At 35.7% G+C, this 72,089-nt stretch overlaps 3 protein-coding genes and 1 pseudogene across 3 annotated transcripts; all 4 read left to right on the top strand.

Annotated features, from left to right (window-relative positions):
* The first annotated feature begins 41,258 nt into the window (after nucleotides 1-41,258).
* LOC120632861 lies at nucleotides 41,259-42,136 on the top strand (annotated as a pseudogene).
* A 2,972-nt stretch (nucleotides 42,137-45,108) lies between these two features.
* LOC120632860 (carbonyl reductase [NADPH] 3-like) lies at nucleotides 45,109-45,994 on the top strand. The gene has a single exon (XM_039902898.1). It carries the CDS (start codon nucleotides 45,110-45,112, stop codon nucleotides 45,992-45,994), a length of 885 nt encoding a protein of 294 aa, XP_039758832.1. The 5' UTR covers nucleotide 45,109.
* A 1,591-nt stretch (nucleotides 45,995-47,585) lies between these two features.
* LOC120632668 (carbonyl reductase [NADPH] 1-like) lies at nucleotides 47,586-48,645 on the top strand. The gene has a single exon (XM_039902619.1). The coding sequence runs from the start codon at nucleotides 47,586-47,588 to the stop codon at nucleotides 48,471-48,473; it is 888 nt and encodes a 295-aa protein (XP_039758553.1). The 3' UTR covers nucleotides 48,474-48,645.
* A 5,916-nt stretch (nucleotides 48,646-54,561) lies between these two features.
* Nucleotides 54,562-55,734, top strand: LOC120632817 (carbonyl reductase [NADPH] 1-like). Its single transcript, XM_039902838.1, has one exon. The coding sequence runs from the start codon at nucleotides 54,789-54,791 to the stop codon at nucleotides 55,671-55,673; it is 885 nt and encodes a 294-aa protein (XP_039758772.1). The 5' UTR covers nucleotides 54,562-54,788; the 3' UTR covers nucleotides 55,674-55,734.
* Nucleotides 55,735-72,089: the final 16,355 nt, after the last annotated feature.

Here is a 72,089-nt window from a genome sequence, read left to right as displayed (position 1 = left end):
ACGGATGACCACCGGATTACGCTATATACTATTACACAATAATAAAAAAGTATATGCTTGGTAATTTTATATTCATTTAAACACTTTATTTGTACACAATTACGAAGTTAGAGAAATAAAAGAAAAATAGAAAGTTGGAAGTAGAATATAAGAGGTGGCCTTATCGCTAGGTAAAGATCTTTTCCAGGAAATCCTAAAATAGTTGTGGAATATTTTTATTTGTCTCTTTTTTGTTGTTTGACAAAGTTTTTTTTGTAATTTTTTTTAATAGTGCTTTTCGTGCTCAAATAGCAATATATTAATCACCGATAAATTGTATGTTTTAGAAAAAAAGCTCGCTTTAAGATTATATAACTAGACGTATTGTCAGATCATCGTCCCAAAACCTGTAAAACATTAAGAGTATACATTTGAATATATTTTTCCTCACCTCTTCCCCGACATTCGGATCACGTGTGATTGATGTCGGCTCAACGCGTCACCTAATGCCCGTAAGATTGATCTCCCCGTTCGGTACACGTCTTTAAATACGAAACGGTGTTGAATATAACATGATGATGAATTCGATTTTAAGTTGAGTTTTTTATTATTAGTCTATATCTGTTTGCAAGTGTGTCAGCTTGTTTATTTTTGTCTTATTGGATATAGTCGTGGTTATTAACTACCGTAACGACAAAGACGCGCGGCTTAGCGTTACGGTACCGTGTAGAAACCGATGAGCGGTATCATTCTTGAATATCGACCCTGCTTTCTGAGTCCGTGGCTGTGGGTTCGATTCCCACAGCTGGAACATGTTTGTGTGATGAACATGAATGTTTTTGGGTCTCTTGGTATCTGTATATTGTAAGTATTTAAGTAAATTATTTATAAAAATATTCATAAGTTATCTTGGTACCCATAACAAAAGCTACGCTAACTTTGGGGCTAGATATTTATTTATTTACCGAAGAACTTCTTAATAAGCTCGAGCGCCTTCAAAATTTATGCATCCGGTTTGTGTTTGGACTGCGTAAATTTGATCACATATCGGAGTACTGAGCTAGACTAAAATGGTTGCCTATCCGTTTACGCCGTGAAGTTCATTTACTTTCCTTCTTTTATTCTATTCTTAATAGTCATTTATCTGCCTCTTATTTAAGGGATCATTTTCGCTTTATTTCTGACTCATCTTCTCATTCCAACCTGCGATCCCGCCTTGGTAACCGTCTGGTACTCCCTTTTAGTAAAACGAAGTTCTTCAGTAATTCTTTCACCTTTAAAGCAATTATGCTCTGGAACAATCTGCCTGCTGAAATCCGTGGAAGTAGTTCCCTTCCGATATTTAAGAGTCGTCTGAAGGACTACTACCTCTCTTTGAGTGATGAAATTTGAAGAAGATTCTTTATATTCTTTTTTTTTTTAACTGTGTGTTAAAATCTACTTATATATATTATGTTTGTTATATATTTATATATATTATGTATATTTTCAATTTATATATCATGTATATTTAATATTTATATATTACGTATATTTGCGGCGAGGTGCAGTGGCGGTATTAATTCAATCCATTGCAGTCTTCTTATGTTTTAATTTTTTATTACTGGTGTTATCGTCGTATCAGCCCATTACCGGCCCACTACACGGGTCGCCTCCCACCATGAGAAGGTGTTAAGACCGTAGTCCACCACGCTGGCCCAGTGTGGATTGGTGGACTTCACGCACCTTTGGGCCATCATGGTGTAGTAAGCTGGCTTCATTTAAGTTAGTGCAGATCAGATTAATTAAAGGGGCTGTCAATGTTCGACATAAAAGTATACTGCGATTAACTGTTTTATTACTGTACAAAAATAGTACAGTACAAAGTTGCGACATCTTAAACCTAATTAAAAAAATTAAATCGCATTAACGCGCATTTTATTTTTTATTTAAAAAATTTCCCTTACACATTTCCTTACGTAAATTACAAGCTAAATGCCCACGGAATTCTCAAGTATTCCTTGAGCCTACACGAACCTCGTTACCTTAGTAATCTTCTCATTATATTTTCGACTGTAAGGCTTACAGCAGCGAACTAAGTGACCTTCTGCAAATTTGCTTTTGACTTCAAAATTCAGTTTACCCTGCGACGGTTTATTATGACCAACAATAATAAACGAAATAACTGCAAATAAGTAAATATTAAGAAAACTTTGTTACTTATGTATTGTGTAGTGCATAACTAGACCGCCGAGTGGCGCAGTGTGCTTTCTGAGTCCAGACCGTGGGTTCGATTCCCGCAGCTAGAAAACGTTTGTGTGATGAACAGTATTTATGTATATTATTCATAAAAATATCCAGCAGTCATCTTAGTACCCATAACACAAGCTACGCTTACCTTATGACTAAATTCAAATTCAAATTCATTTATTTCAAGTAGGCCTACTTTATAAGCACTTTTGAAACGTCAAGTATGCATGTTTGTGTGACTCTACCACCGGTTCGGAAAGCAGATTCTACCGAGAAGAGCCGGCAAGAAACTCAGTAGTTGCTCTTTTTTTTCTTTTTTCTTTTCCACTACACTACTACTACTACTACTACATGGCGATGTGTATTGTAAAAAAAACTAGCAATTTAAGTAGGAGATCTCGGGTTCGATTCCCGGTAGGGACAATATGGGAATTTATTATTTCTGAATTTTCTCTGGTAAGGTCTGATGGGAGACGTGCCGCTAAGTGATTAAGCGTTCCTGTACGATGTCGCCTAGAAACTGATTAGCGGTATGACTACCATACTCCATAAAGGTTAGCCTGCTACTATCTCATCACCACTTCTTTAGGCTATTTAGATGGTAGATAGTTTGTTATATTAAAATTAAAGCTACTAGGGTTCCAAATACTTCCTGGCATGGATTCAAATTTATCTTCTCCCACAGCTTTATGAACTTTCAGGGCATTGGCGCAGAAGTGGAAATAATATGCAAATAATATATGTGTAATAAAAAACGGGTATTAACTTCTCTTACTATTCTCTTATTCCATGTTCCCGTGCTTCAGCATGTGGACACGTTAATTATATACATTGTCAGGGGATATAATCGGAGGATATAATTTTTTTGTCTCCTGCCCGTGCTAGCCCTACTGGTATAAGAATACGGCCAGGACAAACTTAGCTGGGATGATATCAAATCATATTGTTGTACAATAGGCAAACTTTAATATATAAATTCTATGTAAACTCGTTAATCATAAAATTCCTCTCACTTATACAAGTAAAATCACTTAACCGTTTTCAACACCATTTTCTCAAAACAAAGCACCCTATTCCTTTCTTAACATTCGACCTCTTAATTACATACTGACCTCCATTTATACACTTAGTAAATCTGAGATACATTTTTGATCAGGCGAAGTGAGTTCTCAAATTTTGTTTCGCAGAAATTGTTTCCTGTGAGTCTATGAGAACCGTTTATCAAATTTTATTTAAACGTATAATTAAAATGCAACTTGAGTTGATTTGATGGAAATTATGTCATGTCATTTCTTTTACAAAAACATCTTTAAACTGTTGTATCAACTTCAATATTAATAACTAGCTGTTGCCCGCGACTTCGTCTGCGTTTGATTTTGTTTTTGTTGGGGCATTCAATTTAGTTATATTTCTAAAAAAAATTAAAGTATTCAGTATCGCTAAGCCTTAAATGAGGGGTTTGCTGCTGTCCACTGAGGAGTTCTGTCCTCTATCTTTAATCACATTTATCAGATCTACACAAAGTTTGGGCAAAATTAAACCTCTATAGAAAAAAAATTTATTTAAATCGGTTATAATTTGTCGGAGTTATTTCGTAAAATCGTCAAACACTTTAATCCCCTCTCCCAAAGGAACCGAGCTTAATGTAGGGATAAAAAGTATCCTATATTACTTCTAACACTTTCAAGAATATGTGTACAAAGTTTCATGAGGATCGGTTAAGTAGTTTTTGCGTGAAAGCGTAACAAACAAACTTACATTGACATTTATAATATTAGTAGGGATAGGGATAGGGATAAGGTAGGTACTAAGTCACAGGTCATATTTAAAAATTCTGTTAAGGCTCACTATCTCGCTCAATAAAGACGATTATTTATTTTCTTTAACTCATATTTAAGTATTTATATTATGCTAAAGTTATAGAAATAAGAACATTCAGAAACCGTGTTCACGACTAATATTGAAGTATCAAAAACCACTCCACCTTATATTAATTTAGCAGTTGACAGTAATTATTTTACCTCTAATTTTTGAAGCGCTCACAATAAAAAGGGAAAATGGGAAAGTTTGTGAGCTAGCAACATTCCGCGAATGTAAAGTGATATTAGCTTATTTATCTTACTTAATATTTTAAATGCGAAAGTTTGTAAGTATGGATGGATGGATGGATGTTTGTTACTCTTATACGCAAAAACTACTTAACTATAATACCCTGGATGTTTTAACAAAGGCTGCTTTTTATCCCGGGAAAATGTACGGTTCCCGCAGCATTTATAAGAAACAAGCTGTTACCCGCGTACGAAGCCGCGAGTAACAGCCGGTTTTAAATATTTATTGTTGTATGTGTGTAGTTTTATGTATTAGAATGTAGTTATTCGTATGAATGTTTTTAACAATGTACGCCCGTGTACCTTTTTGTTTCCTATTTAGTTTTCCTAAGGTTGCCAGGAAAAGATCGCTACTTAGTGTCTGTTCTTTTTTTAATTCTCTGAACTTGATTTGGAGTACATTTAAGTGAAAATAAAAAAAACTGTTAAAGATTTTGGAAACCATTGATGTAAATATTTTCATATTATGCAATTTAGTACAGGAGTTAAAGTAAAGTTACTTTATTTAAATAGCGGACACTTATGCTTTGTGCTTGCTTGAGTCGAATTAATCCGTACTAATATATAAATGTGATAGTGCGTCAGTTAGTAATTTTTTTTATGGTTCGGCACAATCACTTCACCTATCTTGATGAAATTTTACAGCTTGCATGCCGTAAATAGTTTTATCATGTAAAGGAAGCATTCCTGCGGCATAAAAAAAAATTCTTTATTACCTGTGCACGGCTATGCAGCTGGCAGCGTGGCCCTTCGTCTCAGATAAAAAAGGAAAATTAAAAAGCTTAGTGGGCAGCGCCACACCCGCAGTTACAGCAACTTTGTAAAGTGGGCATTTTCAATTAATTTTAGTCTAGTCTGAGACGATGCAAAGATAGCTTAGGTTATCACGAGTGTAATATCCTTATTCACTCCACTGATACAGTGTTGGTATCCTCTTAGACAAAAGACTTAGACATGTAAATATGATTTAACTTAATCTTGTCAAGATTCAAAAATTACTCTGGCGATAACCAAGATCAGCCAATCAATCAGACTTTGCATTTTCAGTAGAAAATCAATGTTCTATTGGAAATGGGAAATATGATACTTATCTGGGTCTTTATGGGTTTAAGGCAGTATTGGTATCCTCTCAGGACACGAGGACTCGACATCCTTCTTGAAAAGGATAGACTGAAGCTGCTTGCTTAGCACTAAAGACTTTCAGACTATTTTTATTGGGAATGTCAATTTTCTATTAATCTATTGGTATCTAGTAAATTATAAGAAACTCCGTTGCTTTTAAGATTGGTATTTCGTTTTGTTAATCACCGTCGGCCTCCGTAGCTTCTCCTAAAAGACCCTCGTCTAAATAAACGACACGAAAATTACTTTCCCAGCTGTTCATTGTTCAACTCGGATAATCACTGTGGTCAAAGTCACAGTGCAGGTAAATAAAACCTTTATTTTATATCCGCTTTATTCTATTGTGGTCTGCGTTTATAATTATTGCGGCTTCCGGAACGTTTGTTACTTTATTAAAGGGTAAATGGAATATAAAGTATAAGCTTTAATAAAAGTATGCTATTGTTATCGACATCGGTACTTTTGCGCGAGATGGCAGAAAATTGCGTGATGACCTTTTATCGACTTTTTAGTACGGTAATTAAATAAAGTTGATATCTATTTTTTTAAAAAGGCTTTGAGATTCCAGATTCTAACGTCGGCCATTCAGTATTATGGAAGCAACATTTTTTTTATCCTACTACAATTCAGCCTTTGACTGCAGTCTCACCTATTTCTAAGCGATGATGCAGTAGAAGATGGTAGCAGGCTAACCTGTTAGGGATGCGGAAGTTATCTTAAACCTATTCCTCTTAGCAGTTTTACGCAATATCGTACCAAAATTCCGAGTACAGAACAGAGAAAAGTAAAAAATTCAAAATTCCCATTCGTTTCTGCCAAGGATCGTTTCCCGAAGCTCCCACTTATAAGACCGTAGCTGCATACTACAACGCCAGTCTTGACCAAGCGTAGGCAAGAGTATGAAAGCTGAGCCTCAATACTGGGGTGGGTAAACACTTCTTCAGTATAAAGTTAGCCGTTTTCATTTAATCCTCTACAAAACCTTTGACTGGAATGAATCTTGGTGATAAAGTAAGATGGTGGCGGGCTAACCTGCACGTTTATGGCACCCATAAACGTCATAGGACGTGTCGCTAGGCGATCAAGCCTTCCGCATACTGGAACGCTAGATCGCCTACCTATACGTCCTTGTCAGTAGAGTGGTAACTAGCCATGGCCAATACCTCCCACCGAAAAAATATAACATAACATTGTTATAGTATAACATTGCTTTCCTAGTTTCCACACTCTAAAAAAAGAAAGCCAACTAAGAGAGATTTTCTCTTAGTTGGCGTTATATAAATTATAACAATTATGATAATAAACATAACAACAAAAGCTGATTAGTTATAGCAGCAAGTTCATTATAGATTGAGCTAACAATGTAGGTATGTTCATTGATTCTAACAAATAAATACGTTGTTTCTATTATTATTTACTTCTTTGTATGATTAGATCATTTTTAATTATTTAGCTTAAACAAGTACGTAAATTGAATCAGTTAAGAATATGCCTTAGTTAAGTAACAATAATAGGAGCAATACAGTTGCCCAGTCCATTGAATTATGATAAACAATCATTATCATCTTATTTCATGTATCTATGTTCTTGTTAGGCTCGTATGGAATCAAGATGCTTGATCACAACAATCACTATCTTGTTAGGAATAACCATTTTTTTTTAGAGTGCATGCTATGTATTTATATCACTATTTGAAGGTATATCAAGGTAATATCTCTATAACCCAAAAGACAGCTCTACCGAGTATATATTGCTAGATACCTAGTTAGAGATTGCATATCGCTCTGCATAATAATGAGATGACCGCCAGCCAAACCGCACGGCAACGTCTGGGAATATCTGAATGTCTCTTAGAAATGTTCATATAAGCTACAGTATCAAATTATAATAAACTAGCTTATGCCCGCATCCTTGCCTGCGTTTCTTTGGTGTTTTTTTTTAATTCTAAGGGAACCGTTTGTATCTCCCTCTATGGTCGTTCCTTAATTGCTGAAATCTTGGTCCTGGTGAGATCTCAGCCTCGAATATGTAAATTGTCTCCATCAGCACGAGTAGGTCTTTCAGCTCACCTAAATCGGCCTCTATCATTCTCTTGCCTTCGGTGTTGCCTGTAACTATTTAGTTTTCCTTCAATGTTGTCTGTTACTTTTTTAGACGGCCGAGTGGCGCACTGGACAGCGACGCTGCTTTCTGAATGGAGTCCGTGAGTTCGATTCCCACAATGGAAAATTTTGGTGTGATGAAAATGAATGTTTTTCAGTGTCTTGGTGTTTATCTGTATATTATAAGTATTTATGTATATTATTCATAAAAACATTCAACAGTCATCTTAGTACCCATAACACAAGCTACGCTTACTTATGGCTAGCTGGCGATGTGTGCATCGTCGTAGTATATTTGTTTATTTAACTATTTTTTAAGGCAATCGTGACCCTGAACTTCAACTCCTCAAAATAAAATTACGTCAATATCAGTACTGTTTTTATCATCATCATCATTCAACCCATTGCCAGCATACTAAAATGTAAAATGTAAATTGTTAATGTTGGAAAAGAGCAACTGCTGAGTTTCTTGCCGGCTTCTTCTCGGTAGAATCTGCCTTCCGAACCGGTGGTAGAGTCACTACACACAGACAGACTTGACGTTTCAAAAGTGCTTATTAGGCCTACTTGAAATAAATTAATTTTGAATTTTTCAATTTTTTTACTAAAGTAATAAATAATAATAATAAAAATCCTTTATTGCCATACACTATTGTTAATACAAGATTATTAACTAAATGGTTTTCAATTAATATTAACAATATGGCAAATGGCCGCAAACTCAGCCTTATGCTGTGCACTAGCAACAATGCTATGCGCTGATTTTCAGTCTGCACCAGTATCAGACTGAGCAAACAACCGCGACGCCCGTTGCGTTATTGCTATAACTAGAGAAAATTTAAATAAAAAAAGCCAAAACTAAAACTAACACAAACAGTACATATTTAACAGTTTAAAGTAAACAAGTAAGTAAATAAAATTGTAGAAAAAAAAAAAGTGAAGTTAAAAAACAAGCAAACCAACAAATATATCTAACTGATTAAATAAATACTACAGGTCCTTAAGTGAGAAGGGTTTAGGCCGTAGTCCACCACTGTGGCCCGGTGCGAATAATTTTGCTTTGTATATGGCTTACAAATATATTTTAAAAGTAGATAATAGGAAATAATAAATGTATACTAATACTATGTTATGTAATATTAAATAATCGTCTTATTTCAATTTATTTTCATGACATACCACAGTAATTTGTAACATAATTTTACGACAAAACAATTGGCTGAGCAATTATTTAATATTAAAATAGATTTATTAACCTGACGATCTTCAATAGTAACTAATTATTCTGACACCTAATATATATTTCTACTAACACTAATTAGAATCCTGAAATCGTGTATTTGTAATAGTTATAAGGGTCAAACTGTTTGTTATTGCTATGCCCTGACAGGGCCTCATGACTATGTGAAGGCATGGATGCAAAAATAAATAAATAAAATAATTAACATTCTTTTTTTAGTATTAGTAGTTTGTGCCGGAGCTCATCCGGGAATGTACTACCGCCATTAATATTTTTGCTACCAAGCAGAATTTTTTCGATGCTGTGTTCCGGCAAGTTTGCCGGTGTATACATGATGCTTAACACCTTCGCCTCAGGTTGAGTGCGGCACATTGTAGAACATGTTCCTTACATGCCCTAAGAAAATGCCATAAGAAAGAAGTTCTTGCCGGCTTCTTCTCGGTAGAAGCTGCCTTCCGAACCGTTGGTAGAGTCACTACACACAGACAGACTTGACGTTTCAAAAGTGCTTATTAGGCCTACTTGAAATAAATGAATTTTGAATTTTTCAATTTTTTTACTAAAGTAATAAATAATAATAATAAAAATCCTTTATTGCCATACACTATTGTTAATACAAGATTATTAACTAAATGGTTTTCAATTAATATTAACAATATGGCAAATGGCCGCAAACTCAGCCTTATGCTGTGCACTAGCAACAATGCTATGCGCTGATTTTCAGTCTGCACCAGTATCAGACTGAGCAAACAACCGCGACGCCCGTTGCGTTATTGCTATAACTAGAGAAAATTTAAATAAAAAAAGCCAAAACTAAAACTAACACAAACAGTACATATTTAACAGTTTAAAGTAAACAAGTAAGTAAATAAAATTGTAGAAAAAAAAAAAGTGAAGTTAAAAAACAAGCAAACCAACAAATATATCTAACTGATTAAATAAATACTACAGGTCCTTAAGTGAGAAGGGTTTAGGCCGTAGTCCACCACTGTGGCCCGGTGCGAATAATTTTGCTTTGTATATGGCTTACAAATATATTTTAAAAGTAGATAATAGGAAATAATAAATGTATACTAATACTATGTTATGTAATATTAAATAATCGTCTTATTTCAATTTATTTTCATGACATACCACAGTAATTTGTAACATAATTTTACGACAAAACAATTGGCTGAGCAATTATTTAATATTAAAATAGATTTATTAACCTGACGATCTTCAATAGTAACTAATTATTCTGACACCTAATATATATTTCTACTAACACTAATTAGAATCCTGAAATCGTGTATTTGTAATAGTTATAAGGGTCAAACTGTTTGTTATTGCTATGCCCTGACAGGGCCTCATGACTATGTGAAGGCATGGATGCAAAAATAAATAAATAAAATAATTAACATTCTTTTTTTAGTATTAGTAGTTTGTGCCGGAGCTCATCCGGGAATGTACTACCGCCATTAATATTTTTGCTACCAAGCAGAATTTTTTCGATGCTGTGTTCCGGCAAGTTTGCCGGTGTATACATGATGCTTAACACCTTCGCCTCAGGTTGAGTGCGGCACATTGTAGAACATGTTCCTTACATGCCCTAAGAAAATGCCATAAGAAAGAAGTTCTTGCCGGCTTCTTCTCGGTAGAAGCTGCCTTCCGAACCGTTGGTAGAGTCACTACACACGGACAGACTTGACGTTTCAAAAGTGTTTGTATTAGGCCTACTTGAAATAAATGAATTTTGAATTTTGAAGTGTTGCTCTTTTATTGTTTTCCATTTATGATCAGGTCGGCCATCTGTTACGAGTAAGTCAGTAGATATTATAACAATTAAAAAAAAATCTGGAACCATAACCTTCTTCCTCTTGCCATTGTTATCCTTGTACCTTGACCACAGCACAGCATTTGACATTGTTATTTTCTGTTTTCTATGTGATGTACAATATCCATTCATTCACAGCCTATTTTTTGCTGTCACTGCGTATTTATTGTGACAACTTGTTACCGGTTGCAGTGTAACTTTTCTTTTATTAGTAGGAACACTGTAATACCCCATCGGCTTTGTATTTTGAACTTGAGACTTGTAGGATAAGGTGATCATGAACTGTTGAAAACGATATTTATCATTGCATTATCTTTGGCGCAAAGCTGTGACGGATAAATCTTGCGGGAACTAAAGACATCAATCACTTGATCCAAATGTTTCAAGACGTGAAGTGAAATAATACTTAGGTATTTGAAGAACTGAGTGACAACTGTGATGGTTTTTTCATTGAAATGAAACTGCTGTTTTATATAATATTATAACATTTCCAACTAAGAACTTAATCAGAATATATTATCCATATCCCTATCCCTACTTAATATTATAAATATGAATGTAAGTTTGTTTGTTACGCTTTCACGCAAAAACTACTGAACCGATCATCATGAAACTTTGTACACATATTCCTGAAGGTATTAGAAGTAATATAGGATGCGTTTTATCCCGAAATTAAGCTCTTTTGGGAGAGGGGACGACATAAGGCCGTCAAATGATAATCGATTTAAATAATTACTTACTTACTTTTCTTATATAAAAAAACACAACTTAAAAATTTCAGTAGAATTACACATAAATTCAATGCCACATGTCTTTCTAAAAACAAAAACAAACGCAGACGAAGTCGCGGGCAACAGCTAGTATAGAATAAATTTTTCTGATTTCTTGGTCCCGAAGGTGCTGGAAAAGCGACCTAGCACCGAAAAAACAGAGCGTTGGTCGACATCAAGAGAGGCGCTGGGAGCCGCTAGAAACAAGCGGCCCAGGATCTTGGATTTCGGAATTCTCTACAAAATACCGGTTTCCAGCAATGGATGCCCATCGGTTGAAGTGATGATGACGATGACTTAATAGCTTCAATACTTTGCGTTATTCAGATATTACGTAGTTCAATCATCAATGGCTCGTCCATTTATTTATTTTTATGTCATTTGCATCGATGCTGGACCAAATAAACTACTCTTGGCATATAAATAAATCTTGATGTAAAAAAAAAAAAAACAATTAGGACATTAGACCTACCAAGAATAGGTGATTTTGTATGGGAATTGCCAATCGCGGAATATTACCAAATATTGGCGTTCGTTAATAATTAATCAAATAAATTGAGGTGGCATGAAGTTTATCGTGACTGCCTGATGTCATAATTCATTCCTAAACATAAACTATCAATTGCCATTAAAAAAACAAAGCGGTCTAAGACATCATGTTAGAAATTTGTCGAATTGTTTGATTAATAAATTCAAATTAATGATACGATTCCCAAATCATAATTCATCATAGCATTTTCACGAACGTTTTCCCATTTAAAAAATAATCCCGAGAGGGTTTAATTTAGTTAGGATTAGCGACATCCATCAAGCAAAACGATTGAGGACAGGAAATGAGAAAAATATTCACGGGGACAGCAGGACTGATATTTTTTTGTTATTCGATAAAATTAGCGCTCGGCCAAGCTTGACTGTTTTATCTCCTTATTTTTCATGGAAAAATACTCACGGATCCTCCACAACAGGGAGGAAGTTCTTGTACATCTGTAAACCATCATTAGCCCTGGTATATTATTTCGGTTTGGTTTATTTAGGTGTAATAAGCGGTGATAGCGCAGTGGGTAGGCCCGACTTCCCTTTCGGGGGGCGCCGTTCGAATCCCAGCACGCACCTCTAACTTTCTGATTTATGTGCGTATTTAAGCAATTAAAATATCACTTGCTTCAACCTTGAAGGTTCTAATAGTTACCACCCTACCGACAAAGACGTGCCGCTAAGCGATTTAGAGTTCCGGTGCGATGTCGCGTAGAAACCTATTAGGGATATGCGTACTATTCTTCTAACAGGTTAGCCCGCTACCAGTGGCGTGCACAATACTTAAGTGTAGGCTTTTTATAACTCTTCCAATGCCTATCCTTAAGTTGTTTATAACTCGTACTGGAGATTTTCTTCATTTTATATCATCTGCATACCCTGTGCATACCCTCTATGCACGCCACTGCCCGCTACCAAATTACCACCAGGTGAGATTGCAGTCAAGGGCTAACTTATAGTGGATTAAAAGAAAATCTTGGAGCTTGAAAATAAGCAATAAAACTCTAATCATGCCCATATACAGTCACAGAAGCATTATAATTTATATGTGTCGAAACGTTACTTCGAACGTCCAAATTCCATTCTAACGAATACTGATTCCATACCTGCATATTATATTCAAATTAATCACACGCTACTTAAATTCGTATTCATCATCACGATACCGCGTCGTTTCGTATTTGAAGACGGATCTTGAGCGAGCGAGAGGTTGAGACTGGAGATCAATCTAACGTGCATTAAGCAACATCAATCATAAGCGATCTTAATTCTTGAGAACAGGAGCGAAATATTCATTTCGAATAGAGTATCGGAACCCGATTTTCACTGTTCGATATTGAATTTCAAAGAAATTGGAACTAAACTGTTCGCTACATATGGTACTTGTGCTCACTTCCAAGAGGTTACCCTGTTGTACTACGGATGACGAGACTGGGTTCGATTTCCAATTCAGCCAAAAATATTCGTATGTATTTTTCTTTTCTTTTCTTTTTTAATAGATTAATATTGCAATAATTCATGCGAGGAGCATGTTATAAAACGCCGCACTGATTCGCTCAAGTTGAGGCAAAGTTGATAAACATATGTGCCTGTAATTATGTACACCGGCCATCACGCTCTTCAGATCGGAACACAGCTATGCTTATTGCGAATTTTATGTGAATTTGGCTGACATAATTTTGTGACAGAGCTCTCCCTGTCACAAAATTATGTCATCCAAATTCGCAATAAAGAATTTTGAATTTAAATTTGAATTTGAAAAGTCTCTAGTAGTACTACCACTAAGATGAACAGTTAGACAATCAATAGCTCTGAGCTCATGCTTGCCAAGCAAATGTTTCGGCGCCGTAAGTTACTGGTATTATTCAAATAGGTTGGTCTTGATGTCTAATTTCATCATCATCATCATATCAACCAATTACCGGCCCTCGACAGGGCACGGGTCTCCTCCCACAATGAGAAGGAGCTAAAACTACATTCACCAAGCTAGCCTAGTGTGGATTGGTGGACTCCACTCACCTTTGAGAACATTATGTAGAACTTTCAGGCATGCAGGTTTCCTAAAGATGTGTGTCACCGTTGGCACAAGTGATATTTTAATTACTTAAAACGCACATACTTAGAAAAGTTGGAGGTGCGTGCTGGGTTTCGAACTCGGCTCCACGAAAGTAAATTCGAGCTCCTGGGCTATCACCGTTTCATATGCTTATAGGGTGTATATACTCGTAAATTAAATTAAGGAAGAAAGAGCAGTTTTTAAACAAGGGTGGATAGAAACAAAATTCTTGTAAGCCCTACTTGACCTAGTCCAGAGCCGCGAGCAAACCTTATTACCTTGTTTAATCCTCTTATGAACCTCCGACCCTCTCTCGAAATCGAGAAGTGTTTGGCTACATTTCCGTTAAATGTAATTAGATTGGTATTTAAGTATGGTCAATGCGAAAGAAATACTTTACACATATACGTTTGTTAAAATACGAGAAGAAGAAGAAAAAAGTATTTTTTGCACATATAAATAGAAAGCCAGATAATATACAAAGGCGGCTTTATCGCTAAAAACCATCTCCTCCAGACAACCTTTGGTTGAAGATACATCTTACAGAAAACAAGTTAGAAAAAGGAGGAGTTCTTAGTACTTTTTTTGTATGTTTGTTATTCGATTACCTACCTACTCCACCAATTATAAATCAATATTTATGATTTCTTGGTATTTGGTACGTTATGCCTCAAAGGTGGTCCGATTTTAATTTGGTGAAGATTTATTGGAGGAATCCAGGAGAAATCGAGCGAACTCTTCAAATATTCATTGATAGCAATTTAATATTTAATGGAACTTGTCTTCTTTCGAAAAGCGTCATATGGTCAAGGAGAACTGATAATGAGGATCATGGATGGCCACCGGAACTATACAATAACTAGTATAACAAGGGTTGCGCTCCGATTACGTAATATAGCTGCTAAGCAAATTATGCTCGTAACAATAATAAACCTGATGGTGAAGTGCTGGGAGATATCCTCAACCATTAACACCCCGGCCTCGAGAAAAGCAATATTTTGTAAAGGGTTATAAGCAGAAGACATCTGGCTATACAACTTAATACTTGCAGAAATACCCGTTAAAATGTGTGGAAAAAAAATTTAGCGAAAAAACTGACTTTTCAAAGCAAAAAATAAATAAGTACTTTCTACAACATTAAGTCATTAAGTCGATGCCAAGTAAAATGTAGAAGATTATTAGACACTTTCCTTGTTAGGTTAAAAGAAACCGTATACAAATAAAAAGTATAAGTATACTTAAAAATTTTACGTATTACTTTGTACCGAATTAAAAGTGTTGTAGAAAATATTTATTTCTTGCTTTTATGTTGTTTAACAAAGTCGGTTTTTTTTTTGTCAATTTTTTTTGTGTTTTTCGACGTGGACGTGGCTAGTTAAACCTGTTACGTGGCGGGATATATGAAGTGGAATTAAGACACGAATGCGATATATACTACTGAATAAAACGAATCGTTCTAGAGAAAAAAATCCGACTTGGTGCGAATTGTACTTCTGATAGAAACAAGTGGATATGCTTCACCTATTAACAAAACAACCCTCTGCAAATAAAACGTCCTACAAAGTGCATCCCTGTATCCATCAACCAAGGGCGAAGTTGTTAAGTAGGACGGGTCTAGTTAGATCTTATTTTATTTTATTTGTTTGGGACAGAAAACATTTTATAATTTGTTAATAGTATTGTTTTTATTATAAATCAGCATTTTTAAGAATTAAAAAAAAAATCTTAAAATAGAGGGTGTTAATATGCCATCCCCAAAACTATCCACACAATTTTGTAAGGAGCATTAGGGAAATAAAATGAAGATACATGTTACATTTACTATGACAGATAATCTTAACTGTAGGTTCCTTAACTACCAGATCTCATAGCAGATTAATGCTAAATCTCTAAAAAAAAACTAAAGAATAGAAATCTAATTAATTATTATGATAAAGCTGTAATTACGACTTTAAGGACCTAATTAATTTCATCGATGTCAAAAATTCTCTACCAATATTATTTTGCGCATAACAGTAAATCTACATACAATGTAGATACAAGTTACACTATGAAAGATAATCTTAACCGTAGGTACCTTAGATATGTACATTATTAAAAATAAAAATCAGCTCTCATTGCAAGTTAATGCAAAATCTCTTTAAAAAAATGAAAAAAACAAAGGATCTTATTCTTCAATAACAACTTTAAGAACGGAATTGATTTTAATTTTATTTGTAATGTAATGCGATCGATTCTAAGTTTGGTCGCTGAAAAATATTCTCTACCAATATTATCCGCCAATATATTCCGGAAAAAAATATGTACTTAATGTAAGTAGTTTAGCCAGTGCCAGCAATATTTTGCCGTTGATTTTTTTTAGCGATCAAGCGAGCGATTTATGAATGCTATCTGAACATAGCCTATCGTATGGGAATAAAAACGACAAGCGTTGTAGTTACCGATTTTCTACTCCACCGATTATTATACATTCCATCAAATTATGCTGATTAATGCAAAACACAATCATTTAAATTCATTACACACCATTGTGTTCAAAAGTTAACTTCGATTTATTATAAATTGAAAATAAAACAATACGGTTTTACATTAAATTAATATGTATTCAATAATACTTAAAATTATTTATTACCCACTCATGCTGTTATGATTGTTAACTTCAACTTTTTTTTATTAACTATTGGCCAGCGTGATTTTCGTCAAGACGAATCACGCCAATTAGAAACCAATGATGAGGTCTCGGTTGGAGCGCGCTTGTCTAGAAAAAGCCTAATCACTCTTGGCTTTAAGGTACTCAAGATATAGGTACGTGGCACTACATACAGTTGCCGGGAGGGCTTTCCACATCCTAGCAGTACGTATAAGAAACGTGGATGAAAAAAAAGTGTGTGTCAGCTCCGACGCACGACTGGAGTTTACTGCTTAAGTACGATTGTCGAAACATACACAAAAAGAGTTTATTTAGCTGAATAAAGATTAATATCATATGAAAGGGTAAATTAAAAATCCTATGCAATTTATTCACACACGGCGGAAGTGTAACTTCTTAAAAGTAGCCTACGGGAGATTGAGGTGGATGTAGAGTATCAGAACTATTAGGATAAATGCAATGGTTATTATTTAGTTTCCATGGTAACTAGAATAGGAAAAAAATGTATAATGTTTTCTATCTCACTCTGTCCCATACATTTATATTGTGTTTGTTTCTTTACCTAGATAATATACGGTTCCCTTGGTAACTTAAATAGGAAAAATAAGTTAATTAAACGAAAGCGACGTTGCATGTTTGCGCATAACAGTTGCCGGGCATGCAACGTCGCAAAGCGAAAACGTAACGAGGTAATTCATCAGTAGATTTTACTCCTCTCATTTTTCTCATACCGGGCATAAGGCATATGAAAATCGATTCTTAAGGAGTAAACTCCAAAACGTTTGATGTCCTGAAGGATCGAGTTATTATATTAATATCACAGATTACTTTTATGTTATATATATCTATAACCCAACGCGAACTTTAAAGCAAGTAGTAGTTGAGTCTTTGTGACAAAGCTCCTCCGGGGAAGTACTTCTTTTGCAATGATTACTTCTGCGTTCAAGCATTGTTGCAATGCTGTGGTCCGATCTGAAGGGCGTGGTTGCCTGTGTAATACAAGCACTTGAGACTTAACACTTACGCCTCGAATTGATGGACACAGGGCGACATCTTGCAGGACGTGCTCCTTGCATGCCATGTGAAGTGTTGATTTGTTTATAGACGGTGGTTTTCCATAAGCGCGCCAATCTTGGTTCTTCAATTATGACTATAAAAAAGTAGTTGAAACCTTTGTGAATCTCTCAATATTGAGCCCGTATTTTGATAGACCATGGGCCAAGTACTGACTGGGAGACTTCACACGAATTTGAGAACATTATCGAGATTCCTCAAGTATGTGTGTTTTCTAACGAAGTTTTCCGTCACCGTTTAAGAAAATGATATTAATTGATTTGATTAAAAACCCACATATCTCCGAAGGGTTAAAGGTACGTGCTGGGGATCGAACTCAGTCCCGAAAGGGACGCCGAAGTGTAAACAACCGCTAGTCCACTGAGACATTTAGCCTCGTGATATTTCTACTTAGCAATGATGGCTTGAAGTGTCACAATGAAAAGGAACAAAATTTATATTGTATAATAATTAACAATTTCATCACCGCACGCCAGTAAAACGGTATGTTTTATACCGATATTTTGTAACAATCATCAATATTTCAGCTAATTTCTCATATTTATTATTTTATTTTATTCTAATAAACATCATCAGTTGTTTTTGCAATCAGACGGACCGAATGGCGGGGACATTGATAAATATCATGTAATGATATTTTTTTTCTATGAGCCCTTGACTGCAATCTCACCGGGTGGCAAGCCATGATACAGTTTAAGATGGTAGCGGTATATTAAATACATACGCGTAGAGTGTTATTAATATAAGAAAATAAAACATCGCAAAGTAGCAGGTTTCCGACATAGCTGTGGATAACGCCAGCTATAATCAGAACCTTCATCGCCACTAACCAAATACCACTTAATCTGATACGACCCCAATATCCATCACGTCTGAGTTTTGGTATTGAGTGCAAAATACGAAAGCAAAGCGGGTATTTCCTTTCAAATTCTTAAAAAAAACTCCGGTCAACTTCAGAAATTGCCGTTTTCACCTTTTAGATATGAAGATCGTCAAATTTAAATTCAAAAATTCTACATTTATATAGGCCTATCACTTTTGAAGTGCTTTTGAAGCGTTATTACATATTTGTTTCCATTTGTTAGGTGAAGGTGCATTACTACATGCATTTATATCACGCATTTATATTAATCATATTCATAAAACTAAAGCAAGAACGGTTCCTAATGCGCCATTGTCTAAGAAGCCGACGACAAACTAAGAAATAACTTTTTATGACAACGCACCGGTCTTCTAGTAGTAGTAGAGCTTTTTGCGAAAGAGGTCTACAGTAAGTAATAACGCCATGCTCTTTTCTGCCGCCCTTAAAATATATCATCCTAACTTAATAAAATAAAAGCGAAAGTTTGTTTGTTTGTCCTATAAACCTCAACTAAGCAACCTATTAACATTTGGCATAGAGTTAGTTAAAAGGACGGAACAACATGGGCTGCTATTTATTTCAGTAAAACAAATGGTTATCATGGTAATTATAAAAGACCGTAATAATCGCGGACAAAGAACACGGCTAACAAAAACTAACTAGTAATAAATAAAATTCATTTTCCGCTCATAACTTGGCCCACACCACTTTATATTTACTCGCACATCGTATAATGGGTGATGCGAAAATGTAATTGTATCTACTCAGTACTTCAAAGTTGCATCATTAAGGCTATTGTTGACCATAGCATGTGGAAATTTTACTATTTGGTTGTTTACTTTGTTGTTTCAAATTAACAACGTATTCTTCGAATAAGTGCACTTGACATACAAAAGACACACTGTGGATGTAATAATATTACTACAAGTTTAACTAGCACACTTGCACATTGAAATAGAAATGAAATTATGAAAATTTTAACTCTCTTCTTATTACATAAGACACAGCCCGCTGAACAGCGAAACACCGTGAGCGGTGGCATCCTTATGTGGTTGATATTCCAACACGCACGAAACGTTTTTTATCCACGTTTCTGATACGTGCCGCTAAGATGTTCCAGCCCTTCCGGCAACTGTGTTTCCTGTCACGTATAATTCGAGTACCTTCAAGGCTAGAGTGAATAGGCTTTTTCTAGGCAAGCGTGCTCCAACCTAGACCTCATCATTGCTTTCTAACGGGTATGATTGTCGTCAAACGCTGAACTATCGTTAATAATAAAAAAAAGAAATAGATGGATGGATGGATGGACGAACGGATGGAGAGCCAGATGGTCAGCGAAATCCCACTATAGGATCCTGTTGGCAACCTTCGTCAATAAATACCAAAGTTATGTGCGGGATCCCAAAATCTGGATCTTAGCAGACTAGAGGGGTATAGAACGAATCGAAGCGCAGTAGGAGCAAGCACTTGTAAGAAAAGAGCAATAAGATTACTAATAGATAATAAGATGATTATGACATACCAATGTGTTCCAATAATTTCTGATTATCTTGGGTCAACTTATCTGCCTTTTGGAATGGAATCATATACAGCTATTACTAGATCATCAAAAATTTCATATGAGCTCACATTTTAGCTTAGAAAAGAGTTCCACCTTCTATCAACAAAAACAACGGTAATTACGCCGTGGAAAATCCTTTCATGCACCGTGCGTCACGTGTAAGAAAACGGCTACAAAAACGACAACAAATAAAGGTACACACATCCGGAAGCGGAAGGCAAACAGAGAGGCTTGCTCGCGGGATTCCGGAATCCGGATCGGAACTTACGCGATCACGTACGCGGAAATGGAATTTTAAATCCACACATTGTGCCTAACGCCCCACTGTGGCCGCTTAGGGCCGGTAGCACACCAGTTTCTTGTAGCTTCGAGGCTACACAAACGTGAAAACTTATAATTTTGTGTTCTTGTCAGACTCCTGAGTATAGTGTTGACTGCGAGTCCTGGGTATAAGTGGGAGGTCTCCAAGGTCCGATCCCCGGCAACGGCAGTATAGGAATTTACAATTTCAGAATTATCTCTGGTTTCAGAATTATCTTTTTGTCAAAAACGGTGTAACTGGTGTATAGTCCGTAGGCCAAAGTTTATTCTTTACAACTCTGTGTACCCTGAAAAGCTTTCCAGGGATAGAAATATACTATGTAAGTCTCCATCATCAAAATTATCCAAAATAAATTGTTTTAATGGTTGGGCCAAAATTAAGACACAAACCAACAGTAAAACGGACACAATTTTCGATTTATAATAGTTATATAGATGAATATGTGTAAGTCCGGCATTCTCGAATCATTTTCACTATTAGGTAACATTATTCGCTAAATAGATAAACTTTATTAGAGAAACAGAAGAAGTACTAAAAGTGATATTTTGACCGTTCAAGTTGATGGTGCACAAAATAAAAGTATCATGAAACACATACAAACATATATATTATGATATTATTGTAAACTTTCACAATACTTCATTACATAGAAGAGTAATGCATTATCAGGCGATGTTTAAATATGTGAATAGATTCGGAATGACGAATTTCCCAAAGAAGAGAGTTCCAAAAAGTTATTTGTATCAAAAAAACTCAGTGTATCTTCAACTTTACTATGTTTATGCCTTACAAATGATACAGACATGCACTTAGGTAGAGAATGAACTCATCCGTCACAAATAAAATATTTATTATTTGTAAGCCCCGTGTATACTCTTTAACACCTTGTATGTAGATAGTATGTAGGTATTCAAAATGTAGATACATCTGTATGTTTGATAGACTCTGTAATAAAAACGCATTTATATAAGATCTATTTTGAATAGATTCTTAGAATACTAAGAACCTACTTAAATTAAATTAAAGATTAATTATTTTGAGAAAATCTGGTGAAAGGCTTTGGCCGTGGCTAGTTACCAGCCTACCGTCAAAGACGTGTCGCTAAGCGATTTAGTGTTCTGGTGCGATGTCGCATAGAAACCGGTTTGGGGTATGACTACCATACTCCCTAACAGGTTAGCCCACTACCATCTTAGACATCGCCGCTTACCACCACGTGAGATTGCAGTCAAGGGCTAAATATAACGACCTCCCTAGCGCTGCAGTGTAGGTTATGATTTGATGGGTGCAGTCAGGACCATCAAAACCACAACCGGAACCCAGGGATTCGATCCTCGGCAGGGGCCATTCGGGAATTAAAAATTTCTGAATTTTCACTGTTTTGGTCTGGTGAAACGTAATAATATATACATAAATAAATAAATAAATATACTACGACAATACACACATCGCCATCTAGCCCTAAAGTAAGCGTAGCTTGTGTTATGGGTACTAAGATGACTAATGAATATTTTTTTAATGAATAATATACATATAAACACCCAGACACAGAAAAACAGACATGATCATCACACAAACATTTTCCAGTTATGGAAATCGAACCCACGGCCTTAGACTCAGAAAGGAAAGTCGCTGCCAACTGCGTTAATCGTCCGTCAAAATATAAAGATATAAAAAAACGTTAAAAGCCAAAAACGTTAATAGCCAAAAAATTATAAATATATTTTTAATGAATAATAAAAATATAAACACCCAGACACTGAAAAACAGACATTATCATCTCACAAACATTTTCCAGTTATGGAAATCGAACCCACGGCCTTGGACTCAGAAAGGAAAGTCGCTGCCAACTGCGTTAATCGACCGTCAAAATATAAAGATATAAAAAAACGTTAAAAGCCAAAAACGTTAATAGCCAAAAAATTCAGTCAATATTACTACAATGAAATAAGCTTGTACGAAAAAGAGGATTAAATAAATAAATAAATATACTACTTCAATACACACATCGCCATCTGGTCCCAAAGTAAGCGTTGCTTTTGTTATGGGTACTTAGATGACTGATGAATATATTTTTGATGAATAATATACATAAATATTTATAATATACAGACTCTGAAAAACGGTCATGTTCGTCACACAAACATTTTCCAGTTGCGGGAATCGAACCAACAGCCTTGGACTCAGATAGCAAGGTCGCTGACCAATGCGCCAATCGGCCGTCAAAATATAAAGATATAAAAAACTTTGAAAGCCAAAAAAACAGTATATATGTTACTACCATGAATAAGCTTGTACGAAAAAGAGGATTTTAAAAAAAAGTGTCTTAAGAAAACTTAAAATTTATCAATGGCGATTAAAGAGGACAGCCTGAGCACGTCAAATTAATTACGCCCAATCCAGATAATCACTCAGAAACTTTAGGAGACTACTTTTTTGCTCTTCCCGTCCCTAGCGCATTGCAAAACTTTGTCGTATAAAATAATTCGAGTATTAGTAATTTCTCTTTGCGAAAGCGAATGAATTACACTTTGAAAAATAACCTACTAGCAATTAAAAAACAAGTTATCAAAATGTTTTTTAAAGAAAAAAAACTAAGAACAGCTGGACGATAAATTCTTTTAAATCAAATAAAAAAAATCTATGTATAGCTATAATGTAGCGATATAATGTAGCGATAAGGCCACCAAATTGTACTCTCTTGATATGTATGTATATCTCTAAATAAATAAATAAAATAAATATACTACGACAATACACACACCGCCATCTAGTCCCAAAGTAAGCGTAGCTTGTGTTATGGGAACTAAGATAACTGTTGAATATTTTTATGAATAATATACATAAATACTTATAATATAACATATTCCACCCAGACACTGAACAACATTCATGTTCTTCACACAAACATTTTCCAGTTGTGGGAATCGAACCCACGGCCTTGGACTCAGAAAGCAGGGTCGCTGCCCACTGCGCCAATCGGTCGTCAATCTCTGTAACTACTTTTATTCTTTTGTGTACAATAAAAGTGTATTCATTCATTCATTCACTCATTCAAATATCGAATCAAATTCCATATAAACTTTTGAAAGCTGTTTGATTAAGTTAGTTTTTTAAAGTAAAATAAAAAATTATCAACGGCGATTAAGAAGGACAGCCCTGCGCACGTAAAATTAATTACACTCATTCGAGATAATCACTTTGAAACGCTAGGAGGGTACTTTTTGCTCTTCCCGTTCCAGGGCATCGCAAAACTTTGTCGCATAATTATTAAGGAATTATTAATGTCCCTAAATTTAAGTGAAATAATTACACGGAGAAAAAAATAACAAGAGACTATTTTGTTCTCCAAAATATGTATTGTAGCTTTAATTAATAATTTAAATTAGAGCACTGGACGGTAAATATGTTCAAATTAAAAAAAATCGTATCCAATTTCATATTGACTTTTGAAAGATGCATGATACTGCTGCGCTGAGCACGTCAAATTATATACTCATTCGAGATAATAAGTCAGAAACGCTAGGGGTGTTCTTTTTTGCTCTTGGTAATTGACGTATTTAAATTTGAATGAATGAAAACAGTAACACTAGGAAGGCGAAGGAATATTTTATTCTCTAAACGTCTTTATCCCTATCCCTACTAATATTATAAATGTGAATGTAAGTTTGTTTGTTATTTTATGTTTGTAGAAAAAACGAAACTAACAATAGAAAAAAGGTATTTAATACGTTGAAAGTTTTACTATAACTCATTATCTAGTTAAATAAAGCTTATTTAAACATCAAAAATAACACAATAAACATAATTTAATTTGGAATACTAATTCTCGTTATCGGACAAACAAGTGAGAATTTGTACAATTTAATCACCGGAATGAGAACACAGACTTTGACAATTAAAAGTGTGCACTGTCAAACCTTATAGCTAACTTCAGGGTGTCGATTTTTTGTGACGGTGTGTGCTCGCATCTTAAAAATTTACTCTCATCATTTTTCCCTAACGCGCCAAAAGAAGTATAACCTCAAAAATATACAAAATCGATTCATATTTCATGCTTTATTTTTGAAAGATTCTTTATTAAATAAGTGTTTAGGAAACTTTTGAGTTATTAATGGCGATTATGATGCAGCCTGAGGACGTCAAACTAATTCCACTCATTCGCAAAAATCACTCAAAAGCGCTAACTGGGTGCTTTTTTGCTGTCCCAGTCCCAGGATATCGCAAAACTTTGTCGCTTAAATTAGAACGGAGTAATTAATGTCTTCAAGTTGAAGTGAGTGAATAAATGAATTAATTATTTTTTTGTGTAACTTTTAATTTTTTTAATTGATTTCGAAACACTTCATTACTGCAAAAGATTTTAGAAACCACTAGGTATTAGAAACCTCCTTTAATTTATAACTTTCTAACAGAATCAATAACTGTAGCCTTTATAAGAATATCGAAATAAGATAAGATATACTAATTAAATTTCCTATATTTTAGTCGCTTGGTTGAACTATTTGCAAAAAGGTTTTGAGTATTTTATCTATAATATATATGAAGCAGTTCTAATTTATGTATTAATTATATCGTTAAAATTTAATACTGGTAATATTACTTTAATCAAGTAAAGAAAGCGAATCATTCGGTTTTATATTCATGTATTACTCGAATTATTTATAACTCGTTAATAATTATTTAAAGCTGTTTTCGAACAATGGAAATCGAGTATTTTTTATGAAAATATCGTAAACCGAGTAAATTTTTCGTCTTTTACGATATAAAAGTATTTAAAAAATATATGCAATCCATACAAAAGAACAAGTACCTAATTATAAATTACATTTTATATAAAATGACGTACCTACATATTATAGAAATTTCCTTCTGATTCTGACTCACCCGGACACTTATATGCACGAGAATAAAAAGAGCAATTTTAGGCATGTTTTAATATTGAATTATAAAAATGTATAAGCTTAACAAATAAGAATAATATTTATAAACAAAGTTACAAGAAATTCACAATCCCCGTTAAGATAACAAAACACTCCCACAGTTACAAGACAGTGGCATTGGGCCAAAGGTCGTACACAGCTGTATAGCACTTATTACTTACACTTAGTCATAAACAAACATTCAAGGGTTTCGTAACAGCGATAATAGTTTCTGAGCAAAATGGCTGAGACTTACAAATAAACACATGGACAGACTGACAAACAGACAAAAAGTATACGAAGAGCGTACCTACCGCAATCGTGCCTTAACTTTATCGTATACAGATGGGCATCTTGTGTCACTAGGGAAACCTTAATATATCTCCAACAAAATGCATTGCTTATAAAAGTTCTGCGATTTTCCTCCATGACGTAGGATATCATAGTTTTTAGGTAATTGAATATTTCAAGCCATACCTATGGATATCAAGATACGACGCACCCTACGTTCAGCTGATGTAACTGCTATAAAAGTAAACGTAACACAAAATATCTATAAATCATTTTCTTATTATGCCTGTAGTTGCCCGCAAGCGTAAGCTATGAGAATGACTCAATGAATGAATTGTTTAGTTCTGATACACATTTTACCTTAGTTTGAGTAGTCAATCAACATACATAGAACGTGGCACAAGTTACATGCAAATCCAACTTTAGACTTAAGATACATTTATGTGAGTAGGGCCTATTAACTACTAATGAGTATTTCCAATACTTATAACGAAAATCCTACAGTGGAGTTTCACTTCATAATACTGCCAACAACGTTGAGTCCCCTAAATATGCGTGAATAAATATTAATATACATAAAAGTTAATATAAATTAATGCTGGAAGTACTCTAAATTAGGTATTTTTTGCAAATAAATTAATCACAACCATCTCTGACGACCGATCTGACTTTGCTATCTCCATTTAATTTATATTTACAACAACTTCAATATTTTGGACACTTTTTTGAAACTGACATTGTTAAGTGTTGCCTAGCCGGTCCTTTATATATATCAATGCCCCAAACAAACCGAAAATCCTACAGCGCCAGCTTTAACGTGTTATTTCAGTTCTAAAATTAGCATAGTCGAATTTTGATTAGCAGTAAAACACAGAGTTCCACTTTGTAACACTGCCTGGAATTTTGTGCCCATTAAATATGCGTTAATGACATATTAATGCACAAAACCTTAGTCATTATGTGTTGGAAGTGTCATAAATTGCTGTTCAGTGTGGTTTAATGGTTGCACTCACATCGGCGGGGAAAACTTTCGGGCATTACCAACTTTAAATTGATGTAGCCGTAATTGAGTTCTCAGTGAATCTTCAAATGGAAAATTGTTAGGGTTATATAATGTAGCAGAGTTAGGTTATAAAAGCATATAATTACAATGATACCCAAATTTAACTTTATCATGGACGTGTGGGTATGATGCAGTGGATGGGTGCGTCCAAAAGCCTGTGTCCAATAAGGGCCGGGCAATATTAGCAAAGCTTCCTGAAGCAGAAATATAGATCTTAGTGACAGAGCTTGTCCGGGGAAGGTAACTCTACTGAAATGCTTATTTCTGCGGTCAAGCAGTATGGCTGTATTCCAGTCTGAATGGCTTAGTTGCGGATGTATTTACAAATAAATAAGGCTTGACAACTACGCCTCAGGTTTATGGACACAGCGATGGGTTTTTTATACATAACAAAGTCAAAGCTTTACAGGGGGCATTTTTTATTTATTTTTAAATTTGTGTTTGTAGTGTGATATTTATTTAGTTTTTAAATTTTAATATAAATGTATTTTTATTTTATTGCAATTTCAATTCGATTTAAGTTACATAATCGTAGTCTTTATTTGCTTATCTTATCAGTATTATATGGTTATTTGCCTGGCCTGAATTAAAAGCATTTATTATTCAATTTTTTTTCAAATACCATTTACTAAATCCCATCTCGGAAAACAAGCGCCTATTATACGTATTTGTGTGAAATACAACGAGTAATCTGAAAAGATACCTGGCATCGATATCTTCCATGACTCACCCACAGCTTTTAGAAAAAAACTCACCGAACACTTATCGGTGAGTTAAATTTTGTGTTAAGTTTTTTGCAAATTAAGTTTATATGACGCTTTGTCAATTAGCACTTGTCATTGACGTGCATACCAGTCCATGTGTTTGTGTGTGTGCTATGTTTAAAAAACGTGTAATATGCATGTTGTTAGTGCTCTTAAATAAATAAATAAATAAATAAATAAATAAATAAATAAATAAATTATTATTATTACATACTTACCCCTGGAGCTCAACTTCTCGCAAACTTTCGAGCTCGTCCCTAACCTGTGAACGGTGATGCTGTTACAACCCAATATCTAAATAAAACTCACTACTAACTCTTGTAACATTGATTAGAAATATAACTAACTAGATGTTGCCAGCGACTTCATCAGCGTTTATACGGTTTTTGTCAAATCTCTCGGGAACCGGTAATTTGTTAGGGATAAAAAGTAGCCTATCTTTTGGCGGCCGATTGGCGCAGTTTGCAGCGACCCTGCTTTCTGAGTCACATGCCGTGGGTTCGATTCCCACTACTGGAAAATGTTTGTGTGATGAGCACGAATGTTTTTCAGTGTCTGGGTGTTGATATGTATATTCTAAGTATAGTACCCATAAAACAAGCTAAGCTTACTTTGGGGATAGATGGCGATGTGTGTATTGTCGTAGTAAATTTATTTATTTATTTATCTTCTATTCCAGACCGGGTGCATCCCTATTCCGAAACGTTCAACAGTTCTAGCATGATTAAGTACCAAACCTAAGTAACGTATGCAAAGTTAAGTACCCTTCGATCCAAACTCTCGTATTTATTATATTGCATTGATTGTTGTAAAATAAAATGATAATTAAATGAAACCTAACTCCTGAAAGCGATTTAAAGAATCCAAACACCCATTTACAACCCGCATCAGATTTCATAAGAAATACCCCAAATAATTTCTCTAATTTTCCACATACGGCCTCTTTAACAATATTCCATGAGAATAGCGTCAGGGGCTCGCCTGGGGGATTTTTGGTTGAATTTAATAAATCTCTCCGATGTTTCCACCCTCTGAATGGATCTCGGATATTCTCCGAAAGACCTGTTTTCATAACAACGCACCCTCAAAGGATAAAATGAAATATTTCCGTCTACCGAAAAGGCTTTGCCGTGTTACTAAATGGTGTTAAAATGTGCACGTGATTTTCCACGGTACAGGTACATACAACAAGCAGTGTTTCGTTTCTGTACGGATTATGCCTGTCTGGAATTTCTGAGATTACTGTACGGTACGGGTACGCTCTAGCTATTTTACATAAATTTTTAATATTATAATGTTAACAGTTTTGTTTTAACTATTATTATATGCGAGATTAAATTCAATGATACTGCTGTTAAACTGAGACGTGGTGTCCGCGAATCAGAATACAATTCTCACCCAAACGTTCTCTTCTGGCGGTTATCCTACCAGGTGACTAAACCCACCTTTTCGTTTTTATTTTTAGTTTTCCTAATCCTAAGGTCGCCCTGGCAGAGATCGCAACTTAGTGATAAGGCCGCCTTTTGAATCTTACTACATTCTTTAAGTTTTTGTTCTTTTTCTGAAATAAACAATTTCTGAATTAACAATTCTGAATTCATATTTATTTCAGAAAAAGAACGAACGAGCTTTTATCGTTAATATCACAGAATAAAGAACATGCAGAAGCCGTGTATACGACTGATATAGAAGGTATCAAAAACCACTCCACTCCTTTCATTCCGATTAGCAGTTGACAGTAACTAGTTTACCTTTAATGCTCTAAACGTTTACTATGAAATGGGAAAGCTAGCAACATTCCGCAGGTGTGAAGTGCAAAGTGCGCGGGACGTTTTCTTTATTTTTAGACACAATGCACTGCATGCTTTAATGGCTGAATTAGGGTTCTGCGAGTTCTTAATTCTGTGGTTAATTTCTTTTTTATTTAATAATAGTAGTTCACAGAATTAAGAAGTATAAAGAACCACAGTACAAAAAAGATTAAAACCTTTGATCTTGATGTAAATCCCGACAGTCTAGACATCGCGTCGGTAGGTAAATAGACACTACGTAGATCCTTATTACTTACCCTAGTCCCTCTCCAGTTCTCACTCCTTCTTCTCTCGGACTACCTACCGCACGTTTTCTCTTTTTAAACGACTTCATCGGATCTCTACATGACTATCATTACGTTATGCAACATAAACTTGTCGTACAGACAAAATAGGATAAAACCACTGCAATAATTAACAAAAAAAAATATTTATGATAATATTTATATATATAATTAAATTTAATTTTATTTGTATCGTTCAGCTAAACTTACGATTTGACTCTGTTTTATTGTGATCCACGCTTTTTTTTTTAACAACTTGTACTATAATTTTGAGTTGCATGAATATATTATCTTTAATGCATGATATAGGTACTTCTTCACTAACTTTGATGATATGCAAAACCTTGCATTTCTGGTTGTTGCATCGCAGAACTTCCTCATTGAAACGCTAGTTTAGTTAACTGTTAATTGTCACTAAACTGCCATAGCCCATGCCATATTTATTTTATACCAAACGTTTACACAACCATTTTAAAGTTTGCCAAAGGTAAACCAGTGTACGGATAAATATATCTATATTGAAAAATGAGTTATCATATCTTGTAGAGTGAACTATTAATAATGAATACACCCTGTACAGCGGTGTACAACCTTTGGCCTCTTGCCACTGACTTGTTACTTAGTTAAGACCGTGGGCTGCGCTTTGTAAAGTATTGCACTGTAGGAGACTGAAGTAATGGACTTGGTGTATGAAGCCTCTTCTAAGAAAGAACAAGCACATTGATTAAACATCAAACGAAATAAATAAAAACACTTGACAAAAACGGGAAAATCCTAGATTTAATATGATGCTAAAGTTATGTATTTAAACAAGTATTATTTTTACTAACGAAATATATTTTGAAAAATGTTTTAAGGTTGAGTACGCCTTGTGACCTCTAACTCTCTCCTAACTTTGTTTTTTTTTATAGTTATCGCTCCGTATAAGACTAAAGACATAATAAGCTTGGTAGGAAAATCCAGTTTCTTGTTTTAAATATCGAACGCATTATCGACATTATCGCTCAACCCAGAGTAAAGTTTGACATTTCCATTAACCATTGTCGACCTTGTCAAAAACTGAGAGATTTTCGACCTGTATTTTTTTACCTGTATTTCGACCTGATTTGTATGGAATCGAAAGAGCGCTATCTAGTGATAATACTAAACTCAATCTAGGGATAATACTTATCAAGTGCTCATTTGAATACGCAAAAGGTAAGATCAAATCCAACCGTTAGCGTGCATTTCTAGAAACAAAATAGTTGTTGCCGTAAACTTTTCTCTCGCACTACTCTGAGTTTATACTAGATGCCGCAATAGCTTCGTAATGAGGTAGATCTCATAATATACGATTTATCCCCTAGAGTTCTAACTCTATATAAATATAAATCGTATATTATACAACTCTAATTTCTGTTTGAAAAAGTTCGTGTTATAAAAAAAAACCTTTATTCGATTTTATAGTAAAAGTTTAGAACATTAGAGGTAAAATAAACAATGTCAACTGCTAAATGGAATAAAGTGACTAACCACCTGTTTGAAAAACACTTCTTAAGTGGAGTGGTTTTGATACTTCAATATAAGTCGTGTACACGGTTTCTGTATGTTATTACCTCTGTGTTTGCATATTTGCGTTATCTTCTTCCTTGCGATCAATCTGCCCGTTCGATACAAACTTGAAAGCTACTAGTATCAAGGGCCATCCAAGTTTTAATTATTGTTTACATAGCACATAATATATAGTCTCACATCCGCATAAAAGATAAATGTACAAGAAGCCAAACAACTTACTGTTATTGTTAGAGAAGCGCAACCGCTGAGTTTGAGAACGGCTTCTTCTCGATAGTCTGCCTTTCGAACCCATGGTAGAGTCACTACAAACAGAAATACTTTAAACAACTTGAAATAAAAATAATAAATCTTGAATATTAAACTTACAATCTAAGTCAAAAAGCGGTAATAGCCTACCCACTGGGGTAGGACTTCGGGCTTTATTTTCGGGGCCGGAGATTTAATCCCAGTACCTCTAACTATTCTTAGTTATGTTTGTTTTAAGCAATTAAAATATAACTTGCTTCAACGGTGAAGTGATAACCTCGTGAGGAAACGTACATGTCTGGGAGTTCTTCATAATGTTCTCAAAGGTATGTGGAGTCCACCAATCCGGACTATGCCAGCGTGGTGGCCTTAACCCCTCCTCATTGTTTGGCCGGTAATGGGACGCAAACTTGAACGCGTGTTTTTAAATGTAATTTACCTATTTTTAATTATGCTTATTAATTAAAAACCTTAGTAGTAACGCAGTGGGAGTGTCATTAATCGCTTTTCGGTGTTGTTTAACGGTTTGCATTCGTTTGCGAAGCGGATAACTTCGGTCCATTACTAGCTTTGAATTGATGTCGGCGTATAATTGGATTCTCGCTAAAAACAATGGACGTTGATTCGATAAATTTGTGCTGCATATTGGTATAGTGGAGTTCGTGAATAGAATTTGTATCGTAATCTATGTGAACAATTCCATTTATGAAATACCTCATCACTTTCATATTTTATTAAAGACGTGCTAGCTAATTGTACTCGGGGCCGATAAATACGCATTGATGTTACCTGGTGGGTCTATATACCTACTGGCTAGTTGAAGTATTTTATTGGGAAGGAGGATTACACACGGGTTTTCCTGTTATAGAAAATCAGTACCACCCCGATGTTAGGACATTGAAGGTCTCCTTCCCCTTGACTCGGAAAACTGTCGGTTCCTTTATCATGTGATTCTAATCTATAAATCCCGCCTACTCGCACTACAGTAGCGTGGGTCTATGCTCTACAACTTCTGTTGTATGAGATAGGAGGCTTATGCCCAGCAGTGGAATTGCCTTGCCCAATAGATAGGCGAGTAGACAGGCGGGCAGCCAGGTGGGCCGGCAGTCGCCTGTCTAGGCGACTGCCTGCCTACCCGCTGTCTGTCTGCCCGCTTGTCTAAGCGGGCAGACAGATGGGTAGACAAGCGGTCAGACAGGCGGGTAGACAGGTGGGCAGCCAGGTGGGCAGCCAGGCAGACAGGCAGGCGGGAAGACAAGCGGGCAAGCAGGCGTGCAGCCAGGCGGCGGCCAGACAGGTGAGCAGGCAGGCGGACAGGCAGGTGGGTAGACAGGCGGGCAGGCTGGCGGGCAAGCAGGCGGCAGGCAGGCAGGCTTACAGATAGGTAGGTAGACTGGTGGGCAGGCAGGCAGGCAGGCGGGCAGACAAGCGGGCAAGCAGGCGGGCGGCCAGGTGGGCAGCCAGGTCGGCAGAAAGGTCGGCAGGCAGGCATGTAGACAAGCGGGCAGACAGGCGGCCAGGCAGCGCGTGCAGTAATTTGAAAAGTAAATTGATAAATTAAGGAATTTATACAAACTTTCATCCCTCTTTTACCCTCTTAGGGTTGGAATTTTCAGAAATGCTTTCTTAGCAGATGCCTTCATTATAATAACTATCTGTGTGCAAAACTTCATCCCGATCCGTCAAGTCTTTAGAGCTGTGCGTTGATAGATCAGTCAGTCAGTCAGTCAGTCACCTTTACTTTTATATATATAGTCACCTTTACCTTTTATATATATACCGGTGTTATTATAATTTCGGTTTAATTTTTTCTGCCTCGTTCAATTTAGCTGTTGGATTTTCCTCTCATGGATCACAACGACCTGAAAAACTACTAATTACTGGGTTTACTGTTAAATCTCTCTCTTTCTAAACTTATGTAAAACCGCGGTATTTAACAAGGCTACGGCCGCAACCTTCCACCAATGATAAACCAGATAATGATAATAAAGTTGATGAACGCAATAACGTCGATCAGTTCCAACCCCTTCTATTGGCTCCAATAAACCCCTCCAACAATTTACCTAAGACAATATTTAGATATTGTCATAAAGGGTTAGCTCTTGTAAATGGGTCGATGGTGTGAAAAGCGGACATGTGACAACCGCGTTGTGCATTCAAATGGGCATTAACACATTGTGAATAAGGTTCAAAATGCGTGGACAAAGGTTTACCATAGTGTTAACGGCATGGCAAACGCTAGTGGAGGGCACTACATTTTATAAGGGTGCGGTTACAAGTGATTTTTGTCGCCCATGAATGGTTAAATAGTTCAGCGTAACTATTTTTTTTCGCTAAATTTACAGACTCTATTTTTAAGGAGAAGTCGATTTTTTGTGACAGGGCTCTATTTACGATCCGTTCCGTTCTGAAGAGCGTGTTCGCTTGTGTGATTGCAGGTGTATGATGCTTAACACTTACACTTTATGTTGATGGACGTAACGGACGTGCGGACGGCACGCACTTTTATAAAACTCGTTTTGTAAATATTACCATACTACTTTATGATTTAATATTTAGGCAGAAAGCTCTGTCCATCTACGTGAGGGGTAGCTATCATTTCTTAGATTCACACATCAGCGTGAAAAAAATCGTCCTAATTTTTTTTGTTTCAGTGGTAATCCTATCAAAAGTATACTGCCCACTGCTATAATACCAACTATGCGAAACTCAGTTTAAAGCATCATTACAATAATAATATTATAATACCCACTTTGTATGAGTTGGTATTACCGGAGTAGGTATTTTGTTTAGTAAGCTTATCTATTTCTATATTCACTGAAAGCGTCGACGCATTCAAGCAAAAATACCGTCTAAAAATCACAGATTACGCAATCTTATAAATAGCACACTATGACACGAGGATGGGTTTGACGTCTGTTAGAAATTAGAATTGTTGACTTGTTGTTGTGCTACCCAAAGTTATTTTTATCGTCCCTTACGTATCATACTTTTATAGTACTTATTAGTATTTTATGTGTGTAATCTTGATAAGTATTAGTGTGTAATTGTTCGTAAGTATGTATATAATAATACTAATATAAATAGATAATAATAATACACCCCACCAATCGGTTTCCCTTGGTTTTCCTAATTCTAAGGTTGCCTGGAAGAGATCGCTACTAAGCAATAAGGCCGACCTTTGTATCCTACTTTTTAAGTTTATTTTTGTTGTGTCCATTGTTCTTTTTTACTATTTGTGGTGTACAAATAAAGTGTATAAATAAATAATAAATAAATAGTTTCATTATCATCAAATCAACCGATTACCGTCCACTGCTGGAAATATGTCTTTTGTAGGCCGTTCCAAACTCCACGATTCTGGGCCGCTTGTATCAAGCAGCTCCGACGGCCGAGTGGCGCAATGGGCAGCGACCCTGCTTTCTGAGTCCAAGGTCGTGGGTTCGATTCCCACAACTGGAAAGTATTTGTGTGATGAAAATGAATGTTTTTCAGTGTCTGGGTGTTTATCTGTATATTATAAGTATTTATGTGTATTATATTCATAAAAAAATATTCATCAGCTATCTCAGTACCCATAACACAAGCTACGCTTACTTTGGGGCTAGATGGCGATATGTGTATTGTCGTAGTATATTTATTTATTTATTTATTTAAGCTCCAGCGACTCGTTTAATGTCGTCTGTCCACCTGGTTGGGAGTCGACCAACGCTGCGCTTACCGGTGCGGGGTTGCCACTCCAACACCTGAACCCCAATCCATTGGTTCTCCGAGCTATGTATCCCGCCCATTGCCACTTCAGCTTCTCGACTCGTTGAGCTAACTTTAGCACCACCAAATTTTAACGAATAACGTGACTAAAAGTCACGGGACACTGCTAACAATCCAACTGTGTAAACTCTGCTTAACGCGACACTACAATTTCCTTAAGTGTCAGTAGCAGTTTTCTTCAACGCCGTACATTCTGCCGCGATAGTCACAGCCACTTTGCCGGAGTGGGTTGTACCGTAGTGTTTGGTTTAGTTAGCTTACGGCCGATTGGCGCAGTAGGCAGCGACCCTGCTTTCTGAGTGCCCGTTCGATTCCCACAACTGCACAATATTTGTGTGATGAACATGAATGCTTTTCAGTGTCTGAGTGTTTATCTGTATATTAAAAGTTTTTATGTATATTATTCATAAAAATATTCATCAGCCATCTTAGTACCCATAACACAAGCTACGCTTACTTTGGGGCTAGATGGCGATGTGTTTTTTTTTCTTATATAATATGCCTTAGATACGTTTCAAAATTGTAACAGTAAGAGCGTGACATTACCGGATTCAATTTTTCAACTTTGCAAATTAAAACGCAAATTAAAATGCTACGTGGCTGCTTCGTGCATTTTCCCATTTCCACTTTTTTGTTTCAATAAAATTAAAAATAGCAAAAGCACCTAATTAGCCATCTTATAGCCTTATTAAAATATAGATGTTTTTTTTTTTTATTTTATCCCATAATAATCCTTCTCAGAAATCCTTCATTTACATTGGCAATTTTTCTACAGACGAAGTTTTACTTCATTTTGTGCAGCTGATTAACATTTGGGGCTAGATGGTGATGTGTGTATTGTCATAATACATTTATGTTTATTTATTTAGTTCGACTTAATAAATAAACATAAATGTATTATGACAATTGAACGTTTCAGAAGTGCTTATATAAATTTTAATGTTAAAATAGAATAAAAATAACCGTACAAAACTTAAAATATATCCACATTATGTTATGATTCTTAACATATCATGGGCATAACACCATCGGACAGTGGCGCGTTCCATTTGGACCCGGCCCAAAATACTCTTAATTGTTAACGAAATTGAACATTTACGGGGATTACCCGTTGTATATGGACATTGTATGTTTTATTTATTGCATTCTCGCAAACAATAGGTGCAAACAATTTGATTTGGTTGGATAATTTAAAGATATAATTTATTCCAAATTGTATAAAGATTCTGAAAATATAATATTCGTGGGTCAACCGGAAAGAACAGGGTTTGTCACTACTTTCAATACATCTGGCTTTCATTGAATACGTGAAAGAATAGAAATATAATTTATCAAAATTGACCTGTAAAACGTCAGTGAGTGAAAAGTAAATTATATCATATATGGCTATGCAAATAATACTATCGGTAATACAAAAAAATCGCACATTCCACAATTCTAAGAGGATCTACAGCAAAAGAAAAAGACTGCATTATAGTACTACAGTCGTAGTATTTTCGAAAAGCGAAGGTAAATAATAAATAGTTTAAATAATAGCGACTGGCAACAGCGTCGCAGGCACGTCAGTCTTGGCATATTTTTGAAAAAAAAAAAAATCCATTCAATGGAAATGTGGAACCATAAAAATATCATTTATCAAAATGTCCTTTATAATATCAGTGAAAAAGAGAAAAACACACAGCTTCGCAAAAAATAAAGAGCGATTGAAATAAAGCAGTGCCTTTTTATATAGTCAAAAAGGCAGGAAACTTTCGCACGTTATTCCCACTAGTTTCCGCATGCACTCCGTTTTAAGCATTAATTGGTGCGAATTCCGGGACATATTTATACTTCCCGATCAGATATCGCTTGATTTTTGGGAAAACTTAACGCTACAAATAGAACCTGTTTGCAGCCTCAAGCATCTCCTAGATTATGTTTTTATACACTGACGGTATAATATATGTAAATATTTGTGCAAAAATCCACTTACACAGCACACGTTGTATATCAGCATAGACATGAGTCTTTACTAATTTATATAATTTTTTTATATACACTTTCACCGTGGCTACATTTGCAAAACACATAAAGAATATTGTAAAAATAATAAATACATAGGGGTGGTTAAATTTTAAATATACGTTTTACGTAATTAAATGATTATGAAACGAATAAGAAAAAAATTTATTTTATTTATCTACTCTAACTCATATTTAAGTATTTATGGCTAAAGCTAAAGTATATTAGTATATTTATTTTTTATTTTTATCAAAAGTATTGTAGTATGTGCAGTCTTGTTTATGTATAAGTATGTAATTGTTTGTATGAATGTTTTTTTTGTACCGCACCTTTTCGTGTCTCTTTTTAGTTTTCCTCGTGCTAAGGTTGCCTGGCAGAGATCGCTACTTAACGATAAGGCCGCCTTTTGTATTCCACTACGTACTTGAAGTCTCTGTTATTTTTTTGGTTCTGTGAACTTAATGCATTATATAGGTGTATAAATAAATAAATAATAAAAAACCGATTGTTTATAATATTACGTATAATAGCCAAGACCATAAAGTAAGCAGTGTCTAGTGGTCAGGAATTTACCCCCATTTGAATGTTTTAGCAATTAATTGCCATTGCATTTGAATGTTTTAGCAATTAATTGCCATTTGTTTTAAGAGCAATGAAAAACATCGTGAAACCTGCATGCCAGAGTGATTTCCGTAGGCTCTCAATCTTAACAATTATTCAAAGTAAAGTCAACATCTCCTGAGGATGCTCCGATTTTGGAGCGAAACGTGCTTACAATGTACCCTACATTGCCGGGGATCTGTTTGGTGTGAAGTATATGGAGTGAAGAAATTATAAATTACACGATACAGATTCTCCTGCTTTTCGCGATTGAATTGGCCATGGTGGACTATGGTCTGAGCCTACCTATTTCTCCGAGGAAACCGTACCCTGAAGTGGTCTGATAATGAGTAGTTAATGATAAATTATAATTAAAATCAAGAATGGTAGAGAAAATGACGTATCGTATCGTGTAAACGAGCATTCCTCCCTAGCCGCTTTATGCGTGGAAAGTACTCAAAGCGGCTAACCACGTGCGTGTTCCCAGTTTTGAGCCCCTGATAATCTTTTAATCCGGGATGCTTTATGGTTACAATTTATAATTATTATTTGTTTACGAGTACAAAGTGACCGTGTACTTTGTGTTGTTATCATTATCGGCCTGTTTAGGCATGGTCGCTTTCTCATAGGTGAGAGGTTTATAGAGCATGAACCCATAACGCTGTTTCAATGCAGCTTCTATGTATATGGTAGACCACGCCTATTTTCTAACTCTGGACTGGTACAGATATTATTTGACATAATAATATTTGTAACAGTCCAGAATTTTGTTTTGTTATTATTACTTATTGTTGTTCAATTCTTTTAATAGCCCCGGGGAGACGAATCGGGCAACTGTAATGTCTTCACGGGGTGCGTTGATAAATAAATAAATAAAATATAGCCCTACTTCCAAAGTTGTTATCTTAACCATAAGAGGCAGGAATTATGCTTTGATGCTGCTCCACCAAGAGTTTGCTGGCTTTTACGATTATTTATCTATACCTAATAATAATAAAACTGCAAAGTTTGTTTTTGTATTTGTTGGTGCAAATGGGCTAATCTCTACAAGCAGAAGTGAATTAAAGTAAATTTGAAAGTTTTAGACGCCCAATTCGTGAGCAAGGTTATAGTAAATTGCATAAAATTCTACAATAAACTACCAATTGACATCTTGGAGATGTATCTTAAAAAGTTCAAAGTTTGTATTAAACGTAAGCTTATAGAAAAGTCCTATTATAGTATAAAGGACTACGATAAAAAAGCTTGGGTGCGAATTATTGCTCTAACCAGGTTGCTCTTGTAATAATTTTAAATGTGAGATGGTGATAGCAAAAAAAAAAACACCCGGCTAAGTTTGTTGTGGGCTTCTTCTTAGACCAGGACGCGTTTGGAACCCTCGTAGCTTTAGTTTTAAGTTTACGAATGTGGTTATCGCCATCATCTCACTACCGTGTAATTCTTATGTACGCATCAAAAGTGCCACCTTTGACTTTGACTTTGTATATATAATATATATATATATTTTAATATCAGAATACAAACGATTAGGAGTCGAACAAGAAGAACCAAAACTTCCAATTCTTTTCCAGTAGGTCCAAAATCAACTGAGCGGTAACGGGCTTAGTGCCAATCGTGGTGATTATTGGCATAACATTTTTTATGGGAAGTAATTATAAGATTTTGGAACTAACAAAGACCTATGTACAGCCGTGAACTTCGTTCAGTTGAATTGATGGGAGTTAGATGAACGGTTGGAGAGTAAAATAGGCACAGGAATAAGCACATACAGAAACCGTGTACACGACTAATATTGAAGAATCAAAAACCACTCCACTTTGGAATTCATTCTCGAATAAACGGTTAGTTACACATCTACTTGCCCCAATGAGATAAGTTCACAGTATCTTACTTTAAATAACAGGAAAACCAATTACCAAAATCCAGTTTCACAAGACGTAAGTACTCGTATTTTAGCTCTAACTCGGCATTTTATTACTCAAAGCCTATTCTTTACTACGAAACCTGAAATAAATCGCTTTTTCGCGTGTTCATATTTACTTATCGAGTTTTAACCACAGCACGGTACAAAAAGAAACATAAGAGATTACAAATTAAATGTACTAACAGTGTTACCTGTTACCAATGTTTAAGCTTTTAATACATTTTAAATAACATTAGAAACTCATTACCCGCCCACTACGTTGACCACCATGCTGCCCTAGTGATAATTATTAGACTTCACACAACTTTGAGAACATTACAGAGAAGTGTAAAACATGCATGTTTTCCTTTAACCGTTAATTCAAGTGATATTTAACTGCTTAAAACGCACATAACTTTCGTTAGCAATTCGCTTCGTTTCGTTTCGTTTTTCTTTTTAAATTTACTAATTCTAAGGTTTCCTGGCAGAGGCCGCTACTTAGCGATAAGGCCTTTTATATCCTGCTTCATTCTTCATGTTTTTGTTCTCTTCTTTCCCCCGTTTTTCTGATTGGTGAACATATAAAGAGTATAAATAAATAAATAACTTTAGTTTTGTGAAAGAATGTAACTGAAATGTACTTTGATTTTATTTATCTAATTTTTATTCTCATTTTTATATTCTTTTTAATATTTTTCTTATCCATGCTATTGTATAACTTTTAACTTTTAACAGTCGAACTATTCTAATTTTAATTATTATAATTTACAAGATAAATACCTCTTGTAAATTATAAGTATAATTATAATAGTTCGACTATTTGTAACTGGCCTGATCCAGTTAATAATATCCCCATCTATCTGTATCCAGTATATCATGTCTTTTCACCTACCGAAATTTTATAGAAAAAATTCAAAATTTCAGAATTCATTCATTTTAGGTAGGCTGTAGTAAATCTTCCATCGGTTCGGAAGGCAGACTCTACCAAGAAGAAGCGTTTAAATTGTCGTAGTCTAAAATAATCATAAAAGCCCGCTAATCCGCATTTTAGCAGTGTGGTGGGTCAACGCTCTAACTTCCTCTCTCCTATAAAAAAGAGGAATTCGATACCCGCTATTAATATTTTATTATTACTATAAATACACAGGCTAAGAAAGCGGCGGAATATCCTAGCCGAGTCCAGCAACACCACTTTCTGCATCTTGGGTGCCAGTGAGCTGTCACGGAACCCCAGTTGCCTTAGATGGTGTGCTAGGCTAACTGGGATTAAACCATTGGCAGATATTGCGATAGGTGTGGTTTAGTGGACTCCACGTGCACCGTGCTCCACATAGTCACGTGGCAGTAACCACGTGGTCTCTGCTTTATTGTTATTGTAAATTAATAATAGTTGTCACAAGCGATTTCTTCAATTTACTATTTTTAAGTAAAATAAATAAACATACTCGAAATAATAGTATATAATCTTCACTACAGCTGTCAGTCATGCTATCGTGACATTTCGTCCAATGATAAGTGTGTGTAACATTTTTAATGTTTTTTATCTTGATGCAGCACTTATCAGAATACATAACTGATTAAAAACTCAACACTCGCCAAACCAAACTCAGTAAATTTGTAAACATGGATGACAAAGTAGCTGTCGTGACTGGTGCGAATAAAGGCATAGGATATGCTACAGTTCGGAAATTGTGCAAACGTGGTTTAAGATATGTGTACTATACAGAGAAGATCGCATCACAAGGCCAGATGGCAATTGATAATTTAAAAAAAGAAGGTGTTGAGCCTCTGTTTCATCAACTGACGCTACAGATAAGAACAGCCTTAAAACATTCGCAGAATACCTAAAACAAAAGCATGGAGGGGTAGATATACTCATTAACAATTCTGCAATTCCTACCTTAACAAGGACTTTTAAAGATTCGATACAGGTTATCGATGCTAACTATTACAACTTACTGACTATTCAAGAATACATTTTTCCAATTTTAAAAGACAATGCCCGAGTCATAAACATATCAAATGGTTGTGGTCATATTTCTAATCTAAAAAATAAATACTGGATGAGTCGACTTGCAAAAGAAGATATTAAACGAGAAGATGTTAACGCCTTTATGAGTTGTTTTTTTGACTCTGTTAAGAATGGATCTGTAGATAAAGAAGATTTCCAGGAAATGCATCTTCTATCATATAGAAATTTTAAGATTGCTCTCTGCGCTTTAACAAGAGCTCAACAAAATGAAGTAAAGCGAGGTATATCTGTCAACTCCCTGCATCCAGGGTTTATTAAAACTGATAATATGACGGAGACTGCTGGTTTCTTAACTAAAACAGAGGCTAGCGAAGCTCCGGTTTACTTAGCACTAGATATAGATCAATCTGTGAAAGGAAAATACTTCTGGTTTGATAGAACCGAAAGGAAGTGGCCAGATCCGAATCAAAAATTGCACTGCACTTATGCAGTATTTGATAAATGTTTGAGAGAACTAAATCAAGTTTAATGGTAACCTGAAGTTGTTCGAAATCGAAAAATGTTAAATAGAAATTGAAAACACATCATCAATTTCTATTCTACTATGGTAAGTTTTACCCTCGTTTTCGTAGCATTTTTGGAAAAATCCCTACTTTGTTCAGATGAAATGGACTTCAGTGTAAAATTTGAGGCTTCTGGAAGACCCATAAATTAAAGTTGTGCGTTTATAAAATTTTCGTCATCATCACATCATCATCACATCAACCGATAGACGTCCACTGCTGGACATAGGTCTTTTGTAGGGAGTTCCAAGTTCCACGATTCTGAGCCGCTTGGATCCAACGGCTACTAGCGACGCGCTTAATGTCGTCTGTCCACCTCGTTGGGGGTCGACCAACGCTGCGCTTACCAGTACGGGGCTGCCATTCCAGCACCTTGGGACCCCAACGTCCATCCTTTCTCCGAACTATGTGCCCGGCCCATTGCCACTTAAGCTTCGCGACTCGTTGAGCTATGTCGGTAACTTTGGTTCTTCTACGAATCTCCACATTTCTGATTCGATCGCGTAGAGATACTCCGAGCATAGCTCTCTCCATTGCCCGCTGAGTGACTCTAAGCCTTCTTATGAGGCCCATAGTTAACGACCATGTTTCAGAGCCATAGGTCATCACTGGCAACACGCACTGTTCGAAGACTTTCGTCTTCAGGCACTGAGGGATTTTTGACGAAAAGATGGTACGAAGTTTCCCGAACGCTGCCCATCCGAGTTGGATTCGGCGGTTCACCTCCTTCTCGAAATTGGACCTACCTAACTGGATCGTGTGTCCTAGGTATACGTATTCGTCAACAATTTCGAGTGCAGTGTTCTCAACGATTACTGGTTGAAGCGGAACATGAGCATTAGACATAATCTTCGTCTTGCTCATGTTCATTCGTAGGCCAACCTGTTGCTGCTGAGGCCATTGAGCATCGTATTTAGGTCTCCCAGAGTCTCTGCCATTATGACTACATCGTCGGCAAACCGAAGTTGAGTGATGTACTCGCCGTTAATGTTGATGCCAAGTCCGTTCCAATCCAGAAGCTTAAAGACGTCCTCCAACGCAGCGGTAAATAGTTTCGGGGAGATAACATCTCCCTGTCGCACGCCTCGCTGCAATTGGATTGGTCTCGTAGTCTGATCCTGTATACGAACTGACATAGTGGCGTTTTTGTACAAACACTGCAACACTTGGATATACCGGTAGTCAACTCGGCATCTCTGCAGTGACCTAAACACAGCCCAAGTTTCCACCGAATCAAAGGCTTTTTCATAGTCCACAAACGCTAAGCAAAGTGGCCGGTTATACTCTTCAGTCTTCTGTATAACCTGCCGCAGCGTATGAATGTGGTCTATGGTACTAAAGCCCTTACGGAAACCGGCTTTTTCGGGAGGCTGGAAGTCATCAAACCTACGAGCGAGACGATTCGTAATGACTCTCGAAAACAGCTTGTAGATATGACTCAGCAGCGAGATGGGTCTGTAATTCTTCAACAAGGTATTATCAAAATTTTCGTACCTACTCGTATACATGAATTATAGTATTACGCATGTTTACATGCATGACAGTCATTGATTAAATATAATCTATATATAAGTATTCTTCTTAACTACAATATTTTTGTCTGTGAAATTAAATTTCACAAGTACTTAATAAAAAACAATTACAGCATTTACATTGTTGTACAAACTTTCAATATGTATATCACTAATAGCCTTTGACGGCCCACTAAAGGCTGGACTAAAAGCCTCTCCCAACTGGAGGATTTTCCCATAATCACCAGGTTGGGCAGACGGGTTGATGATTACAGTAGTTGGTAAAAGTAGCACAGAGGACGATGCTGCCCGTTCTTCGTTATTCCTAAGACTACTTAGTTCTCGTGCGACACCTACTGTATTCTACAGGGCTATTCTATAACTGAGTTGACACCAAATTTAGCTGCCTATTGTGGAAAGCTGCCATTAAGTAAGGGCCAAGCCATTATTACACATTTCGTAATTCAGTTGGAAACTTAGGTATCAAAATCAAAAAGATTTGGATTTAACAAGTTATTTGATGGCAACTTTCCGCAGTGGATTATTAGATATCATATCTGCTAAATTAGATATCAACTGCGATACAGAATCAGCCTGCTGGTTGGCCTTCCCCACAAAGCAGATCAGACGGCAAAAATTACTATTGTATCGAATAAGCTCTAATAATTACTATCGAAATAAGCTCACTTATAGTTTGAGCTGGAAAAATAAATAATGATATTTCGTCATCGCAGAGAGGTCAATGGGATGGATGGATTTGGCAAAAAGCTCCAACAATCGCTGACAGCCTGATGCAGGATTTTTATATTTTCAAATAAATAACTGTAATGATCTAAAACTACGTGGCCGCTCAATGCATTTTCACTGAACTCTTTTTTACCAAAATAAATATTTAAACTATTAAAATTGCATTACATAAGTATGAATACCTAAAGTCTTATTTAAATGTAGTCACGAATAACAAATATTTTTTTCGCTGTAAACAACTTCATAGACTTAATAGTAATATTGCATATTAACTATAGTATGCTATTTGTTGGCATCACATAGTCTCTTACGTAAATTTATAGAAAAACCAATAAAATATCACTAGCGTTAAGAGTGAAGGAAAACACCGTACAGAAACCTGCATTTCAGATCTCTCAGGGCTTTCTGAAGTCCAGGGATCAGCAGTTGGCCAGAGATCCGTGTATTGCAGTGTGTCAGTACTGGTTAGATGATGGAAAAATAAACAAACTTGACAAAAACATATTATCTTTACCGCATTATCTTATGACGGAATGTTACGATAGCACGTAACATTTCGTTTTAAAATAATGTGTTCACATTTTTGAAGCTTAACAATTTTATCTTGATGCAGCGCTTATCACCCACATAATAGAATAAAAACTGAATATTCGCTAAATCAAACTCAGTAAAACTTTAAATATGGCTGACAAAGTAGCTGTCGTTACTGGTTCTAATAAAGGCATAGGATATGCCACAGTACGAGAACTGTACAAACGTGGTGTAAAATATGTTTACCTTACAGCAAGGGATGTTCAACGAGGCCAGAAAGCAATTGAAAATTTAAAACAAGAAGGTTGGAATCCTCTTTTTCATCAACTTGATGTTACAGATAAGGACAGCGTTAAAATATTTGCTGAGCATTTGAAACAAAAGCATGGAGGCATAGATATCCTTATTAATAATGCTGCAATTTCTTCATCAAATTTCACAGAAACATCTTATGAAGATTCAGTACGTGTGATCGATGCTAACTACTTCAGCATACTAACCATTCAAGAGTACATATTTCCGATTTTGAACGATAGTGCCCGAGTCATAAACATATCAAGTGATTGTGGGCATATCTCTAATCTAAGAAATAAATATTGGATCAGTAGACTTACAAAAGAAGATACTAAGCAAGGAGATGTTAATGCATTCGTGAACTGGTTTTTGGATTCTGTCAAAAATGGAACTCTTGATCAAGAAGATTTCCAGGAAATGCCTCTTTTAGCGTATAGAATTTCAAAAATTGCTCTTTGTGCCTTAACTCGAGTTCAACAAAAAGAAGTAGGACGAAATATATCTGTAAACTCCTTACATCCAGGGTTTGTCAAAACCGATATGACTAAAACGACAGGTTTCATAACTATAGAAGAAGCTAGTAAAGCTCCTGTTTACTTAGCACTTGATGTTGATCAATCTGTGAAAGGAAAATACTTCTGGTACGATAAGACCGAAAGAGAGTGGGCAGATCCGAATCAAAAATTACACTGCACCTATGAGGTAATTGATAAGTGTTTAAGAGAACTGAATCAAGCTTGAAGATACCATTAAAAAAATTAAAAAACACACTTTTCAAAAAGTTTCTGTAGTGTTCAAAACAAAAGTTCTCATTTAAGTTCAAAACAGCAAGTTCTCGACGTAATTTTTCTGAAAATTCCTTATGAATAAAAAAGACTCCGTCGCAAAATTTCACTTGCGATTCGACCATAATATATTACAGCTTTGTGTTGTCGGGGAATCAGTCATGTTAAACTTTACTAAGAACTACTTACTATACTTTACTATATTTTGTAAGTTAAATAAATTTTGTTGTTTATATTATTTTTTTATTTTAGTAATATGTCTTCTGCTTTCTTATATCCTAATTATTAAGAACAAAAATGTATTAACTTTAAATACAGTGCGAATTATTATTTTAATGTCTTTATTATAAAATCGATAAAATAGGTGTGTTTAGTTAACTTTTAAACTCAACCAAGTACGCAAAAAAGTATTATTTTCGTATAGAACTACAGTAGAAACAACATTTGTATAAACTGTAATGATATCGATAAATAATTAATTTTGTTTTTCATAAAACATGAATCATTAGATGAACACAATATTTGAGCTATTCCATGTTACTGTCATCATGTTCTCTTATGGAATATTGAAGTCATGTTATTAAACATCGGCTAAAAAGCCAGTCTTGGGGCATCACATCAAAGTATTCATCAAAAGATAGACCCTGGGGGTGACTTACCCCGAGCGATGAAAGGTCCGTCCAGGTATGGGACTGGCGAACTAGTGTGGGCGGCGAATATTTCACACTGGGGAGCTATAGTCAGTAAGAGTCTGAAATAATCTCTGCGCCTCCCCGTGGCGCGGGGTATAAAAATGCATTTGTTAGATACGCATAGCTTGACCGCTTAACTTATCATGGTGCAATTTTGCATTGGAATAGTTTGCATTAAATAGTTAATTGAAATAGTTTTGACGGCCGATTGGCGCAGTGGGCAACGACCCTGCTTTCTGAGTCCAAGGCCGTAGGTTCGATTCCAAAAACTGGACAATATTTGTGTGATGAACATGAATGTGACAGTGTCTGGGTGTTTATCTATATATTATAAGTATTTCTGTATATTATTCATAAAAAATATAAATCAGTTATCTTAGTACCCATAACACAAGCTACGCTTACTTTGGGACTAGATAGCGAGGTGTGTATTGTGGTAAAAACAAAAATATATGGAGTCGGCTATATTATATTATATTATATTATAAAAAAAATTATTGACAATAATATTGATCGATAATTCATTTCTTCAATACCATGGGTATAATATGCTGCAATATAAAAAATTAAGTTATAAAGAAATAAAACAGAGCATATGAAGCCTAGCCAAGCGAAAGTGGAAGAAAAGGATTTGGTATCAAAAAGATTTAAAGTTATTTTCGTATATAAGCCCGTTTATATCTAATCATCATTATATGACTCTCTTATCGCAACATTTTAATCGGTCTGTAAATACGATAACGATAATAATGAATTATGCAAAATTGTTTTTATTGTAATGTATATAGATGCAGCATCTTATCAATTGAATATATATACAGCAATTGCCGAATTAACATCAGTATTTTTTTTAATATGGGTGATAAACTAGCTGTCGTTACAGGCTCAAATAAAGGCATAGGATATGCTACAGTTCGACAACTGTGCAAGCGTGGTGTCGGATATGTTTATCTAACCGCGAGGGATATAAAAAGAGGCGAAAAAGCAATTGAAAATTTAAAAAAGGAAGGTTTTAAGCCTCTTTTTTACCAACTTGATGTTACGGATAGGAACAGTGTTAGAACATTTGCAGAACACCTCAAACAAACGCATGGAGGCTTGGATATCCTTATTAACAATGCTGCACTTATTACATCCAATTTCACAGAAACAACTTATGAAGATTCGGTACGTGTGATCGATGCTAATTACTTCAGCATACTAACTATTCAAGAGTACATGTTTCCAATTTTGAAAGATAACGCACGAGTCATAAACATATCAAGTGATTGTGGTCATATTTCTAATCTAAAAAATACCTATTGGATCAATCGACTGACGAAACAAGATATTAAGCTGGATGATATAAATGCATTCGTAAATTGGTTTCTGGATTCTGTTAAGAATGGAACTCTCAATGAAGAAGATTTTCAGGAAATGCCTTTATTAGCGTATAGAATTTCTAAGATTGCTCTCTGTTCTTTAACAAGAGTTCAACAAAAAGAAGTAGGTCGAGGTATATCTGTGAACTCCTTACACCCAGGGTATGTTAAGACCGATATGACAAAAACTACAGGTTTCTTAACTATAGAAGAAGCTAGTGAAGCTCCTGTTTATTTAGCGCTAGATGTTGATCAATCTGTAAAAGGAAAATACTTCTGGTTTGATAAAACCGAAAAAGAGTGGGCGGACCCTAATTTAAAGATACACAGCACATACGCTGTTGTTGAGAAATGTTTAAGAGAACTCAATATCATTCAATAAGTACTCATTTAAATGTAATATCTAAAAATCTTACGAATTTGGATGTCATAAATATGTTTCAACACCATTAATAAAGTTCAGTGTGTAAATAAAGTGACCTGAAATTTTATTTACTTTTTGGTTAACTTCCCGTTACGTATATTTTATGAATCCTCACCCAATTTAAACAAATAACTTGTTTGAAATCTACATAAGTGAGATTAAAATCTTATGCTTTAATTAAATTAATTAATCTATAAATTAACTTTGAATGCAGTGCTTATTATTGTTTCAACGTCACTCATTATCTTATCGATAAGGTAGCTATGTTCACCTTATGATGGATTAGAGGTCAAGTAAGTACGCAAACATATTATAATGAGCGAGTACATGCTACATTTATACGTGAAAATGAAAAGCGAAATAACACTTCAGAGGCTTTAGAGGTGCATTATTTACTGTCTCTGAGACTGATTTGTGAAACTGAAACGTTAATGGTTTTTGAGTAAACCATTGCCTAGTGTTTACTGAAGGAAATCAGATACAGCCCTAACGACATGCAAAAGTAAAATTAAGTGAATCCTGTTACTTTACTAGGTACGTGTCGCGTAGCGTAGATGCACGTGTCGTTCTTTAATTTTAAATAGGGTTGTTGTGCTGACCTCCCGTATGCAGTGGTCAGAACTGTAGTGTATGTGGGAGGTCGATTCGATGCCCAGCAGAGCAATTTGGGATTTTATTATTTCTTAATTTCTCTGGTCTAGCCTAATGGAAGGCTTCGGCTGCGGCCAGTTACCACCATACCAATGAAGCTGTGCTGCCAAGTGATTAAGTGGATTGCGCGTAGAACGAAAATCAATGAAAAAAACGTTTAAAACCAAGCAACGGACAAACCATGCGTTTGTAAAGTCTATGTGACTGGTCGGTTGAAATACCTACGGACTAAAAAACATATTTTTTTATTGTAATAATTGACGGACCATGGCACTTAAATAAGTACTATAAAACAAAATTATACACAGTCTTACTTAATTATACAACTTTCATTCTTCTTAAAATTGTTTAGGACATAATAATTTAAGAAAAATATTCACGAATGAATGAATTTATGCTTAAATATTTTTAATTGAATGTTGCATTAAAGCGCACTGCTTTAGTTTATAACGTTTAATCCGACGATCTCTTTGACTTTATAATGAGGTTTAAGAAAGATTAACTGAGACTAGAAACAAAAGAGTGCAAATTTAATTATAACTGTATAATTAAGAGGATTGCTTTAATCAGAATTTTTATTTTTTCAACCATAACGTCCATAAGTTACCGTCTAATTCATAGAAAATAGAAATATGCCTTTCCATTGTAGACGAAGTAATTGGAAATAATCCCAAGTGAGAAACGCTATCGTCTCTTTCTTAGTTTCCTATGGAGTCCTTTTTCTCTAACTCCGACTTTTCGAGGTATATTAGTACCAATCACTGACCACATGGGTGTTAAATAAAATTTCCTACAACATTTTAAGTCGGTGCCAAGTAAAATGAAAAATTACTAAATATAGATATACTTTGTATACGCAACGGCGTGCATAGAGGGCATGTAAAGGGGATTGTTGATGATATAAAATCAAGAAAATCTCCAGTCCGAGTTATAAAAAACTTAAGGATGGATATTGTAAGTGTTATTAAAAGCCTACCCTTAAACATTTATAACTCGTACAGGAGATTATCTTCATTTTATATCATCTGCATACCCTGTGCATACCCTCTATGCACGCCACTGTGTATACGGTACCCTTTTAAACAGTAACAAGAAAAGTGTCTAGTATTTTCTACATTTTACTTTAAACATAGGCATAACATAACAGATGTAACCAGGTGCCCATATAGTATCAAAAAATGAGGATCCTTTGCCTGATGATAATAAGAAACCTAAAACGCAGAAATGTTAAACTAAAGACGTTGAAAATGCTGAGAAAAGGGAAAATGCTTGAGAATAAGTAAGGTAAACAATTCCTCCCACTCGGTAAAGGGTAATCGTGGTATCGCACGCAACCTATTTATACTAGGGGTGATGAATCACTCCATTTGTTCCACTTATTCGACCTCGCCGCAGAGAATTTGTATTCAATTAAATTGGATTTACAAAATCTGCTCTTGTAAATGTAATAAATGAGAGAGCCAATGAATTTTCGGTAAAAGGACGAGTGCCTCTGCGGATTATTATACATTGTGTCCATTAAGGAGCATAATATAACCACATTAATTTACAAACCTTTTTTTTTTTGACTACGTCGAAAAGCTTTATTGCTTCCTCCGAACCTTGGGCAGGACGGAGGTTATGTGGGATTCCCCCTCTGGTATACCCAAACTAAAAACCACCACGGCATATCCCCCTTGTTGCTTTGTTAAACGGGGAACCCGTAGTATACCTCCCTGACGATTAATTTACCAACCTTAGTATATGACATGGTTTTACTATTTAAGTTAGAAAGTTAGATTCACTTAAATTCATGGTGCCTCCGATTTTATTAACTAACTAGCTGTGCCTCACGGTGTTACTTGCAGTGGATAAGTTCTTTGACTGCTTGTTAAGACGTGAAGGTGTAAAAATACGAAATTTCCTTAGAAATTTAAATTTTTGTCCAAGATCAAAAGTAGCCCATTGGCTATCCGTTCTTTGGACTCATAGGACTTCATAGAGTTATGAAAAAAATACTTATATTATGTGAAAGCCGACTGGCGCAGTGGGCAGCGACCCTGCTTTCTGAGTCCTAGGCCGTGAGTCCGACTCCCACGACTGGAAAATGTTTGTGTGATAAACATGATTGTTTTTCAGTGTCTGGGTGTTTATCTGTGTATTATAAGTATAATTATTTATGTGTATATAAGTATTTATGTGTATAGTACACATAAATACTTTCATAAAAATATTCAACAGCTATCTTAGTATCGCTTATTTTTGGGGCTAGATGGCGATGTGTGTATTGTCGTAGTATATATTTTATATGTTTATTTTGTTTAATTATAGTTAGAGCGTAAAGCAAGGACAAACAAACAAACTCATTTCCGCATTTATAATATCTATTTTAATATGGACTAGTATCGATTAGTAACCAATACTACACACTTTTCGTTACAAGTCGCTAGATAACTTGGTGGCTCGTCTTTGTCTGTTAACTTTGCCACGGCCGAAGCGTCCCACCATACCAAAGCAGAGAAAATTCTGAAATAATGAATTTACAAAGTTTGTTCGGGACTTCCAACTTGTAGGACCACGGCGCTATTTCCGGCGCCAGGAAAGTCGACAGATCGATTCTTAACGAAACGACATCTTAACATGTCCCTATGCATTTTTTTTTAAAAAGCTATATATTCACAGTATAAAGAGAAAAGCATCTTCTGGTTCGGTAAGCATTTTTATACTATTGTTGAGTTGTTAGTTATTTGGTAAGCAAGAACTGATAAGAAGAGTTTCATCGTCATCATTGTTATGAACCCACCAACTGCCCACTTCCCGTTAAACAATTTTTAAGAATCTTGAAACTTAGGCATAACTTAACAGATGTAACCAGGTGCCCATAGTCATATCAAAAGTTGATGAACCTTTGCTTAATGATATTCATCATCATCATCTTCGACCCATCACCGGTCCTTCTATCTCCTCTCGGAATTAGAAGCGTGTAGGCCATAGGCCACTACGCTTGCCAAGTATGGATGAAATTGTGGGTAGAATATAAGAATATATATATCCTAACCTTTGGGCTATCACCACAAGTACAATTGATAGAGAGATAATGCATATAGTTGATAAAGCTTTTTTTATGATTATTTAAAATCATTTTATTCAATCATTTTTCTCATTAGTGTTTTAGCCACACTTCAAAAAAATTATAATTTTATAACTTTTTCGTGAGAAGGCAGGTCCGTTTGCCAGAGAGTCGCCGGGTCAAATTCTGCTGAAAATTTTAAATGCATTTAAAAAATTTATAAAATTTAAAATCGCAATTGGTTGCCTAGAAGAGATAGCTATGTAGCGATAAGGCTGCAATCTTGTGTACTGTATTGTTGTATTGTGTAAAACGTTTTTTTTTTTTTTTTTTTGTGGTGTACAATAAAAGTGTATTCAGTCATCATTAATGAATGAATGAATACACTTTTATTGCACACTAAAGAAAATAAGTAGTTACAGAGATATAAATACAGAGCAAGAGAGTACAATTTGGTGGCCTTATCGCTACATAGCTATTTCTTCCAGGCAACCAATGGCGTAAAAGGAAAAAACATAGAGAAGAGGTAGGTGGTGCAATAAATAAGATTTAAAATTATACAAATATATAAATAAAATATATATATATATAAATATATTACATATAAATACAAATAAAATATATAACATAAATACCTATATAAATATATAACATCCACAATTTATATGAAATACATAAATAATTAAAATCATGTTAAAATATTACCATATTTAAAGTCGTTTTAACGTTCCGTTTTCGAACTTGGTCTCTTAAACGCGAAGAATTAAGACAACGCTGTATTATATATTATTTATCTATATATATATATATAATACAGCGTTACCTACTACCTACTATGTTTCTATTTTTCAAACAGTATTTTCGATCTTTGCTGATTATATTAATGAAATAATGTTATTTATCTCTTTTTGTGAAGAATGTGTAGTTAAAAAAATCAGTCAAGTGAGAGATGAATTCGCGTGGCGATGGTTCCTTATAATAAATAATGTTAATATAAATTATGTTTTAAAATTCCCATGAGAAACTCACTGAGCATTTTGAACATTATAATTCTGGGAATATTTTTTCAAGGCTTATTATTTTCTGAAATAAGGTTATCAAGTTATCTGGTAGGTATTTGTAAACACTTATGCAATAGAACATTCTAGACAGTTCATGCTGATTTATTATTACTGTTACATTTCTAATCAATTATTGTTTTGATGCATCGTCTTTATCGTGAGACCTGATAAACACTCCTTTTCTGATAAAGAATATTTACACTTAATAACAGATAGTAACATATTAAATCAATGCTATATACTATAAATAATTGCAACCTCTCTCGAAATTAAACGACAAAAAAAGCTTGGGTGTGAATTGCTCTGACTTCATAGCTTAATATTAATTTGCAGTGAGGTGATAACAAAAAAAAAATTACCCGACTAAGTTTGTGGGGTGGGCTCTTCTTAGACCAGGGCGCGTTTGCCACCCTTGTGGCTTTAGGTTTAAGTTGGCAAACGAAGTTAAAACCATCCCCTTACAATTATGTGAAAGGCCTACATGAATAAAGAAATTTTGAATTTGAATTTGAATTTTTAATTTAAACCACGAATAGGTAAGATTAAGCTAGACGATACTTTTAACTTTTGCTATGGACTGCACTCATCCATAGTGAAGCCCACCAACCCATATTGGAAAGGCGTGGTGGGCAAGACTATAAATAGCTCTCTTTTAAAAGAGATGAGGACATTAATATGCTGAGGTTACATGAAGCAGTGATAGCTTCGTGGACTGTAGCCTTATTTTCGAACGAAAACGAGAAAGCACATCTCACTTGTGGAGCTGTGTTTTTTCAAGAAATAAATTGTCACTTGCGAAGAAAAATTTTTTGAGGAAATTGTATGCCATAAAGGTCTCTATAATGGTCGCCTTTTCATGAAGAAACGCGTACCCTGTTGTGGGCCGGTCATCATCACACCAACCCATTACCGGCCCACTACAGAGCACGGGTCTCCTTCCACAATGAGAAGGGGTAAAAGCCGTAGTCCACCACGCTGGCCCAGTGCGGATTGGTGGTCTTCGCACATTCCTTTGAGAACATTATAGCGAACTCTCAGGTTGTAAGTTTTTGACGTTGACGTTGTTTTCCTTCACCGTTGAAGCAACTGATATTTTAATTGCTTAAAACGCACAGGGGTGGAGTGGTGCGTGCCGGGATTTGAACTCGCTCCCCCGAAAGTCTGAAGTCCCACCCACTGGGCTATCGCCGCTTTTACTATCATATACTTGTCTATTATTATGTCCGTAGCTTATCAGTAGTTATATAAACTGAATAAACAACTTATCTTGTAATTAAAACTTGTCTTAGTTGAACTAAACCGCTTGGTCACGTTGAATTTTATAAATCACGGTGTAACACAAAATTGTGGTACCCGTCCGTAATTCAAGATCTCATTCGGTCATGCTTATATTCATTTCTCCAATTTGCAACTTGTAAACTGATCTGCATAAACTTGTCGCGCTTATCGTAATTATATAAGCACTGCAATCCAATATTTACACAGTATCGATTTAAAACCAGCTAAGCAAATATGGCTGATAAAGTAGTTGTTGTGACCGGCTCAAACAAGGGGATTGGCTACGGTATAGTGAGAGAACTGTGCAAACGTGGTGTAGGACACGTTTATCTGACAGCAAGAGATGTAAAAAGAGGTAAAGAAGCAATCGATAATTTGAATAAAGAAGGTTTCACTCCACTTTTTCACCAACTTGAAGTCACAGATAAAAACAGTGTAAAAGCATTCGCAGAATACCTAAAACAAAAGCATGGAGGTTTGGATATTCTAATCAACAACGCTGGACTAATCACATCGAATTTTACAAAGACAACTTATGAAGATTCAGTACAAGTGATCAATGTTAACTACTACAGCATACTAACTATACAAGAATATATGTTTCCGATATTGAAGGACAACGCTCGTGTTATAAACGTGTCAAGTGATTGTGGCCATATATCAAATCTAAAAAACGCATATTGGATCGACCGTCTTACAAAAAAGGATTTAAAACTGGAAGATGTAAACGCATTCGTTAACTGGTTTCTGAACTCTGTCAAAACGGGAACTGTCAACGATGAAGATTTTACTGAAACTCCTTTATTAGCATACAGGATTTCTAAGGTTGCTCTCTGCGCTTTAACAAGAGTCCAGCAGAAGCAAGTGGGACGTGGCATATCTATAAATTCTCTTCATCCAGGATTTGTGAAGACGAATATGACCAAAACCGCTGGTTTTCTGACAGTGGAAGAAGCGAGTCAGACTCCTGTTTATTTAGCTCTGGACATAGACCAATCTGTTAAAGGAAAATACTTCTGGTTTGATAAAACTGAAAAGGAGTGGACCGATACGAATCTCAAATTATATTGTGTTTACAAGGTATTTGAGAATAGTTTAAACGAATCAAATCACCTTTAATTTGCCTATATTATGTAGCTTTTGATTAAAGTTATTAAATAAAACTTCTTACTGATATTGATTTATGACTGTTTTAATTTATATTTTAATTCCATTTAGAACACAAAAATAACATGATAATATAATGATAATATAATGGTGTGATTACTAAAATGTAGATACATAAATCGTTATTTCAGTACAAAATACACCTACGGACGTATTTCCTTTAAATAAACATTTCCGAAACACGATGCATGTTCATGACCTAACGAAATTGGCTGTCTTACCGGAGAAATAGATTGGGTCGCTTACTAAATTGTTGTCATACATTTCTTAACCGTATACTTTTGAGCATAAAGCCTATTTTGCTCTGTTGAGTAAGTTATCAAGTGGTCAAGTTTATTGCAATGCATAATAGATTGTAAATAAGGGCCGGGCACTGAATACATAGTCTATATTTTAAACAAAGTCTGAGATATTTTTCAGGGGTTAACTTCTAGTTGATCGTGTAATAAAAGTTAGTTTGAACTAACTGTTTGAAGCCAATTGGCGGTTTAGAGAGATTTGGAAACTCATAGTTTTTCAACCCTGAACTGCCTGGTAGACCAAGTATTGCGCCGGTTGGACAACAGGTATCGAGACCCTGGGCTCGATTCTGGTAGCCTGGATTAAAGCGAGTTGGAATATATTTTCTCCTAGTACTGTCAAGTATGTCTTTAATAGGATGATAGGTCGGGTCGTGATAGGTTCCTTCACGCGGTGAGCAACTTATCTAAAATATTGACTCGTTCATTCAGCAAGTGTTTATTTACCAAGATGTTATTAAATTTCAAAAATAGAATTAAAAAAACTTTGATTTTGACAAAAAAGAACCGACTTAGTTATACAACTAAAAAGCAAGATATAATTATTTTTTTTGAAGCGGTGATAGCCCAGTGGATACGAGTTTTCGGGGGGCCGAGTTCGAATCCCATCACGCACCTCTAACATTTCTAAGTTATGTGCGTTTTAAGTAATTAAATATCACTTGCTTCAATGGTGAAGGAAACTTACATGCCTGAGAATTCGCCATAATGTTTGTCAAAGGTGTGTGGAGTCCACCAGTCCGCACCGCCAGTCTTGCGGACCACGGCCTTTACCCCTTCTCATTGTGGGAGGAGGTCCGTGCGCTGCAGTGGGCCGGTAATGGGTTGATTTGATGATGATGAAATATTTTTTAAACATTTTTAAGGCGGTGCCAAGTAAAATGCAAGGAGTTCTCCGGACACTTCACCATCAGCTCCTTTATTGTGATGAGCATAAATTGCTTACCTGTGTGTATTGTCGTAGTATATATCACAGTCATCTAGCCCCAAAGTAAGCGTAGCTTGTGTTATGGGTAAAATAAAAAATAAAATAAAATAAAAATAGTTTATTTCGGAAAGAAACAAAGTGGTATCAATCGCTGAAGCCTTCTTTTAAGAGTAGTATTACTACCCCTGTGTCAGAAGACTCCGCTCTTCAATTAAAATAAACTTAACAAAATACATTAAAACAAACAAGAGAAAACTAAGATTACTGGTGAATATGTTTTAATGAATAATATACATATAAACAGCCAGACACTGAATAACAGTCATGTTCATCACACAAAAAGTTTCGTTTTCAAATCGTTTTCTAAATTACAGTTTTATGAGATAACGAATATTAAAAGAACCACCTCCTTTTTTGTAAGTCGGTTATTAAAATGTTTAATATTACAATTTTAAATGGGAAATCTTATTGAAAAGGACCAGATTATTTTATATGAAGTAAATCTTGGATACCATTTTTCTCCAACCATTCATTTCCTTATATGGCGACTATGACCGCGTTATTTTTTTTTAATTGTAAATTTCAACAGGAAAACAACGTTTAGATTCCGCAGTTAATAGAATAACCTCGTTCAAGGATTGCAAAATGTCATCAAAATCGGTTCGGCCGTGCAATTAACAATTAATAAGGAATCAGGCAAACTTTCGCATTTAAAATATTTGAAAGAATAGTGCTTGAATTCTAACATATTTACTCTGGAAATTTACGCAAAATGCCGTATCGAATAAAAATAATTAAGATACATTGGAGATTAGTATAAAAGAGTATTATATCCACAGAATTAAGAACGTACAGAATCATCATTCAGCCATTATTGCATGCAGTGCATTGTGTCCAAAAACAGAGAAGACGGCCCGAGCACGTCTCATTTCACATCCGCTGAATGTTGCTAGCTCACAAACTTTACCCATTTTCCTAAATTTTTTGGTAAACGTTTAGAACATTAGAGGTAAAGTAATTACCGTCAACTGTTAAATGAATTAAGTTACTAACCACCTGTTTGAGAAAAACTACTAAAGTGGTAACTAGATAGTTAAGTATACGAGAAAAACTACTGAAGTGGAGTGGTTTTTGATGCTTCAATATTACTCGTGTACACGGATTCTGTATGTTTTTCATTCTGTGTGTATATCCTATACCGAATAAAAAATACCTTTACGAAACAATAAACAGAGATTGGAATAGTGAATTTGTAACCCCAAACCCGTCTGTTTCTTTATCGTGCATCAGGCTTAGAAGTTTGTTATCTAGAAATGTTAAAACGTGAATTGTTTATTTGCAAAGTCCGTAGACGTCTTGATAAACTCTCTTAAGAGATCAATTTCATGATTACAAGATCAAATAATATCCGTGTTATTGTATATAATAATGTTATATGGATTACGTGATCTGTTATGAAACTGATGTTTTGTAATTAGTTGTTCCTATTTATGATATTGAAGACCGCCAACCCGTAATGAAGCGATACGGTGGGTTTTCCCCTCTCATCGATGAGCGAGGAAACTTGTGCTTAAGTAAAAGGCTAAAATAGTAAATTATATCTTGAGGTTCTTATAATATTTGAACCAAAAATTTGATGTCGTGTTTAATGATGTTATGACAGGTAAGATGTCATAATATCATAAAAACATTTTAGTTACAACAAGTTGGCCCTTGACTGCAATCTCACCTGGTGGTAAGTGATGATGCAGTCTAAAATGGTAGCGGGCTAACCTGCTAGGGAGTATAGTATCATACCCCCAAATCGGTTTCTACGCGACATCGCACCGGAAAACTAAATCGCTTAGCGGCACGTTTATGTCAAACCAGAGAAAATTCAGAAATTGTAAAATCCCAAATTGCCCTTGCGGGGCATCGAACCCGGCACCTCCTGCTTAGATTCACAGCGCTCACCGTTGCGCCAGGGAGGTCGCCAATTTTTTTTTTAATAACATACTTTTTTCAATTTATTTTACCTCCAAAAACAGCAATGGAATAACTATTTACTCTACATTTAACATAAACTGATGTATGGGCACATTTATGAAAGACATATCATTACATGGTGTTCGTACATGCTTAGGTTTTAGAAGAAGTTCCCGGAAAAGTTAATTTCAAATGACTATACTATTCAGTGCCTGACTAAGCAAGCGCGGGGTCTGTGGCTAGTTTTTTAAAAGAACTTTTTGAACTTTACTATTACATGAGCCTTAATTTTTTAGAAGAGCCCTTTATCTGCTATGGGTTCTTAAGTATAAAGTGGTGAAAATACAATTCAATACTCAATACGTATCTTAAATACAATACGTATTTGCTATCTATAGGTTACAATTATGTGGGTAATTAATAGTTTAGTAAATTACTAAAAGCGATATCTGTGTGTTCGTGAGTGTCTGTCTGTGTCGGTCAGGCAGAGATAAGTGGTATTAAATATGCGGGGCCCATTTTCGCGCGGGGTCCGTAGCAATTGCTACTCTAGCTACGTGGTTAATCCGGCACTGATACTTTTACATTATATTCATTTAAAAAAATTTAAAATTCATTTATTTCAAGTAGGCCTAATATAAGCACTTTTAAAACGTCAAGTGGCAACGGTACGGTACGGTTACAGTATTCTACGTCTCTTCATCAGGGTACGCTTCTACACAAACATTATCATAGTTCAATTATGAAAACTAAAAGGTTCTGACTACTTGCGAACCTTACTATAGTTTGGTATGCAATATATGCGCATACATTTCGCACACACACGCCATATGGCTAAACGCCCAGATTTTTTTCACGGAAACCAACATTGCTCGACTTTTATTTGATTTTGATGAGACTCAGACTGAGACATGAGCAGTGGCGTGCACTTCATACATGCACAAAAGCACTGCCTGCCCTAAAATTGCTTATATATATATAAAGCTTTATAGGAGGACAATTTTTGCCATTTTATGCAATTTTCCTGCTGTATGCATACCCTGGTAAAAATCCCAGTGCACGCCAATGGACGTTTAACGTTTTTTCCAAGAAGTTGCCACCGTACTTATGTCTGGTGTGAGGTTTTGGTTGTGGCTTGTTACCGTCTTATCCGAAACCGATTAGGGGAATGGATTTAATATACATACAAAAATTCATTCGGTTTGTGCGGAATTCGACGGTATATGGTATAGAAACTATATTTATACTACAGAAAAGAGCTGTGCGATCGATATATAAACATAGCGAACTCGAATCCCTTCGTGCCAAATTAAAAGAAATATAATCTTATTTAAAAAGAAACATAAGTAATTATAAACAAAAAGTCGATATAAACAGTCAACTTACTAGAAACGGACATAAATTAGTGATATCTGCATATCGTCTGAGAAAAGTACAGAAATCCTTGGTGGGGATGGGTATATCTCTATATAGCTTGGAAGCAGGCCATTCTCATCTCTCACAGAACAGAAAATTCAAAAGATTGATAAACTATAAAATGATGTTGGAAATAAGCAATCTGCTGAGTTTCTTGCCGGCTCTTCTCAGTTGAATCTGCCTTCCAAACCGGTGGCAGGGTCACTACAAACAGACTGACTTGACGCTTCAAAAGTGCTTATAAACTAGGCCTACCTGAAATAAATGAATTTTGAATTAAATTTTCTCAATGAATGTTAAACAAAATTTCCACGAAAATGAAGCAACTCAGCACTTCAACCATTAACCACATCTGATTGGTGCGTTGTGTAAAGATTGCAGCAAAGACAACGCCAGTTTCACTCCGACATCGCAGCATGTCAGGAGATATTGACTATACACTTCTAGCACAATTGCTAATAAATAGGACTGCGAAATGTGCGTAGTGATAGATAATTCATTGTACGCTACGCTTACACAACCCGTTCTTACCGCTCACTCAAACTTACTTCAATCCATTCTTTTCCTACCATTACTCTAAATCTGGTCTAGCCAATAGCAGAACTCGCGTCACGAGTGTACTGGTTGTACACGTATGCCCAGTGGCCCCGGCCGATACTAAGATGGCAACGAACTACCGACGCGGACGCCGTTAATCCGAGCAAAGGGAAGCATTGATGTTCTAATAAAACCAATATCCAACAACCAAGTTAATTCGACACGGTGGAGTTTGGAGGAGTGTGTGAGACGAGTGAAACCCAACATCAGCTAAGGTAAACGTTGCATCCAGACGGCATTGCGTCTCCTCCTTTCAAATCAGCGGCGAACTAGCCAACGGAAACCCGGTCTGGATCGCCTCGGTACAACCGGTAAGTAACCGTTTGTTTAGACCAGTTTATCATCAAAATTAGAATCTGTCCGTTATAACGGTGGAACATCAGCTAAACATCGTGTTCCAAACCCAGTGTAATCACCGGATCTCAACGACAAGATCCGTGTGGTCACATTCATCATAATCAACATCATATCAACCCATTACCGGTCCCCAACAGGGTGCGGGTCTCCCCCTAAAATGAGAAGGGTTTAGGCCGTAATCCACTACTCTGGCGCAGTTTGGTGCACTCCACATGCCTTTGAGGACATTATGGAGAACTCTCAGACATGCCGGTTTCCTCATGATGCGTTTTTACTGTTGAGCCAAGTGATATTTGAAAAGCTTAAAACGCACGTAACTTATTGAAATCAATTTGATTTTAAACGGTTACTATCGGATTTCTAAGAAACCGTAACGAACGCGGGCAAAAAACGCGGACTTTTAATAAAGCATCCTCAGGAGATGTTGACTTAACAATTATTCATTGAGCGAAACGTGCATAGAGGGTACATTGCCGAGGATCTGTTTGGTATTAAGTATAAGGATTGAAGAAATTATAAATTCTCCTGCAATTCGCGGAGCATGGGAAATTAAGCTTATTTTTCATAATTTATCACGGAATTCCGCAAAGTAACTCCTGCTTCTATCCAATACCCCAATGATATTCAAAATACTTTCACAAATAACAGATAAACAAACCTTTGACACATACCAGACGAGTTTTCCAACACAAATAATTGTTGCTCAGACAGGAAGACATATTGAATCAATTTGTTTGCCCGATTCTAACTCGGGACAGTTGGGAATAAATCACAAATCACTATGAAATATTACGAGGTACGACCAACTTGAAAAGAGCCCTCGTCCCTTTATCCACTTATACAGGGCGTGGAGCATGGTAACAAGTTCACGCAACTTGAATAAAATTCAACAGAACGGCGCCCATAAACTCAAGCCCATTCGTTTGGAATATAGTTTAGTCTTTTCGGAAATAAAAGTAGGAAATTCAATGGCAATATGGCGGTTAGGAATATAATGGTTTTTTTCTCGAACTTCCCGCAGATCATTATCTGCAGGAACGGAATTACAGAAATACAGAGAGATAATACATTCCAAAGCCGTTGCACTTTGAAATACCGTTGCTTTTGCTACGAAACCACGTAAAATCCATGCAGCGAAAGATTCTATGCCTCATTAAAAACATTTGGATTAGAAACGGCTGATTGGCGCAGTGGGCAGCGACCCTGCTTTCAAAGTCTAAGGCCGCAGGTTCGATTCCCACAACTGGAAAATGGTTGTGTGATGAACATGAATGTTTTTCAGTGTCTGGGTGTTTATCTGTATATTATAAGTTTTTATGTATATTACTCATAAAAATATTCATCAGTCAACTTATACCCATAACACAAGCTACGCTTTCTTTGGGGTTAGATGGCAATATGTGCATTATCAAAGTAAAAAAAGCTTAAGCTATTGTTATTGAGTGTAAGAGTCCTACAGGGAAATAATAAATTTCAGTATCATATCTTCTAAGGAATCTAAATTAATACAGGGTCTCAGAAATAAATTATAATTTATAATCAAATTCATTTAATTACTTACGTAAAGATAAATAAAATTTGAGCCTGAAATCAAAGGTAGGTAGTCTTACCTTGACGCTCGAACAAATGGAATTTGATTGATTATGAAAATGCCTTCAATATTCCCCGCCTTAGAAATATCCCAACTTTAAATTCCGAGATCGACTCGAAGGAAATGAATCCTACTTTGGCCTAATGAAAATTCTTTGATACTTTCCCTTAATCTCGAAATTTCTAACTTCGGATTTGGACGCGCGTCCTTACTATTTGAATAAATTCAACAAAAGCAATTTGAGTTTTTTTTTTTATTTATTTACATTGTAAAAAGAAAGTTGGAAGTTTGTAAACCGTTTATCTGTTTAGCTTGAAGGTTTGATCGAATTAAGTTAGATCGTGAAATTTCTTGGGAAATAAGAGTCGAGCCTTTACACACTAGAATATATTACGTGCGGGTGAAGCGGGTTGGTTGCAATAGGCAGCTGTCATTGCGATTTTATATTCTTTATATTATACTAGCTGTTGCCCACGACTTCGTCTGCGTTTGTTTTTGTTTTTTGATTTAGCATTCAATTTAGGTTAGGTTTTTAAATCGGTTATCATTTGAGGGCTTTATGGTGTAAAATCGTTAAACGCTTTCGTCGCCTCTCCTAAAAGAACTAAGCTTAATTTCGGGATAAAATGCATCCTATATTACTTCTAATACCTTCAGGAATATGTGTACAAAGTTTCATGATGATCAGTTTAGTAGTTTTTGCGTGAAAGCGTAACAAACAAACTTAAATTCACATTTATAATATTAGTAGGGATGATAAACAGAAGCGGTGGTTAGGGCTTCGGCTTCCATTTCGGGGGGATCAAATACCATCCCCGGCACGCCACTTCAACTTATCAGAATGTTTTATTTCATATAATTAAATATCACTTGCTTTAACGGTGAAGGAAAACATCGTGATATAAATAAATAAATATACTACGCCAATACACACATCGCCATCCAGCCCCAAAGTAAGCGTAGCCTGTGTTATGGGTACTAAGATGATTGATGAATAATTTTATGAATTATAAACAAAAATACTTAGATAATACATATAAACACCCAGACACTGAAGAACATTCATGCTCATCACACAAACACCTTCCAGTAGTGGGAATCGAACCCACGGGCGCAGATAGCAGGGTCGCTGCAAACTGCGCCAATCGGCCGTCAAACCTACACGTCTGTTACTTTTCCATAAAGTTCTAAACGGCGTGCGAAATCCGCACTTGGCAGCGTGGTGGACTGAGGCTCGAACCCTTCTCACTCTAAGAGGAGACCCGTGCCGAGGAATTGGCTGATAATGGGTTGTAATGATGATGAACAGGCAGTTCGGAAAAGCTAGGATTTGGAAAGTCTCAACATTCTCGAACACCCGAGACTATTCAAGACTTCTTCGTGAGAATTGTGGTGCCGTGATAATGAATAGAGGTTGTTTAGGTCCCTTACTACGTAAGCCAGTAAGGGTTCTTCCTCGCCCCGCATTTTAGCTCTATTTAGCTGGCTCCCTCGAACCTTTGTATAAATATCCTTACATATGTAGGTATAATTCGATCGCAAAAAAAAAATCTTCTTGGTTTAACAGCGGCCGCACGGTTCGAACCGAAAAGTGGGCGTCGGCCACTTCAAAGACTCAGCACATACCATATATTGTTGCCTCTGAATCAAGAATCAGAATTTGACTATACGTTATAAATTTAAGTAATTTAGGTATTAATACGATATCCAAATACCGATTTCCAAAATAGTCTGTTCCACACGCTGTTTTGGATTTGGTCTGCAAACTATTTGAGCAGAATAACTGTTTATCCACTGACCATCAAGAAGTCGACGCCAGCAAAATATTCAAGCAACCTAAAATCACAGTAGGAATCTAATTCAATTTGAAACCAACATTTGCATCCGCCTCTAAAATTTTATTCGCCAAACATCGGAACCAAAAATAAAACCGTTCGAGGGAATTCAATGAATTCGAGGACACAGCAATGTCGGAATCGGATGATAAGCCCCAGACGTTATTCCTCTTTGTATCTCATTTCGCTCGATTTGCCTCACTTTGTTTTGTAGAACGTCTTCAAAAGTCCCCAGCGTTTTTACATTAGGACTCGAAAATGTTATGTTCGCGCTCACTAAACAGAGATAATGTAATTTTTTTTAATGGGAAATATAATGTGATTTCTTCTCTTTGTCATTTTTGGCGATATAAAAGTTGGGGTGTCGCAAACGGTAGAGTAGTAGTCGAGTTTTTGTGACACAGTTCGTCCGGAGGAGTGCTACTGCCATGCTTACTTCTGTTGCAAAAATGCATTACTATAGGTTCCGGCCTGAAAGGCGTGGTCGGTGGTGTAATTAAAGGGACAATATTGTATGATGAATATACATGTATGATGAGCTTGGATATGAATTGCTCTAACTTCTTAGCTAAACATTAACTCAATAACTCTAACAATTATTCGTTGTAAAGTCAACATCTCCTGAGGATGCTCCGGTTTCGGAGCGAAACGTGCGTAGAGGGTACATTGCCGAAGATCTGTTTGGTGTTGAGTATAAGGATTGAAGAAATTATAAATTACACCATACAGATTCTCCTGCTTTTCGCAGACTCTACCAAATTAAGCTCAATGTTCATAATTCTATCCAATACAACATTACTCGACTGTGAGACTCTTCTTAGACCAGGGCGCAACTATCCTAGTTTTAGTTTAAAGTTAACGAATGCAGTTATCGCCATCACTAACATTAGTGTTACAAGTTAAATGTATGAACGCTTCATAAGTGCCTATAATAAGGTCTACATGAAAAAAACTTTTTTGAATTTGAATTTGAGGCCAGTGGCGTTTTAACCTCGACTGACCTAACCTAATTTTACTATTGAAACTGAAACTAAATGAATTAATATTAAATACAAATAAATTGCCTAATAGATTTGTATCCTTAAAAAAAATTTGCACGCCTTTATGGCAAAACATGTTTTGATCAATTTTATTTTGTACCACCGATGTTTAATGCAAAGTAATAAATAGAGGGAATAAAAATGAAATTAACCAGGGTGGGCATAAAGCAGGAAGATTACATAAAATTTAAAAATTCTCCTTCTACACATGTTGTTCGAAATATTTAGTATTCATGTATATTATTCATAAAAAAAATTTAGGGCTAGATGGCGATATGTGTAATGAATTGTTATATATTTTTTCAAACTATTTTTTTTACAAATTTAATCCAATATGATTTAAAAACAAAGGTGAACGAATTGGCGCGTGAACAGCTAGTCACTGGATAAAAAAAGTAATTTATAACTCAAATTACGTCTTTCATCCGCATCGACGTTAACGGAATTGTCGGGCCCTTTTGATTAAATTTTAAGTGGTTAAAATCAAACATGAGCCTGCATTGTTACCTAACAGTCTTCCTGAAATGGATCAACTACACAAGAATTCTTGGAACAAATTCGAGAAACGCGTGTAAAATTCATCTTGGTAATATCTTGACGTGAAACAAAGGGACCCTGTCACACCGTACGTTCACAAAAGACCAGCTGAAACATTCATACTCGTAGTCTCTAACAAGAAATCCTTCAGAGATTTACATATAATGTAGAGGTACAATTTGCATTAGTACTATTTTTTTAAGAGGGGGAGCTATTTTTGTCGATCTCCCTGGCGCAGCTGTGAGCGTTTTGGTTTTAAGTTGGGGATCCCGGGTTCAATTCAAGACAGGGGTAATTTGAGAATTTATTCCGAGATTGCAGTCAAAGGCTAACTAGTAGTGTTATAAAACAGGAGGTTCTTACGGTGAGTTTAGGTCTTAACTTTTTTAAGTACTAGTTGTGTGTATATGTTGTGTGACGGCCGATTGGAACAGTGGGTAGCGACCCTGCTTTCTGAGTCCGAGGCCGTGGGTTCGATTTCCACAACTGGACAATATTTGCGTGATGAACATGAATGTTTTCTGGGTGTTTATATATATATTATAAGTATTTATGTGTATTTTTTATAAAAATTATAACCCTAGTACCCATTACATAAACTACGCTTCCTTTGGGACTAGATGGCGATAAGTGTATTGTCGTAGTATATTTATTTATTTATTTAAGGAATAGTTCAATGCGTATGCTCTGATCCCTGAACTATGTTAAAACTTTACACTAGTGAGAAAATCAAATCTATCCCAAGAGAACCGTCATTGTCACGGTATAAAAATAGCCGTTCAGCCGTTCTGGCCAACTTTTTTTTATCAAAGTGAAAAGTGCTACATGGCATCTTTTTCACGATTCAACTTTTAACGATTTGTCCGATCTGTCAACGATATAATATTGAAATATCTCTGTTCATAACGCAACAAAGATCCTGGAAAAATATAATGTCTTCGTGAAGGATTTTAAAGTGACCTGGATCTTTCCAAGAACCATTTAGGTACTTGATCCCTTTGAGACCTTATCCTGCTAAAGATATTTTTATCATGTAAATATATTCTGTTAATAAGCATAAATTGTCTCTACGCACAGAAGGAGGGTTGTAGAGCATAGACGCGCCACGCTGCTCTAATGTTGATAGGCGGGCTTTAACGACTGCCTGATCACATGGTATAATTACTGAGCGGGACCGATGACAGGCGAGCAATCTACCACTAAACCGAGTCAAAGAGCAGGCAATAGAAAAAGATATGCAAGGAGTCTCTCTACGTGATCAAATAAAAAATGAGGAGATCTGTAGAAAATCTAGAGCTATTGACATAGCTCAGCGAGTCGCGAAGCTTAAGTGGCAATGGGCAGGGCACATAGCTCGGAGAACCGATGGACGTTGGGGTCTTAAGGTGCTGGAATACTGGCCCCGAACCGGTAAACGCAGCGTAGGTCGCCCCCCAACGAGGTGGACAGATGACATCAGGCGAGTCGCTGGGAGCCGCTGGAGGCAAGCAGCCCAAGACCGTGGATTGTGGAACTCCCAAAAAAAGACCTATGTCCAGCGGTGGACGTCCATTGGTTCAAATTATGATAATGGGACCGATCACGTAAGGTATTCTCCGAAGCACTGGGGTGGATCTTGCCGATTTTCTAAGTCTTTACATTAGCGATTATAATAAATAAAATAAAATGAAATAGCCTTTAATTCCAAAACGTCATTTCATACACACTTATAAACATTTATACTTTTAAATTTAATAAACATTAATATATTGAATTGTTAAGTTAGGTATGGTTTTACAATAATATTGAATTAAAATTATGTACTTAAATTATTAATTAATTATGTTGATATTAGATTTATTTTCATGTTACAAGTGTCATTTTACAAGTCCCGTAAAGTTTACGATCCGTAACTTTAGACGGCGCCTAACGTTTGACGGCCGACTGGCGAAGCTGGGCAGCGACCCTGCTTTCTGACTCCTAGGCCGCGATGCGCGCGTACACCGTCACAAAAAACCGACACCCTGAAGTTAGCTATAAGGTTTAACAATGTTCACTTTCAATTGCCAAAGTCTGCGGGCTTACTCCGGTGATATAATTAATTCAATTGTGCAAAAATCTCAAATTTTAATGTTCAGTGAAACTTGGTTGTCCGATTATGAGTCTATTAATATTCCAAATTTAATTTTGTTTATTATGTCAATTTCTTTAATTATGTAGAAACATTTTGTGTGATATTTGACTAGACAATGCGTTATAATAAATCTTTCAATGTATTAAAAAACCTTTTTCTAGTGTTAGAGTAGTTTTTTCTACAAACGCAGAATAAGGAGAAAGATAAAATTTTTGAAAAGATTTTTATTTTGTTACGCCAAAGAAGTATAACGTCTATCGCGTGTACATAAGTACACACACGTTCTTTTTTATTTGGTTATTATTTATGTCTTTAGCCATAACATATGAGTTCATTTTTGTTTGTTTTCTCTAGGAATCACCAAAATCACTAGGCATCAGATTAAGGCAGTTTCTAGGTTAAGTGAAAACGGGCATAAGAGTAACCTTCCAAGTTGGGTATCAAGTTAAATACCTTATGTTTATATTGCACACGAAGTTACACCGAACTAGATCTTGTTTCCCTGTACTCATGACCTACATTAACTGAGTTCTTTGTATAAAAATGAGCTCTCTTACTATTCCGAATAAATTGAGGTGATGACTTAAGTACATTTTAAAAACTTTTAATGTATAGGGTACATTCGTACATATACATGTTAGGTACATTATTCTACTAGTCAACCTTCTTTCGATACCCATTGAGGTGGTTTTGTACCTATCTCTGAATTCCGCCATTTTGTCAACGATGGCCACCTTGGATTTTCTTCATATAAACACACACACACAAAACACACTCACGCGCACACAACACACCCACACGCAAAAACAACACACGCACACACACACGCACACTTTAAGGTACCTTTTTATTAACTCTTGCCCTCTACTTGGCCAAACAGTGATATGTATGTCGGATTATAGTTTCTTTATTTATTATTTATTTATACTCTTTATTTGCACACAAAAAAAAATACAGAAGAAGAATAAAAAAAACCCCGTTCTCTTGCTGTAAGTCCTATCTACAAAGGTTGCCTGTAAGAGATTGCTTGCAGCAATAAGGCCGCTTTTGCATGTCTACATTGTGTACTGTATACTCCTTACTGTTTCTTTTCCTGTATGTTATACGTGCAATAAAGTGTTTCTTCTTCTTCAAAAAAAACAAACCAAAGCAGTATACAAAAGGCAGTCTTATCGGCTTATAGTGTATATTATTAATTTAATTCCTCAGACGAGTTATTCAGCGACTGAAAAATAGATGCAGTGCGTTTACGTATCTAACGACAGGCTTTTGACAGTCGTAAATCTTGCGATCTTTGCTGCCAACGGCACTTTTGTATTATTTTTGTATGCAAAAGTAACGTTTCCTATCGTTTGTTCAAAGAAGATTGAAGTACCTTTTTGTAGAGGTATGAGATCGTGGCTTATACAAAATAAGTCACAAACCTACCAAGATGTTTGATTACTCTGTCGGGGCATCGAGGTAAGACTACACCACGACTGACAGTCCAATTATACAGGGCAAACGTTTCAACAAGGCGATACGGATTCGATATTCGCCTTAGACATTTTAAAGTTTATAAACGTGATGTTAAGGTTAGCATAATTGCGAGGTCTACCTCGGAATTACTTTAGTTACCGAAACAATTTATTAATTCACCGTTTGGCGAATTAATAAATTGACGGTGAGCGCTGTATATTTACGTAGAACGTCCCGGCTTCAATACCTGGAAGGGGCAACTAGGAACTTTATTATTTCTGAATTTTCTCTGGTCTGGTCTGGATATCTTTGGCCGTGGCTCGTTACCACCCTACAGAAAAAGACGTGCCGTAAAGCGATTTAGTGTCCCGGTGCGATAGAAGGCGTGTAGACACCGATTAGGAGGTCGTACTACCATACTCCAGGACAGCCCTCTACCATCTAAGACTGCATAATCACGTACCACCAGGTGAGATTGCAATCTCAGTTATTTATATCGTTTATAGATCTCGCTATGTTGTAACGGCATATCGGAATACAGTTGTCACATACATAATGTAAAATAATTAATCGCATATGCACGTAGCAGCCAATTACAATGTCAATTTTGTACAAAGTTTCTTACCCACTCCTTTAAGTTTCATTGCTCAATAACATAATTTTTATATATATTATATTATTAAATTTATTATTTTATTTAATTATTTATGTATGTTATATATATTTTTTTATATAGAATTGCGATTTCCCGTCTCTCATTACCTTATTCCAATAGTTAAGGTAGCCTGAAAGAGATCACTTTTAGTGATAAGGCCGCCTTTTGCATATAATTTATGTTAATGTAAGTGTTCCTGTGTGTTTCCTTTATTATGCAATAAGGTTGTTTAAATAAAAATAAATAAATAAACATAAAATAAACATGTACCTGCATGAGATGAAGTTACTGGAGGCACTTTCACCAGTTTTAATAATTTTAGTAATCGATAAAGTTGACTGAGTTAAAATTAAGGTCCGTAGTTAATGATGATATAAAATGTAAAAATAATAAAAAATCAGAGAAGATAAAGTAAGTTCCAAAATTACTAAAAGCAAAAGAAAATATATGATGAGTACACATTATTTGACAAATAAAATAAAACATGTACATAACAGAGATTTAATAACCGCACAAAGACAAATAATACATTAACATTAATAATGAAACGCATATGGGTTCCTCCCTCTTTTGTCTCCGCTATTTTATTGTTGATAATATCGTTACCGTGAAGTAGTCGTTCGGTTAAAATAAACTTAATCGCGATTCGCGACCCCGGTTTCTGTTCCCGATGTGACTCATTTATTTGCAGAGAATAATTGGTTCACCGCTGAATAGATATCGGCTGTTGTTTTTTTTAAAGTAGCCGCCGATGACACTCTTAGTACAAAATCGATCGCACGCGAGGATAGTTTTCCAAAATCAAAACTCTTCGTTATGCTAAATTTGGTCTTTTCTTTCGATAAACAGAAAATTTAAGAGCTACCTTCAACTATTTTTAAAATTGAATACCAGTCTATAACGATGTAAATAATAAATAATAAAATAATAAATATACTACGACAATTCACACATCGCTATTTAGCCCCAAAGTAAGCGTAGCTTGTGTTATGGGTACTAAGATAGCTGTTGAATATTTTTTATGAATATAATACATAATTACTTATAATATGAAAAACATTCATGCTCATCACACAAACATTTTCCAGTTGTGGGAATCGAACCTACAGCCTTGGACTCAGAAAGCAGGGTCGCTGCAAACTGCGCCAATCGGCCGTCTAATGACACACCGCTGAATAGCTAGAATATGAAATGGAATAATAGTTTCAACTTCAGGCTGGCGCTAAATATATTTCAACAAAGCTTACCTTATCGTTATAATCACTATTATAATATTAGCTTTTTGGCGATAAACTGACATCTTATTAACCATCATCAAATTATGTTTTTTTTTTATTACGCTACAAGTTTGCCCTCGACTACAATCTCACCTGATAAGTGATGATGCAGTTTAAAATGGTAACGGTAAATGTTTAGGGGTATGGCAGTGATATTAAATCAATACTCCTTTTCTGTTTGTACGCGACAAAGGTTAGAATGGTAACTAGCCACGGCCGAAGCCTCCCACAAGACCTGACCAGAAAATACAGAAATTTTAAATTCCCAAATAGCCCCGGCCAGGGATCTAACCCGGGACC

This window comes from Pararge aegeria, chromosome 20 (assembly GCF_905163445.1).
Source record: "Pararge aegeria chromosome 20, ilParAegt1.1, whole genome shotgun sequence".
Taxonomy (NCBI): Eukaryota; Metazoa; Arthropoda; class Insecta; order Lepidoptera; family Nymphalidae; genus Pararge; species Pararge aegeria.
This window is presented reverse-complemented; position numbering and strand designations above follow the sequence as displayed.

Bases quoted from the DNA above. Each gene is read 5' to 3' on its own strand.
- LOC120632860 (XM_039902898.1), top strand. From the start codon at position 45,110: ATGGCTGACAAAGTAGCTGTCGTTACTGGTTCTAATAAAGGCATAGGA.
- LOC120632668 (XM_039902619.1), top strand. From the start codon at position 47,586: ATGGGTGATAAACTAGCTGTCGTTACAGGCTCAAATAAAGGCATAGGA.
- LOC120632817 (XM_039902838.1), top strand. From the start codon at position 54,789: ATGGCTGATAAAGTAGTTGTTGTGACCGGCTCAAACAAGGGGATTGGC.